At 45.8% G+C, this 72,089-nt stretch overlaps 2 protein-coding genes and 1 long non-coding RNA gene across 3 annotated transcripts; 2 read left to right on the forward strand and 1 right to left on the reverse strand.

Annotated features, from left to right (window-relative positions):
• Nucleotides 1–6,045: 6,045 nt before the first annotated feature.
• LOC123452538 lies at nt 6,046–9,820 on the reverse strand. The gene is made up of 3 exons (XR_006632612.1): nt 9,456–9,820; nt 8,137–8,326; nt 6,046–6,840 (listed from the first exon to the last, which is right to left on the reverse strand). It is a non-coding gene; the product is annotated as an uncharacterized LOC123452538 (long non-coding RNA).
• A 12,506-nt stretch (nt 9,821–22,326) lies between these two features.
• LOC123398643 (protein PELPK1-like) lies at nt 22,327–23,125 on the forward strand. The gene has a single exon (XM_045093094.1). The coding sequence runs from the start codon at nt 22,399–22,401 to the stop codon at nt 22,822–22,824; it is 426 nt and encodes a 141-aa protein (XP_044949029.1). The 5' UTR covers nt 22,327–22,398; the 3' UTR covers nt 22,825–23,125.
• Nucleotides 23,126–37,599: 14,474 nt separating this feature from the next.
• On the forward strand, nt 37,600–38,340 carry LOC123398645 (protein app1-like). The gene has a single exon (XM_045093096.1). It carries the CDS (start codon nt 37,652–37,654, stop codon nt 38,129–38,131), a length of 480 nt encoding a protein of 159 aa, XP_044949031.1. The 5' UTR covers nt 37,600–37,651; the 3' UTR covers nt 38,132–38,340.
• The last annotated feature ends 33,749 nt before the right edge of the window (nt 38,341–72,089 follow it).

Consider the following 72,089-nt stretch of genomic DNA (forward strand, 5'->3'; position numbering starts at 1 on the left):
CCTCACTACACTAGAGATTACAAGACTTGAGTATCTTCTAGATGCTTCTTTTGTTTCACAACAGTTTTGTTGTTAGTAATTTTTCACGAATCCTTGGTAGTGTAGCATCTTATGACTCATGATTCTTCTAGCTTGTCCTCCATTCAAACTTCTAGATTCTCATATTCATGTTATTATTGCTGATGGTACTTCCTTCCCAAAGCACATAAAGGCACATCATGAAAGCACAACGCAATGCAAAATGCTAAAAAATAACTAGATACCATTTAAGTAAAACCTGGGCCAGCTTGACTAGAGAGAGGCAAGCACCACATGGTCCGCTCCACAAGAGAAGATGCACGAAACCAGCTTGACTAGAGAGAGGCAAGCACAACATTTGGTTTTACTTAAATGGTACTCCCTCCGTCCGGAATTACTTGTAGCACAAATGTATAAAAATGGATGTATCTAGAACTAAAATACATCTAGATACCTCCATTCCTATGACAAGTATTTTCGGACGGAGGGAGTATTCAGTTATGTTTTAGCATTTTGCAGCCTATATGAACATAAAACAAATTTCCAAAGAACGTGAAATGTATTAGTCGAACAAATGGAAAATCATTGTCAAACATGCGAATATCATATAAGGTACTCACCCTCTTGAGCGTGTTTTTGGTCGATGTCGCCAGTACTCACCCCTTTGTTTGTTTGGATGCATTTGCTACATTCTTCTTGCCCTCTATGAACACACCAAACTAACTGTTCAATATGTTGTTTGTCTTCTTAGGTTAATGTGATGAGCACAAGGGGTATCAGGATTGGGATCATGTTAGTCGTCACATGCGCATTTCTTGGCCCGGGACTTTGGCGAGTCTCATCCAATCAATTCACATCCATCCTCTCCTTTAGCCTTCCCCATTCAGGATATTTGTTTCCTCACTTTTCCTCATACACCTATCAGTCATGTATTGTCCTCGTCCATCCATCCACCGTGTCTTCTTGTACTACTATTGTAGACCCTATGTTGTCTTCACCTGCGGCTTCCCCACCTCACTCGTTACCTGAGGCACCTAAGTTGGGTTGTCCCTTGAGGCTTCTGTCGTGATTCCCCCTCGTCCTTTCTTTACCACATTGGTTGTCCGTGTGTTGTGGATTCTTCTAATGCACCATCTCGATAAACTACCATGCCTCCTTCTGTTGGCAACACGTCACTCCGGCTCAACCTACTAATGAATTTCGCCTGCCTGCATCGACCTATTGACCGCTATGGTTATTCTAGCGAGGCTCTTCTCGAGACGACTTCTTACCCAAACATTGTTGTTCATCCTGAACGACATGTGATGGCAGAGGTGAGTGTTGCGCGTGAGTGCACCGTGACATGGGATCTCATTTCCCTTCTTCCACATGCTTGTCCTGCCACTTGTAAGTGTGTCTACAAGGTTTAGACTGATGGTTCTCTCAAGCGCGTTACAAAGCTCATCTTGTGTCACATGGCTTTCAACATGAATATGGTCATGATAACGATGAGACATTTGCTCATGTGGCCACATGACCACTCTTGCACACTTCTCATTGTGACTTCTATTCACCTTGTGTCTATCTCTCAGCTTGATGACAAAATTGCCTTTCTTAATGGTGAGTTGCATGAGGAGATCTACATGTAGCCACCACCTTGGTATTCCGATCCTAACAAAATAGCATGTTATCTTCGTCGCTCTCTATATGAGCTTAAGCCAACCCCTCATGCATGGTTCGAGAGGTTCGTCATAGTAGTCAATGTGGCTAGTTTTCTGGCAAATGCTAATGATCTTGTACTTTATGTCCACCTTTTAGCTCATTATCAGAACTCTTATGTATGTCAATGACATGGTCATCATTGGAAATGACCCTGAGTACATTGCCTTTGTGAATGCTCGTCCTAGCGAGTTGTTTCTTATGTTTGATCTTGATCCTCTTCTCTACTTCCTTGGGATTGAGGTTTCCTCTACTTCTAATGGCTTCCTTATTTCCCAAGAGATGTATCTCCAGGATCTTGCTCGCATTGCTTTTATTGACAAGCGCAATGTTAAGACACCTATGGAACTCAACATCCACCTTTGTGCTCCCGAAGATCTACCTTTGTCTGTTTTTAACATGCTATCGTCATCCTGTTAGGAGCCTTTCCTATTTGGATGTCACCCATCCAGACATTTCATATCTCATTCATAGTCTCAATCAGTTCGTCTCTACTCCCACTTCGATCCACTACACTCACCACATCTGTGTTCTACAATATCTTCGTGGGACTCTCTCGTCATCTCTTCTTCCCACACTCAAGTTGATCGATCCCTTTATGCTTATTGTGTTTTTCTTGGTGGTTCTATCATTGCTTGGATCTACGTGGGACTCTCTCGATGTCTATTCTTCCCATGCTCAAGTTCGTTGATCCCTTTCTGATTACTATGCTTTTCTTGGTGGTTTCTCGTTGCCTGGAAGACGAAGAAACAGGTTGCACTTTCTTCTTTGAGTGTAGAGACTGAGTTGCGAGCTACACCTATTTTGACAGTAGAGGTGACTTGCCTACCATGTCTGCTTAAGGGTTTTGGTGTTTCTCACTACACCTACTACTGTCTTATCAAATAGTACAAGTAAAATCCATATTGCGCGTGACCATGTATAGTATGAGCTCACCAAGCATATTGGTGTTGATGCTTCCTTCATGTGCTCCAGTGTGTAAGATCAAATTATAACTCTTCACTATGTGCCTTCCGATTTATAGTTGGCCAATTTCTTAACGTAGGCCAACAGTACAGCACAACATGGTTTCTATCTCTCCAAGTTCAGTGTTGTTGATCCACCATCAGCTTCAGAATTTTGGTGTTTCTATCCCTCAAAAAGAGATTGATCCAGTTTATAAGGGAATATGGATCAAAGACCAAACAAAGCAAGCCAATTTACAAGGAAAATTTGGCTGAAAATCGCACAAGCAACATAGCCTCATCAACAGCACGACACATGCGAATATTGCACTAAACACACACCCAGATCTAGTATTGCCACTCCAATATATTCGACTAACACAAGAGCCACATAGCAGAGTGCCCACCAACTAGGCAAGATAGTTATGGCACCTCACTCCACAACAGCCACGTCATGAACCCCGGATAGTATATTCACATGTAGACACCGAATCTACCCGTAACCATCCACTGTCATGGATAATGTACAAACATAGGATGGTGGACCATCCCTATCTTCCGTCCTCCTTGCTTCCCCTGGCCACTCGGCTTTGGGTCCAACAAGGCCGACGATGGAGGCAGCCGACTCAAGACAGTTTTTTTGTACCTTCCCATGCACCTCCAATGTACACTCCACTGCATGCTAGTCCAATTGGGCATCCTTTTCCTGGCTACGAGTTGTTTTGTGCGCTGCCTTGTTCCTACATCACATGCTCCCATACAGGTTGTCGCCATAGCCACTAGCTCGGGCACCACCAACGGTGGAGCAAGAGCACGGGCAGTTGGCACCGCCACCGTCTTACCCAAGGACGCAGAGCGACCAGGAGCACGTCGCTACCTGTCGCCAAGGCCAGGGACGCCCAGCAAGGGAACATGGAATGCGGAATCAAGTACGTGTCACACAACCCGCAAACAGGGTAAGGACGACAAACTAGATCAACGAGAAGCGGAGCGCACCGAAGGTATAAGGAACCGATAAAAACACTGTGAGGATGGCACACCCACCATCATCTACCTTTTCTTCGCTCGAACTTGCAAAAGAGGTGCCCTCGGCTAAGTTGCTCGTCCTAGTTTTTCCCTCATGGTATTCTGTAGGATATGTCGATTTCTTTCCACCGGCGCCAAGGGAGGTTCCTTGACCGATGCAGGGTTGCCTGCAATCAATAACCTCTTGCAAGGTTGGCTTCGTAACAGAATCCCCTTAAGTGACATTGTTTACATTGACATTGCATGTACCCGTACTTCCATTCGTAGGTTCAAGATCATCGTTCTCCTTATAAATCGGGTCGGGTCATGCCCAATTTTTCATCCACGACCACCTTGGCCACTACTGCCTAGCTACCTCTTCCACAGGTACTGCTACCACGAGGTTGGAACCGTCATAAAATCGCCATTCCCTAAGAACCTCAAAGGGAGCTTCTCAAGTTTGATCTTGATGTGCACCCAAACAAACTTTCATATTCAACGTCATTTAGCCCAAGCTCCATATCTAACACTTCTCCTGTCTTGGAAGTCATTGCTCTAGACACTCATCTGTTACGCAACAAGTCCAGTCGACCCATGATCGGAAGTTAAGGGCGACATATTCCAGTATATTCCTCAATTACCACAACATGGTGCCTAAAGTGCCAAGGACCCTCATGCATGGTTGTGATTCCAATCCCCAAAATCACATAAACTCCGTTATAGAAGTGTAACCATCAACCTGGTTTCTCTTGCTTACCCTACACTAACCCCATCTCGCACATGTGTCATATGTCGGTGCTTGATAATCATCCACGTAAGACGCTACTCCCCACAGTGCCTTCTGTAGGATGTGGTGATGGGTCCATAGTGATGCCTCCCACGACCTCTGTTAGCGATGATGGTTGCTCTACACAGACTCCCCTCGTGGCTTTCATCTATAGTGTTGGTGCACATCGCTCCACCGACTATGTCGCACATGCGTCTTCCGTTCGCGCTTGGTCTTCTGTGCTCAAAACCTTATCTCCAGCACCAACTTCTACAACTAGTATTAGTCATGCTACACCTCCTCCTCTAGCAGCTTACACTAGTGGTGGTGGCCACTCCTCTTCCAGTGATTCAACGCCGACCAATTCAACGATGTCCTTCACAGCATAGGAGATTGCAGGACTGCGACACTTACCTATAGTTGAAACCCTAACTACACTAGAGATTACAAGACTTGAGTGTCCGCTAGATGCTTCTTTTGGTTCACAACAGTTTTGTTGTTAGTAATTTTTCACGAGTCCTTGGTAGTGGAGCATCTTTTCATATGGCTCATGATTCTTCTACTTTGTCCTCCATTCAAACTTCTAGATTTTCCTATTCATGTTATTATTGCTGATAGTACTTCCCTCCCAATCAATCATCGAGGCGGTCTTAGCACTTTTGTCTTTTCATGTTTCTGCTTTTGCTCAAGTTCCTTTACTTACCATGTAGCTCATTTCAGCTGGTTAGATTGTCGACTACGATTGTAGTCATTCTCGACTTTGACTCTTGTTCTGATTAGGATTGTCACATGGGTGCTCTACTTGGTGCTTGCCCTTGGCATTGTGACTCCTAAGGCCTCCAAAAGATTGACAAGTTTATCCTTCTTGTGCCACGGCCATCAATCTCTTTGCCTCTGTTACCACAACTACCGACTCTTTGTGGCTTGGTCACTCGTGTGACTCTTGTTTTGATTAGACCTTCCTTTAGCCTTGTGTCTTCAAACTGTCAAGTTTGTCGGCTTGGTAAACAACTTCAATTACTTTATCCTCATAGGGAGACAGTATCTGAACGTCCTTTCGACCTTGTTCACTTATGTTTGGGGTCCAGCTTCCTTTGACTCAAAAGGAAGCCATCACTACTATATTATCTTCATAAATGATTTCTTGACACACATTGATGTATTTTATGACCTCTTGTAGTGAGATCTTACCAATCTGTAAGAAGTTTTCCGCCATGGTTCATACTTAGTTTTCCACTCCTACCCATGACGTCCATGCAGATTCTGCTCGTGAGTATATCACTCGTTTGCTACGCTGATTTCTTGTTGAGAAGAGCACACTTGCTCAGTTCTCTTGTCCTGGTGCTCTTGCTCAGCTCTTGCTCAGAACGGTGTTGATCAGCGCAAGCATCGTCACCTTCTTGAGGCAGCTCATGCGTTGATGACCGTTGGCTCTCTTTCGTGTTACTTTTGGGTCGAGGTTGTTTCTTCCACCTATCTCATCAAGATTCAGCCTTCTACACGCTGAAATTTCTCTCAAACGCCTTCTTTAGTATTTCTCATGACTGTTGAGCGATTCATTTGTTTGGTTATGTTCTTCTATGTTCTTCTACCCCCCCCCCCCCCCCCCCCGCGCGCGCGCGCCGTGGAACGCACCAACCTAACTCCTTGGTTTATTAAATGTTTGTTCTTATGTTGTAGTGATGAGCACAAAGGCTATCGATGTTGGGATCCTATCGTTTGACGAATGTGCATTTCTCGGGATGTGACTTTTGATGAGTTTCATCCTTTCTATCCACTTCCATCCTCCTATTGAGGATATTTCTTTCCTCACTTTTTTCCGATACACCTATCACTAATGTATTGTGTATCACTCATGTATTGTCCTCGTCCACCCATCACATCTTATCTTCTCGTACTACTGTAGTAAACCCCCTGACGTCCTCACCTGCAGCTTCCCCACCTCATTCTTTACATGAGGCTGCCTCACCTCGCTCATCCCTTGAGGCTTCTCTAGTGAATCCCCTCCCTCTTCCTCGTGTTTACCACATTGGTGGTCCGCGCGTTGTGGATTCTTCAAATGCTCCATCTCCCTTACTACCATGCCTCCTTTTGTTGACAATGCACCACCTCCAACTCAACCTACTATGGCTTCCACGCCTCTTCCACTATTGACTGCTATGGTTATTCTGTCGTTGCTCTTCTCGAGGCTGCTACTTATCATGAGTCCCTCTAAAATGCCTTCCTTAATTGAATGAAGTGATATATATACATACTAAATTGGTAAGCAAGATATATTGCGACAAACAAACTTGCAACATCCACGTCGTCCTTACCGACCCTCCATATTGTTTGAATAGTTGTAGTGATATGAAATGATTGTCAAAAGAGAGCAGCACACCACAGCCAAATAATTGGGATTTCCTTCTCCTGAAAAGGACAAACAACATTAAAAATAGCAGAAGTAGGAAGGCATGCTTGGAAATAAAACAAGACAAAAATGAGTTTAGGATGCAAGTGCATATCATGGATGGTACACAGACCACATATATACAATCAGAATTTCATGAAGGGGGTAGGTAGGAAAAAAATTAAGTGGTGATACGTGTGTGAACTATGACGGGAAACTAGATACATATGCTGGTTAGTTAGACATCCTAAAGCCAACAACATAACCAACCAGATTAGAACAGTAGTGACCAGATTAGAGCAGTAGCAACAAAGGACCAATGGTTGAATTATGAGACGATTCACATGAACCCCAACACATCACAGGAACCATATAGCAGATAAAATACGGTGGCGTGCGTGGCCTTTCAGTCTCTAAAATGTCTCGAACTAGGGTGCGGCTAGATCTCGCCCCACGTCTACCACGTGGAGGGCTGACCCAATATGTTTGATCGACGGGTTTTTTTTAGTGGACATGTGCTGGTTAGTATAAGTGTCCGATCGCTAGTTAGTACTCAAAAAGAAATAAATGATGATCGCCAGTTTGAATTCTGAAAACTAGTTGGTTGTAGCCATTATACAACTTTGCTGCTTTCTTTACGTTTCCACTTTTTAGATATTATAGCAAAAGAGCCTGTGTGTTGTATCGTGTGTTGCACCATGTGCAAAATACATAAATACAATTCCAGTACTTTCTAGTGAAACAGGTCCATTATTGCCTAACAAAGTAAGGTATGTGTTAAATCTTATTGCCAGTAAGGCACTGAATATATTAACCATGCACAAAAAAAATCACTTTGACATTACAATATTGCCCCATTATGTGTAGCATGATTGGGGTCTGGAAACTTCCACAAATCACATTTTTTTATTCTTAAGTAAATATTTTAGCATAGCAGTTCAAGGCTATCCACATATGTGCATCCCCTGTGAAGATGTCATGTGTGTTACATTGAGAATTTTCTGGAGCATACACCCCAAAGCCAAAATATATTAACTTGCAGCTTTTGTTTCCTGGTATTTTACATGTACATCAAAACAATTAAGTTTCTTCTCTTTTTTGGATTTAACCATAAGATATGTTCAAGCATAGTTAAAACTTTGTAGATCTACACAGATCGGCCATAGGAAACCCCTTTCCGATCATGTGCCCAACTATAGGTGAGAGCTTCCACATGTAGGATTTCATTAAAAGAACCAACATGCAAGCACTATCTAGTACTGTTTGGACAAAAAAACTATTTTACAAAGGTGCAATGGCAAGTAGCAACTACTTACCAAGGACAATTTGTCAGACATATGTTCAATGCATCATGTCTACAATACATGATATGATAGGAATAGTGATCCAGTCGCTCCACTTTCACTTGCCATCCTCGCTAATAGAATATGTTGAAAGAGCAATAGTCCCATCATTGCGTAAAGTGCTTGGATCCAAGAGAACATCCTTCTCTCCTTCCAAATCCTCCTGCATTATCATCACAGAATACGATCAAACCACTCTATCAGCTCATCAAGAGCATAGCAGAGCAACACGACTTGAATAGGCACAAGACACTTGCAAAACTAATCAGAAACAATAATAATAAGATAATCGTGCGGACATGTTTCTAAATCAGGAAGTTGCATGTGACACCAGATCATCCCATCACCAATCAGGAGCACGAAACTGACAGAAAACAGAGAGCTGCAGCGAATTAAATTATTCACTACAGAAGCAAGCTCGAATTGGGCTTGTAGTTGGTGGCGCACCTGCACATAGAAGACACTATGGGCATGGAGGACAGAGAGTTGTAGATGTGGAAGCAATTGTCGCCATGGCGTGGCGCAAGTGGTGAAGAGCCGTTACCAAATATTGAAAGACCAGTATGGGGCCGTTACAACTAAAATCAGAAGAAAGATTGTTTTTTGAATCTAATGATGATATGTTCATTTTTCTTGTAGGGTATGAATTTGTGACTACTTTTGACAAACATTTCGTAACTTAACAATAAAGCACTGATGACCATTTGGAGATGAGAAAAACAGGAAAATAGCTTCATATATTCCTCATTCACCTTCAGGATCAACAAAGTTTCAAGATGTTTTCTCGAAACAATTTCAACAAAGTCAAACCACCAAACAGCAACAGTTCGAAGATCATCTCTATTCCCAAGCAAAGGTCTCTATTTTTTCTCTCCCAAGTACCGAATAGATATAGATACCCACAAGACTTAGAGTTTCCAATTCAGCTCTCAAACAGATTACTATTATTATTATCCAATTAATCTGCAAAGGGCCATATACACTGCAGGTCTGCAGCCGTGGCGAAGCAAGAACATAACCATAGTTTGGCATTACAGTACGACATCAACTTACATTAGAATATGGACATGGGAATGGAAATCTCCAGATAATCCAAGCAGCTAGTATAATACGTACAAGCAAAGAACGTGAGGGCCTCTAGTAACGGCGGGCAATTCTGCCGTCTCTTCCACATCAATCAAACAATCAATGAAACCAGAACCGCTCCCACGCAACGTACGGCGGCAACACCAAAGCATGCCGTGAACAAGCGCACTCGTAGTAGGAGGGGGAGGGGAGGGGGAAAACCTTACCGACTCGCTCTCATAGAGCAGACGCTCTACAGGCAGGCAACATAGGTCTCTGCCGCGCTGTCGCTGTCGCCGCAGCCTCCATCCGCCATGGACACCGAGCCGGTCCATCTCCGTCGCAGCCGCGCACAGAAGGTTCAAAGATTCCCCGCCGGCAGCCGCTAGCTAGAAACCCTAAATTCCACTGTGCCGGCAGGGCAGCCGCTAGCTAGAAACCCTAAATTCCCCGCCGACAGATTGAGGTAGAGCAAGGAGGCTGAGAGGGGAGGCGGGACTACAGGAGCAGGGGGCGCTCGTCTCTCTCTGCTCGCCTGCCGCCAGAGGAATTTCTAGGGCGAGGGGGAGCGGGCCGCGGCCGGGAGACAAGAGGACGGGGTGGGGGATCGGAGGAAAAGGTTATTTTGGGGTCGGTTTCGTTGGGCCTTTTGGCCGGCCATCAGGTAGCCCATGGGCCGTCGTGTCTCCGGTTCTAGTCTAGGAAAAATTGGAACATGCTGAATGTTGCGGATAAGAACCCTTCAAAAGAAAAATCGCTCAGAAAAAAGAATGTTCATACATGAAGAATATTTTCGAACAACTAAAAAATGAATTCCCCCAAAAAATAAAAAAATGAATATTTTTAAATACATGTGAGCATTATCTTATGTAGGTCAAGCATATTCTTAATACACCAAGAACCTTCTTGAAAAGCATGATGAATAGTTTTGTGATACACGGCTGACATGTTTTAATACAAGACAAAAGCAAATCTTCTTACACGATGAAATTCTTTTAATATGTACAATGAACGATTTTTAATATGTAAACTGAAGGATGAAGAGACGAACAATGTTGTGAACTAATACATGCATTGTTAACATTTTTAAATAATGCATTAACTTTTTCAAAAACACATTATTATCATTTAACACAGTCAAAAAAATACATGGTTAATTTTTTAATACACAATGAACATTTTTTGTTCACTGTCAAGATTAGTAAAATACATGATGTACATTTTCGGAAACATGATAAATAAAATAATGCACGGCAAACTTTTGTAAATACGAAGTCTTTTCAAAAATACATGATCCAAAAATACACAAGGGGAACATTTTTTTAAAATACACGGTTAACATTTATTATTACACAATGTAATTATGTTCGTACACAATCAACTTTATTATAATACACAGTAAATAATTTCTAGAAGATAGTGACATTTTGAAATACACAATAGACATTGTAAATACACGGCAAACTATTTTCTAAATAGATGGTGAACATTATGTTATACATGATAAACATTTTTAATACACTATGAATAATTTTTAATTGAACGATGGACAGAAGTATCACAAATAAAATAAAAGAAGCAAAAATAGGAAACTTGAAAACAGAAAAGAACAAAAAAGGCAAAATAAAATGGAAAAGTAAATAATATCAAAAGAATGATTTAAAAGAAGCACATGAACTACCAACACCCATTAGAAAAATGAGAAAATAACAAAATTTTGGGAAGCAAAAAAGAAACAAACTTGTCTGCTACGCAGTCTAAAGCGAAAGAGAAAATCGATTGGTGAGTTACTAGGCTATGGCCCATATCGGTTGCCCTCTAGGTGAGCCCGAAGAAGGAAGTCAGGGGGAACTTTCACCAAGGTTCGGTTGGATAGGAACCTGGTATATTCTGAGTAGGCAAACTATGGTGTGAGTGAAGCATCTTATGGTGGTGCGGTCTAACCAAATCCCCATTATGTTGTAGATGCAGGAGCCTATGCAAAGGAATGGAGGATCAAAACCCTTCCGCTACAAGTTAATGTGGGAAACTCACCTTGAGTTCCTCCAATTTTCTGCATCAAACCTGGTAGTGTTAGAACCTTCAAACTCCATCCTAGTACTAGGGGCCAAACTTAGCTCCATATCAGGCAAGCTGCTCAACTTGAATGAGAGGTATTTAGTAATGTAAAGAAAGAGATACAAAAGTCGTAGTCCGAAGTAGAATAGCTACATGCTCTCCATGATCACATTGGACCTTCGGTTGATGAGAGTGCAATTGTTGACAAACTAACCAATTGGTAATACATGGGGGAGATTACGAAAAAACAAAAGAACAAATTGTGCATGGCTTTCAAAAGGGGACAACAACACTAAAAAACTCAACAACGAGCTACACATAGAAGGAAGAAGAACATAATTCAAGGATTCAATTGCGACATAGTACACAATAGGAACGTCTGGGATGGACGGTGTTCTTTTCTTGTGTTCCATGCAAGGTAATGGTGATGATGAATGCAAGGTTGGATGCCCCTTACACAACTGAGGAAGTCAAAACTGCATTTTTTTCGAATGTACCCCCGCTTAAGAATTCATCTGATTAACTACTCATAGGGTCGCCGAGTAGCCGATAAACTGGTAACTCGTTGTGTTGTGCTAAAAATTGTGTCGAAAGTGCAAGCAAACAGATTGTAGGAGGCGTTACCAAAAAATATTTCCAAGAAGAAATCGGCTTTGTTCCTTGCAGATTGATCACACATGATATTATGCCTTCCTACACTAGTAGAAAAAGGACCTTTTTCGAAGCATTAGTCCCGGTCGGATTTTGGACCGGGACTAATGTGACCTCTAGTCTCGGTTCCAACGGCTAGGCTTTAGTCCCGATTTATTTGTGACCTCTAGTCCCGGTTGGTGTTACCAACCAGGATTAAAGGGGTGGTGGCACGCTCGCGTCAGGCTGGGGTCCCTACGAGCCCCTTTAGTCCCGGTTGGTATCACCAACCGGGACTAGAGATAGACCTTTAGTCCCGGTTGGAGATAAAAACGGGGACTAAAGGTGGTCTAACCTTTAGTCCTGGTTGGAGATACCAACCCGGACTACAGGGTTTTGAAATTTCTTTTCTATTTTTTTATTTGCTCTCTGTTTTTAGTTTATGTTTTAAATTCCTTATACTTTTGGGATATTTGAAGTTTTTAAGTGATTCTTTTTGCATTAGATTCAAAATTTTGTCTAGTTTCTGTTTGTGCCATTAGTTTTCAAATTTGAATGGTTTAAATTTGAATGTGTTCAAATTTGCTTCAAATCCTAGATTGTGAAGAACTTGAGTTTAAAAATTGTTTTTAATTTAATTCTTTTTCCTCCTAGTCACATGTTATATTGTTGTCACAGTAAGATTTATTTCTATTTTTAGAAAAAAATAGGATTTTTAATTAAAAAGTAGTGTCTTGCTTATATAATTTTTTTGGTCATTTAATTGTTGTCACTACAAATGAATCTGAAAAAGTTGAAACTTGCCATGGTATCATCATTTCAACCACATAGCATGTGATAAATAGTTGAGAGGGTTACAACAAAAGTTGGATGCACTTCGTGTACAAACTGGACCATCTCCTTTGACGTATGAGGGTTTCAAACGAAAACTCATCTGTTACAAAGGCATTTTATTTTTTTAACTTATTTCAACTTCAGACTTTTTGTGCATTCACTATGCACCATCCTAAGCCACATCTTTAAATTTCAACCCTTTCTAAATTCATTTGTTACTTTTCATGAATTTAATGACTTTTTTGAGCTAAATGACCCTGAAATTGAAAAGCAATAGAAATGTACACTGAAAAGGTTGAAACTTGTATGGTATCATCATTTCGAGCATATAACATGTGATAAAAAGTTGAGAGCGTTACAACAAAAACTGGATACGCTTCATGTACAAACTGGATAATCTCCTTCGGAGTATGAGGGTTTGAGACGAAAACTCATCTGTTACAAAGGCATTTCATTTTTTTTACTTATTTCAACTCGAGACTTTTTGTGCATTCACTATACACCATTCTAAGCCACATATCCAAATTTCAACCCTTTCTAACTTCATTTGCTATTTTTCATGCATTTATTGATTTTTTGAGGTAAATGACCCTGAAATTAAAAAGCAATACAAATGAACAGTGAAAATGTTGAAATTTGCCATGGTATCATCATTTCCATCACATAGCATGTGCTAAAAAGTTGAGAGGGTTACAACAAAAACTAGATGCACTTCGTGTACAAACTAGACCATCTCCTTTGAAATATGAGGGTTTCAGACGAAAACTCATATGTTACAAAGACATTTCATTTTTTAACTTATTTGAACTCCTGACTTTTTGCGCATTCAATATGCACCATTCTAAGCCACATCTTCAAATTTCAACCATTTCTAACTTCATTTGCTACTTTTCATGCATTTAATGGTTTTTGAGCTAAATGACCCTCAAATTAAAAAGCAATAAAAATAAACACTGAAAAGGTTGAAACTTGATACTTTAGTTGGTAGAATTAGTATTTCTATATTAAAAAGTAATTCTTTTTTTCACTTTAATATAATTAACTTTAGTTTCTATTGTTTGACAATAATTTTGTTTTTGTAATTAGTTAATATTACTTTATTGCTCTGTTAATTGTTTCTAATTTTATTTAAGAAAAATATGTCATATTTGGATTCCTCACATTTTTATGATAATGATGGATATATTATTTGTCGAATTTCGATTTACAGATTTGAAGATATTAATTATGCCATATTAAATGAATAAATGGCAAAACAAATGAATAAAATAATAATATTACTTATTTGATTTTCACTGAAATTCAATATTAGTATTATTACTTGTTTTATTTTGAATTTTTTAGTTATTTTGGGATTTCTATGCTTTTTTAGAATTATTTAAGTTTTTTTGAAAGTTTTGCCTTTTTTGAAGTTTTTATATTAATTATTGTTGTTTATTAATTGTTGTTGTTTATTTTAATAATATTTTGGAATTAAAAAAATTAAATCATGTGACATCAAGACCTAAGGGTTAACAGGGATTGATAGCTTACTATTGTCAAGAAAACAACAAGTGGAGACTTGGAAACTAGTGGAGATAGAACCGAAAAGTTAGGCGTGCTTGTGCTTGGGCTGGATTAGTGAGAGGATGGGTGACCAGCCGGGAAGTTAGATGATTTGAAATGAGTGAAGTGAGTGAGTGGCCGGAAAGTTAGATGATTTAAAATGAGTTCTCATGGTTATTAGATATTAAATTGCCCGAGCAGCCACGTCGAGGGCCTTTAGTCCGTGTTCGTGGCAAATCGGAACTAAAGAGGGGGGGGGGGGTCTTTAGTCACAAGTTAATAGTCCCGCTTGGAGAACCGGGACTAAAGGTCCTTACCAACCGGGACTGTAGCACCCGTTTTTTACTAGTGCTATGAGTGCTTACATTTTATGAAAAAGAAGAAGAAGAGAGGAGAAATTCACAATATTGTGCTTTGAAACTTGACATGATGAAGGCCAATGATAGAGTCGAGTGGTATTATCTTCGAGCAATCATGTTGAAGTTGGGCTTTAGCAAGAGATGGGTGATGTCTATCATGAGAATTGTGACATCGGTTTCTTTCTTAGTGCTTTTAATGGGGAACACACGGAGGTCTTCAAATCCACTAGGGGATCCGTCCGTGAGACCCTATTTCCTACTTCATGTGTCCCAAAATAACTGTTTCAACTTTGTAATAGCTCTAGTACAAAGTTATACTAAGCTTAAGACACTTATTTTGGAACGGAGAAAATAGTATTTTCTTTCCTAGTAGTTGAGGGCATGTCTTGCCTGTCGTGGATCTTGCAATGTGCTCGGATGGGCCATATACCCATCCGCCAGAAGCCCATGCGATCCCGTTTCTGGCCCATGCGTAAGCAGCAGCGTATTCAAACGGTGTTGCCATGAGTCTCGGATCCCGAGATCCGTTTTGGCCGGAATATTCGCCGGCGGCGGCTTGCACCCCGAGGAACGACGTTTCTTCCTTCGGAATGGGACTTGTTTCCACGTATCTATGAAATCCGCAAGTGTTAGGGCTGGTAATCGTACCTTAGGTATCGGGCCCTTCCATGGCCGAACCGCCGATGCAGACGTTCGCCGGTGAACAACTCGCCGGAGCACTTCGATTCTTTCATCATCGTTGCGTCCCGTTCCATTCCACGCTCTATCAGATGACGGGATGAATCCCTCGATCGATTTTGCTACCTGTTCTTCGGTGTAACCTGCAAGTAATGATTCACACACCAAGTCAGATGGCGTTGGCGAGGAGGCATCCGGCTGACTGTCTTTGTCTTCATCATCGTCGGCAGCCAGCGCCTAGAACTGACCGCCGGCAGGCTTGCCGGCGGCGGTGACCGGCATATAGTCGCCCCCATAGTCGCCCCTGCAGTCGCCCCGTAGTCGCCCTGTAGTCGCCACAGTACTAATCTGCCAAGGAGGAAGGAAGGAAGGATGACAGTGCGTCTCCGTTTCTTTCTTAGTGCTTTTAATGGGGAACACACGGAGGTCTTCAAATCCACTAGGGGGTCCGTCCGTGAGACCCTATTTCCTACTTCATGTGTCCCAAAATAACTGTTTCAACTTTGTACTAGCTCTAATACAAAGTTACACTAAGCTTAAGACACTTATTTTGAAACGGAGAAAATAGTATTTTCTTTCCTAGTAGTTGAGGGCATGTCTTGCCTGTTGAGGAGCAGTGCAGAATATTTATCATGCATCATAGTGGTGCACACACCGCCCCAGTCAATCATCTTTTACCTGCAGACAGCAACTTGTTATTATAAAGAGATAGTACAAAAGGAGCGATAGAGATTGAAGAGGTAATTATTACTATTGTGAGGGACCCTGTCGAGGGAGTAAGGGCTTGTTTGGATGATGTCCTCATGAAAGATTGCCTGGCCAGAAGGGTGTCTGAGATCTGCGTGGATGTTGTTTGGTAGGTGTCCTCAACAATGTTATTCTAGCCTGGCATGAAAATTCATCAACATCATTCATTATTCACTAGCATGTCCTGGCCAGCGAGTTGCCTGTGCCAGGCGTCCCGTTTGATACGACTGGTGGGCAGATGCATCTGTGTGGTACTCCCTCCGTTCCTAAATACAAGTATAAGTCTTTGTACAGATTTCACTAGTGGACTATATACAGATGTATATAGACATACTTTAGAACGTACATCCAATCATTTTGCTCGTATGTAGACACCTAGCGAAATAGCTTAAAAGACTTATATTTAAGAAACGGAGGAAGTATTATTTTATTATTTCTTTTGCATGGGAGTGAAGAGCGTGGAGAGTTTTATCTATGTAATCGTACTCTAGCAGAACGACTATCCCAGGACAAGAACCAAATGCTTATGTACCAGGCAAGCCTGGGCAGGCAGATTTCTCCAACTTCTAGGCAACATCCAGGCATCACTTTTTGCGAGGCATAAGGGCCAGGCCTCCACCCAAACTGACCCTAAATCTGGCCAAAAGCTCGATCCATTTCAGCAAGGGTTGCCCGACCTGTACAAGAAAGCTTGTGAAGCTAGTACTTGAGGTTTCAACAGAGTCCCAGAATGATCACTACCTTAGCATGCCCTTATAGGTGGGAAAGAGTAAAAATAGAACGTTCAAACACTTACAGGACAGGGTTCAGAATACATTTCAAGAATGGATTGAACAAATCCTTTCAACCGGGAGGGGGGTGTTCATGAAATAATTATCCCCAACAACAGAAATAATTTGCTACCCAGGATGGTAGCTACACATGGCCCCTATTTTTATCTCTAATTAATTTAATAAATTATTTTGAAATATGAAAAACAACTCTATAGCGAAAATATCGTGGTTTTGGACCAGCCGGGCAAGCAAACATGCAATTATGCCAAAAGGCAAGGAAAAAAAAGACCGAGAGAAGTGAGAAACGCCATTTCTACACAATGAGAAGACACTTGTGTCAAAAAGGTAACAAAAAAGAAAAATAAAAGTGAGAAAAAGACATTCATATACAACAAAAATGCACTTGTGCCAATTCCATTGAAACCCGACACCTCATATATCAAAAAACGCAGTTATATCAAAGGGTGTGTAGCTACCACCATGCATAGGAAATCGCCTCTTGCCCCGACAATGCCAACTTTTCAACGGTTGTTTTCAAACTGTCGGGGTTTTGTGTGAGAAGATTAGCTCACTAATTAGAAACTTCTCGTGGGGAGAAAGCATGGTAAGCAAAATCCCCATTGGGTGTCATGGGACACGCTCACGATGCCAAGGTGCATGGGTAGGGTTCATAAATATTGAACTTTTTAACATTTCTAGCACGCTAGGTGTGGAGAATTTTGCAACCATCGGAATCTCTAAGCGCTAGAATCCTTAAATATATTTATTTCCAGCACACCGACAACATGTAGGTGACTCTCGGCTCATCCCCCTCTTAGTAGTGATATTCTGCAAGTGCACAAGGTTTAGTTATAACCTTTTCAAAGTAAGAATGTCAATCCTACAAGGAGCACATGAAAATGGACTTTGTCTGTTGTAGGGGTTTATTGTGCGAAAATAGAAGTTTAAATATTTCAAGGCGATTGTGAATAAAGGTAACAAAATGCAAGAATAAAAGAAAGAGCACAAAATGTGAAATGGCGGTTGTTGGAATCAATAGAGCTAATGCGTTCTTAGGGAATTCGATATTCGGATTTCTAAGTAATTTTATGTTTCTCTAAGTGGATTGAGCCAAGTAGAAATACATGAATACATGTCGCAACCTCATATCACATGCACTAAAGTATATAGCAAAAAATATATTAATAAATTTAATATCACATAGATATAGTATGAATATATACATCGTGACGAATCTAATAAACATAATTTGATGTTACAGATGTTAATGTATTTTTCTATAAACATGATCAAAATTAAAGAAGTTTGACCTAGAATAAAACTACTAAAATTTTAAGATACTTGAAACTGAGAGAATAGCACACAATCCTTTTATGAGGCATGCGAGTAGCACACAATTAACGGTGTGCCTTGATTGTTAAAGACTTACTCATTAGTGACAGTTGAGAATGCTCGCTGATACGAAGTTGCAGATTTAAGAGCATCTATAATCGGACCTCTTATATACGTCTTAAACACCCAGACAAGCCGTTCGGTTAGTAACCGGTCACAAAAACATGACCTAACCGGATCTCTCATACCCGTTTGAAACGCCTGAACTGACCGGTATCCCTCATATTGATCTCAAATATAAGGACGATATGAGGGCTCACACACGGGTCCGGGCAGTTCGCCACGTAGGACGCGACCCCGTTCCAGACTATATATTCTCTTTTCTTATTCATTCTTTTATTTCTCTATTTTCTTCTCCATCAATCACGTGCAAGTGACCGGACATATGAGAAAAATATATAAGAAATGCGTCTGAGTGGACGAAAAAATAGGAGCTCAAAATGAACATGTCCGATCACTGATCGGACGCGCCCGCGGACGTATAGGGGGTCAATTTGCTAAGTCCGGATGTAGAGGCTCTAAGGCCCAATATGTTTGCATGCTTCCCCCACCCCAAAAAAGCAAAATATAAAGCAACTCAAATTTATGTGCACATAAATCGATGTGTCTTATCCAAAACAAAACTACCACTTGGGTTTTAGAGTATTTGCTAACTCATTCCTCCTTTTTGCTCATAGAAACGCAAAACAACTCGAATTTAAATGCAGGTTCAATGGTAGAAAAATTGGCAATGTTTTGTCAAATATTAATTTCTTGAGTTTTAGCATATTTGCTTGCTTAGGACCAGTTCTTTTGCTAGCTTTTAAAATAAGCTAGAATAAGCTCAACCAAATTAAGTTTTTTAGAAGCCAACTACTTAAAACTTGACTTATAAGCTTCTAAAAGTTTGGTTGGGCTTCTAATAAGATGAGTAGAGTGCAACTTATTCTATAAGTTCAAAAAATCCAACGAAAATAACTAGCCTTAAAAGAAAATTGTCCTACAATAATAAATAAGAAAAGGAAAAATATTAAAACTCTCATCTTCCAAAGAAACAGAGTTTTTGTAGAGAAACCTCATATCTCGATCTCTATCTTTCCCTAATAATAAAGCAGCTACTGCTTATGTCGTCCGTCATGATAGTTTATAGAAAGGCCCCTGTATTTTTCTTTAATTAACCCGCAGTCCGTTTATAAGTGAGACCGAACCTTTTTTCACATTTTTGACAAGACCCCCTTACTTTCATGTTAAATAACCCGCGGTCCAAATTGTAGTCAGAGTGAATCGTTTGTAAAATTTTATGTAAACCCCTCACATATGCGTTAATAACCCCGAAGTTCATTTAGAATAAATATGTATTTTTGAATAACAATATCTTTTAAACCGTAAATTCAATTTAAACATGTTATATATGAAACTTGATTAGAAAAATGTGTAGAGTTTGAATATGTTATTATTTTACATGTTAAATATTTTTTAAATACTATATATGATACAATGTTAATCAATATTTGTCTTTATTTCGTACCGACTATCTGTATTGTAACATGTAAACTTAACCATCAATATTTGGGAAATGTTATAATCTTTGGTCATGATGTACTTGCACTAGGTTCTTTCTTTGTACATATTTTCTAATCTAAGATCTTACGTACATGCCTTTTTTTACAGTATCCACGCGCGTTTTTAACCAAGGGACTACATTTCTTTTGTAGTGAATATACAAACATTTTTTATAGGTTATACATGCACTTATAAAATTGATGAACATCAAAAGTACATGGAGGTTTATTTTTAAAACATCTGAACTATTCATCTGATAGTAATTGAATGTTAATAGTTGAATTTTTTGTGTGAGGATAACAGTTGAATTGATAAGTACAATCTTAATTTGTTTTCGTCTATTGCATGTGATGGATATACATATATGTTTTTTTAATAGACTTAACACCACGTCGATGATATCTGAGTGTGGTCATAGGTGCACACCATCAATATAACGAGTCAGAATCAAAATTGGATCAAAATGATAACGTCTTAGTAAGAAATCTTACTATCCGTTGCAACTTATGGGCCGTTTTGCTAGTACAACTTAAAGAAAATAGTAGCGTTCCTTGTCTACCAGCAAACGCTTCACTAACCGGTTCCCCCCTTCTCACCACGCTCCTCTATTAATTTTTTTATTCCAGCCAATTTTTTGTCACACCACACCCTTTGTCCCCACCTTGCACATTTGCTAACCAGTCATCTTAATTTAATTGCCTTCTTAATTTACTTGAAAAACTTCTCATAAAACTATAAAGTAAATCACGTGCAGGATTTGATAAACATTTATTTACACAATTGTATAAATATGGGCAGTTAGATCACGAGCTAACGTATAAGAATATTCGTATCCCGTTGCAACGCACGAGCATTGTCATGGTCAATTTTAAACCCTAGATGATATCCCGCACATTTTTACGGGAATATTTTGCAATATATTTTAATATGATTCATTGTATGAAACATAAATTTAAAGTAATAATGTGATTCGTTGTATTACCCCTCACATTGCTGCGGGAATTTTTTTCCTACCACACGTTTTGCCCCCACCTTCCACGTACGCTAATCAGTCACTTTAATTTACTTACCTTCTAAACCGACTTCACCTTAGTTTAGTTACCAAAACTTTTATGTAAATCACAGTACAGGATTTGATAAAAAATATTTACATAATCATATGAATATGCATAGTTAGATCACAAGCTAACGTACTAGAATATTCATATACCGTCTCAACGCATAAGCATTGTCGTAGTCATTATTAAACATTAGATTCGGTACAAATACAAATAAATGCGAAAATTACGGGAGAGGTCGAGAAAAGAACATAGCCATTGACACTTTGCACAAGCAATCTTAATAAAAAGATTAAAACATAACTGTCTTTTAGAGTCCCTTCACACTACCTATTTTGTAGTTGCCGCCAACACCCAAAGATGTCGTGACGCACAATAAAAGTTGAGGCAAGCCCGCAACAAATCTAGATCCAGGCCCACCATCATCGCTTTTGAGTCTTTGAGAGCGGAAATACGCATGATGCTTGCAACGAGGCACTAATCGATGTGGCATGTCGGTCGAGGATCATCTCCATGCTGATCTAGATCCAACTCCACTGCTTTCCACCGTTGGAGACAGGGAAGAACGCCAGGACCGCCGCCCATGGACTATCAAATCTAGTTTAGAGTCACAGTCTCTTCCCCGCTACTAACGTTGTCTGGACAGAGAGCAGCCGCCATCTACGAGGAAATACAAATAAGTGCACCGTTTCGAGTGGATGTTAAGCAAACGGGTCCATCGTCCCATCAGCATCGTCTTGGAGGGCAGCGTCGTTGTGAGGAAGAGACCATAGCCAATTTATTCGACGCAACGACGCCCTCACCTATTTGGTGCCATCGGACAAAAACCTAGCCCTACCTGGTTTAGTTTTGTTTGTTTTTGTGATGTTTGTCACACAACCGGCGGAAAGTTGTTGTGGCCATGTTATGTTAGTGTTTTGAGTGGGCTTGGCCATATGATGAGAGCCGGTGTGGCTCAGTTGTGTCGTTGTTCGAGTGGGCTTGTTGCGCCGTTTGATTCGATTTTTGTTTGGTTTTTCGTAGTTACCAGGACAACAATCTTGCTAAGTAGGTGAAGCGTGGGAAAATAGAAAATAAGAAAGAACAGCGTCAAAACGGTGGGGTTGCCTACACAGTCCAAGCAGCTACGTACGATACGATTGATTAGTTACTTGCAAACAGAGACGCTCCCGACCATGAAATTCTATGATGCTACTAGCCGATTCTACCGGAAGTTAATCCCAAGAATGGCACTGTATTTTGAAGATATACCAATACAGTCAGTGCACCTTCCCGAGAACGTGTGACTCAACCAGTAGTTCGTCTCAAACGGTTGAGCAGATTCAGCTGCAGCGCCGGCTACCTTCTCACCCAACTACAGAAACTTCTATCGCCATGCCAACGCACGTACAAACATTCTCAATCTAGCCAACAACCAACCTAATCACGTTCGCACTTTGAGCTGTATATAGATTGCCGGACATTGCCCCATGTCCATACATCGCAGCAGAGCAGAAGAAGCGTCTTGCAATCACCTCCCGCACACGAGAAAAAACTCTTTGCAATCACCTAGCCATGGCTAACAACGCGAGCATGTTGGCCATGATCATGGCGTGCGCGCTCCTCCTCGCCAGCAGCTCGTGCCACGCCGCGCGCAACCTGGCCGATACGACGCCCGCGGCCGCCGCTCCGGCTGCTAGCACCGTACCTGGCCTGCCGGCCGTGCCGGCTTTACCTTCCGTGCCCACGGACACAGTCACCCTGATGCCACCCATGCCATCGGTCACCCTCCCAACCGTGCCGCAGGTGACTCTGCCACCCATGCCGGCCATCGTCGTGCCCAAGGCGGTGTTGCCGCCGATGCCCAAGGTCACCCTCCCCACAGTGACGATGGTTCCGATGCCCGCGATTGTCGTGCCCAAGGTGACGCTGCCGCCGTTGCCCTTCGTCCCGAATGTGAACGTGCCTATGCCGTTTGCAGCGCCACCCCCGTCGGCATAGCCGGTGCTCTCACCCTGTCCATGATGTATTGATGGGGTGTCTTCCATGTGGTCACGACGCTTATGTACTTACTTGCAAGCTCTGCGCTTTAAGCGTGATGTTTCAGTAGATCCTACGTTTTGTTTACGTCTCAGTGTATGTACTCCTAGTCTTTTTTTTAGACGTGTATGTACTCTCAGTCTGATGCTGCTAGCGTTTGACTGTTGAGGAATCGTCCCATTTTATTTTTTTGAAGAGTCATCCCATTGTATGTATACTTTTTGTTATTTCAATATACACATTATACTATTTTGTAAGAGCATCTCTAACAGCCGCGCTTCACATCGCGCGCAAAAAACTTGTTTGTCGCGCACGCTTCGGCTGGTTTAACGTGGCCGTCAACGCTGGCTCCAACAGCCGCGCTAAAATGCAGCGCGTGCGACTCGCCGGGCATTTCACATATATGACATTTTAAACACAAAATAAGTTTGAAACATTCATCAAAATGCAATGAACATGCAAATAAACTATCTATATGATGCATTGAAAAAATAACAAGAATATAAAAGTTGGAAAAAAATTCTACCTTGGGGGCATTTCGTCAAACACGTGGTGCGCGTTGGCAGCCGGCTCAACGAGTGAGCTCGCCGGCGCTTCGGTAGCCGCCGCGTCCGTCAAACGCCCTGCAAGCTTCTTTCCCCTCGCCTTCGAGCTGCCGGAGCCGTCCGCCGCCTTGTTCTTCTTTGCGGATGTCTTGTCCTTCTTCTGCCGCACCGCATTGGGGAGCTTTAAGGGGGCGGCGGCGGCACGGGACGGCGTCGGCGCGACGCCACCCGTCGTCGTGGTCATCCGCGGCGGCAAGAAGAGGCTGCGCGCGAGGCCGATGCTCGGCGGAGCTCCGGCGGTGGCGAGGCCACTGCTTCCCGCGCTAGGGTTTCTGCCGGCGGCGGCAGAGGGGGGGGGGGGGGGAGGGTCGCGGCTGTACAGTGGGGTGAGCGGGGTGCCGGCGCGTGCGTCCATGGGTGCAGTTCGCCGGCGCCGGCGCGCGCGGGGCGTAGGAGGCGGAGAGGAGAGAGTGCGGTGCGAGCGCTCGAGTGTGGCGCGCGCGGAAGCGGGCGCCCCAAATACACCGTGCGAGATAGCGAATCCGACCGCGCGCCCAACTCCTTATAGCACGCGCGCGGTTATTGCGCGCCCCTGGAGCCACCCACCGGGTTGCGCGCGCGCTAAAATGGCCTAATTTTCGGCGCGGCGCTTGTTTAGCGCGGCTATTGGAGATGCTCTAATGATTTAAAGATCACTCACCACATAGCCCGTTTCACATTATACTACTTATGTGTCCTGATAATGCCCATGCGTGTGGGCGTTAAGGGATGTTGCCCACACGTCTCGTGTGGTGTGCGAGGAAAACAATGCACACGCCTACGTATGGGCAAAAAGCTAACACCCACATGTCCGGCCTCCTATCTCGCGATCCGCACATCCGGCCTGCCACCTTGCGGTCTCCGTGTGCCCCCGCGTGACAGTTCCACCCAGTTGTCATGTAATACTGAGAAGACATGACAACTGACAAGCATGCGGGCGTGTGCGCGTGACGTCAGTTCCATCACATGTCGGGTTGGCAGCCGCGTGTGGGCGTGCGCGAAACGGGCGTGTGGACGAACTCCTTAACGCCCGCACACCATCCTCTTCCTACGAGGCACAAAAAAACTGTCAAAAAATGTCAAGTTTAGTGCAAACCACAAAGGGACGCGGATCCATGCGTGTGAGTGATTTGCAAACATCCATGCATATGAACGATTTGCAAACATCCATGCGTATGTGTGTTATCTTTTCTCCTATTTATGGTATATTGTCTTTGTCTTTCATAACTCTAGTAACATTCGGGACACGACCATGATTAGTGAAGAACACATCTATCATGTAGTTCTGGTCGGTAACAGCATGAGAGCCGGACATAGCAAATCCAACACCCAAATGTTTGCGAATACGTTCGGACGCGTTCACAGACACTGACTGGTCACTTTTTATTTATTGGCTTTCACATCCATATCCCTCATATTCGAACTCCTAAAACCATACAACCCATGCAACACTACGTAAAACTAGATCAACACGCAGTTCATCGGATCACATTGCATCTCCGGACAAAAGAAGCATAGTTCATCATCAGCAAATCCATACTACAAACTACTTAAAACATACTTAAAATACAAAGAAAACGGGAAAGAGCGTAGGAAATCGTTATTTCCTCGCCGACCCCTTCCCCTACTGGTCGTCAACGCGTCTGTGCCCCTCCTCCATATAGGCATCTACGTGCGGAGATGCGTCGTCGTCGGAGCTGGAGGTGGAGCCGTCCGTCAGGTCGGAGCTGCACCTCATGCCCGTCAGCCCGTGGAGCAGGCGGTCCTCCTCCTTGGCATGGTGCTCCACCTTCACCTTTGCTCCCACCTCCGTATTTGCCTCGCGCTCCGACAACTCGAAGGCGAGTCGGAGCACCTCGGCATTCTTGCGGTAGAGCTGACGTGTATATGTCTCCATCATTGTGAGGGAGCGACAGCGGACCAACACGATGATCACGTCCTTGGGGTTGACCGGCGCGCTCGCGCGCAAACTACACACAACCATCGCATACTTCCTCTTCCTCGCCCGCTGCTGCTCGCAATGGGCTGCACGCGCCTTGGACTCGGTAACTGCTGATGAGTTATCCAACCTCCAGTAAACCTCATCATTTTTGTAGGATAAGAACATCTTTATTTGTGTCGTAACTACAAATTCTCAGATAATAGACCATTTTTTATAAATTAAGAGCGTGTGGTATTTCTTTCTCCCGTTGCAACGCATGGACCCTTTTGCTAGTTATTTTGTAATGATTTAAAGTTTACTTAACACATAGGCCGTTTCACATTATACTATTTATGGGTCCTGATAACGCTCACACGTGTGGGCGTTAAGGAATATTGCCTACACACCTCATGTGGTGTGTAAGGGAAACAACACACACGCCTACGTGTGGCCAAAATAGCTAACACCCACACGTACGACTTCCTGCCTCGCGACCCGCACATCCGGCCTGCGACCTTCCGGTCCCCCCGTGCCCCCGCGTGACAGTTCCACTCAGTTGCCATGTAACACTCGGAAGACATGTCAACTGACAGGCATGCGGGCACGGCCAGTTTCACTCAGTTGCTATGTAACACTAGGAAGACATGGCAACTGACACGCATGCGGGCACGACCAGTTCCACTCAATTGTCATGAAACACTGGGAAGACATGGCAACTGACATGCATGCGAGAACGACCAGTTCCACTCAGCTGCCATGTAACAATGGAAAGACATGGCAACTAACAGGCATGCAAGCACGGCAGTTCCACTCAATTGCCATGTAAACACTGGGAAGACATGGCAACTCACAGGCATGCGGGCACGACAGTTCCAATCAGTTGCCATGTAAACACTGGGAAGACATGGCAACTGACAGGCATGCGGGCACGGCAGTCCACTCAGTTGACATGTAACACTGGGAAGACATGACAACTGACAAGCATGCGGGCACGACAGTTTCACTCAGTTGCCATGTAACACTGGGAGGACATGACAACTGACAGGCATGGAGACGTGTGGGCGCGACGTCAGTTCCACCACACGTCGGGTTGGCAGCCGCGTGTGGACGTGTGTGAAACAGACGTGTGGGCGAACTCCTTAACACCCACACACCAGCCCCTTCCTAGGTGGCACAAAAAAACTGCCAAAAATGTCAAGATTAGTGCAAACCATAAACGGAAGCAGATCCATACGTGTGGGCGGTTTGCAAACGCTCACACGTGTGGGCGTTATCTTTTCTCCTATTTATGATATATTGTCTCTGTCTTTCATAACTCTAGTAACATTCGGGACATGGCGATGATTAGTGAAGAACACACCTATCATGTAGTTCTGGTCGGTAACACCATCAGAGCCGGACGTAGGAAATCCAGCCCCTCAAATGTCTGCGGATACATTCGGACGCGTCCGCAAGCACTGACCTGTCACTTTTCATTTATTGGCTTTCACATCCGTGTCCCTCATATTCGAACCCTTAAAACCATACAACCCATGCAACACAAAACTAGATCAACGCGCAGTTCATCAGATCACATTGCATCTCCGGACAAAAGAAGCATAGTTCATCGCAGTTCATCAACAAATCCATACTACAAACTACTTAAAATACAAAGAAAACGGGGAAGGGCGTAGGAAATCATCATTTCCTAGCCGCCCCTTCCCCTAGAGGTCTTCAACGCGTCTGTGCCCCTCCTCCGTATAGGCGTCGACGTGCGAAGATGCGTTGTCGTCGGATCTGGAGGTGGAGCTGTCCGTCAGGTCGGAGCTGCACCTTATGCCCATCAGCCCGCGGAGCAGGCGGTCTTGCTCGTTGGCATGGCGGACCGCCTTCGCCTTTGCTGTCGCCTCCTTCTTTGCCTCGTGCTCCGACAACTCGATGGTGAGTCAGAGCGCCTCGACATTCTTGCGTCAGAGATGACGCGCATCCATCTCCATCATCATGAGGGAGCGACAGAGGACCAACACGAGGATCGCGACCTTGGGGTTGACAGGGGCGCTCGCGCGCGAACTACACACAACCATCGCATCCTTCCTCTTCCTCGCCCGCTGCTGCTTGCAATGGGTTGCACGCGCCTTGGAGTTAGGCGTCCTTGTGCGCCCCGACTCCGCTGCGGGCACGAGAACCCAACTGTGGCAGTGTACCACTTCCAGACCAGTGGGTGCTCGAGGTGGGCAGCCTACCTGCCGGAGCGGAGCGACCGAAGCTGCACGTTGGGTGGGAAGGTCCAACGACATCGTCAGCGTTGCGCGGGTGACAGGCGCTGGGGAAGAAGATCCGCCACTGCCGGGACCGCCTTGCTCGAGAAGGAAGCTCCTGAAGGCGATGCGGAGGGCCACCTCCTTCACATCGATGTTGGAGCCGTCGGATTCTGCACCGGAGTTGCTTCCGTCGCCGGTCATCGAATCGAAGTCGAGGGGATCGGGAGTGGATTGGACAAAGAGAGTCCAGTGGCCGCCGTCTAGTTTTCCGTATGGGGTGGGGTCGATGGTGGACCGAGCTGACGTGGAGGTTGATTTTTTGTGATCGGGCGGCAACTGGACAGCTAACTCGGGCATTTGAGATGGGTTTTTGAGAGGTCCGACTATGCTCTAACAAAACTTCCCATAAGTCTAGGATAATTAAAATGATAATACATTATTATCAAATTGATACCATGCAGTCCCTTCGAATGTAGCATTAATAGAATGAAAAGGCAAAAAATGTCTATGTAATTGTTTACCAATCACATTTTTTATAATTTCTATGATGATTTTGTCATCCTTTCACTTAATTGACTAACAGAACATACCCTCTGTTTTTGAAAAATTTAAAGTGAGTAACCAAAGCTTTATCGGGTCTCCTCACCTAAACTTCCGCACGTGCCACTGAATGTTGCTGGAACCCTATCATTGTTGTCAATGACCTGTTCTTTTTGGAAAACCTTCGCCACGAAAATGCTAGACCTACTAAATCCTATTTATACGTTTACTAAACCGTCCAACTAATTTAAACATGTCCCCTGATTTTCAAGGATAGGTGGGCCTCATCCTCCTCTTAATCCAATCAATGATTGACAAATCACACTATCTCGTAAATTTACGTAGATGTAGCATTGCTCCCTTCGCCATTTGTAGTATTGTGACAAGGGAAACGCACAAGCGTAAATGCCGCTTCTTTTTTTTCGAACCGAGCTTTCTCCCCTTTCCATTACTTTCATAACGAAGATACAATGTTTATGAGACCAGGACCAGAAAGAGAGGGAAAGGGAAAAAGCGAGCTCGGAGCAATATCAGGAAACCCGCCGTTCACGCCTGTCGTCAGGAACATAAACTGCGGGGCGAAAACCTGATATCACCCTAAACTACACAACAAGGCTCACAAGTATCAGTACCACTGCCAGGCACCCCGCAACAGCTACCACTAGACCAGGCTCACCAAAAGAGCACAAAAACAAACTGAAAAAGTTTACGCCAAATAGAACATAAAGCCTCGAGCACCACCATGGACAACAGGCCACCATCATCGCAAATCAGCAAAAGTGAACCGAACATCTCCCTATCGGCATTCACCATTCATCCTAGATTTCTTCATCCTCAGCCTGCTCGCTTGCTTCTGCCCTCGGCGGTTCACACAGCTGCAACATTTGAGCTGCACTCTTCTTTAGCAGCTGAGCTCCCTTCTTGACATTCTCTGCCATCGCCGGTTTCTGCATACCTGTCCAGTAATCAATAAATGCACTCATTGTGAAAGCAATTTCAAAAGGAGTTTTGATCAATTTCTTCTCAAAGGTAGCCCGATTCCGAGCCAACCAAATGGACCAACAAACTGCAGCTAAGCCAACAGTATATATTTTGCAAAGGCCTGGCAAAAAAGCATATAACCAAGAAAAGACCTGCCAGATTGTTTTTGGAATATAACTAGTACCAAAAACAGCACCAACCGTTCTCCAAACAATCCTGGCCACAGAACACCCAAAGAAAAGATGCTGCGCCGACTCAAGTTCATTACAAAAAGAACATTTAGGATCTCCCTGCCACTGTCTTTTTCTCATATTATCTCTTGTAAGAATAGAGTTTTGGAAAAGCTGCCATAGGAAAATTTAGATTTTCAGAGGAATTTTAGCCCCCCAAATCAACTTATAATGCGCCCCCGCAAGGTTTCTCTCCAACCATCTATACATAGACTTAGTAGAATATTCTCTGGAGTTATCCAACCTCCAGTAAACCTCATCATTTTTATCTGCACAAATTTTATCCAACACCCATTGCTTCATATCTTCCCATTTTCGAAGCATAGCTGGAGATAACCTCCTCCTAAAAGAAGTAAGATGATTCATACTTTCTAATTTATCCACAGTACATTCCTTATCTAAGCAAATCTAAAAAAAGATCAGGATATTTATCTTTCAGCAGAATATTCTCACCCAGATCATCTAGCCAAGGACTAGCAATGTTACCTTTATTAAGCACCACCCCTCTACCAGCCATGTAATATTCCTTAACTTTCAAAATATTTTTCCAACAAGGGGAATCAGAAGCTTTCTGCTTAACTTTAGCTACAGATGTCCTTCTGAGGTACTTAGCTTTCACAATATCTTGCCATAATCCTTCTTTCTTCTCCAACTTCCACCACCATTTAGCTAACAAGCTAATATTCCGTTTCCTCAAATCTTTAACCCCGAGGCCCCCCTTTGCTTTAGATCTACAAACACGGGTCCATTTCACCATATGATATCCTTTTCTTCCTTTGCGGTGCCAAAAGAATTTTCTTCTCGGCTTGTCCCATTTTTCCAGTGTAGATTTTTTAATCAACGCCATGGACATATAATAAGAGGGAATATGAGACAGTACCGCATTAATCTTAATAAGCCTACCCCCACTGGATAAAGATTCACTAATCCAGGATTCCCCATGACTAATAAACTTGTCATCAACAAAAAGCCAGTCACTGCATTTAAGTCCAGCATAACTGACAGGCATACCTAAGTATTTAATAGGAAAAGCCCCAATCTCACAATTGAGCATATCAGCATAGTTTCTCATAGTGTCATCATCAGCACCAACCGAGAAAATCTCACTCTTCACAAAATTGATTTTCAAACCAGACATAATCTCAAAGAGATAAAGCAACAGTTTAATATTCAAGGCGTTCTTAACATTGTCTTCAAAACATAAGATAGTATCATCTGCGTACCGGAGAATTGCCACTCCATTTTCCACTAAGTCCGCTGCTAACCCAGTAAACAGGCCATTCTCGTGTGCTTTCAGGACCATCTTAGTAAGACAATCAGCAGCAAGATTAAAAAGGTAAGGAGATAAGGGATCCCCGTGTCTCACTCCCTTGGCACTTTGGAAATATTCTCCCACCTCATCGTTTAATTTCACGCTGACAGTACCACCTACCAGGATTCTCCTGATCCACTCAATCCAGCGTGAGTCAAAGTTTCTTTTGCTATGACATTCCAACAAGAAGTCCGAGTTAACTTTATCATACGCTTTTTCAAAGTCAAGTTTAAGGACAATCCCTTTTTTCTTGTGATCATAAGTATGATGCAGGATCTCACGTAGTGACATGATCCCGTCCATAATATCTCTATTTTTGATAAAGGCATTCTGATGCCGACTAAACAAGATGTCTGCATGGGGTTCTAATCTGATAGTCAGCACCTTAGTAATCAGCTTGTAAATACATCTTAGTAAGCAGATAGGTCTGAACTGCTGCATTTCATCAGCTCCAGCTACTTTAGGTAACAGTGTTATTATACCATAGTTGAGTCTCTCCACATCGAGCTTATTTTCATGAAACCATTGGAAAAGTGACATCACATCTCCCTTAACAATATCCCAGCAGGATTGAAAAAACTCAATAGGAATATTATCAGGGCCACGGGCCTTGTTATGTTTCATTGAGAACAGAGCATTTTTCACTTCTGTATCCGAAAAAGGTCTAAGTAAGAGAAAGTTCTCAATATCTCCCAATTTCTCTTTATCACCCCACATATTCCCATCAATCTTGCACATGTTCCCAGGGGCAGGACCAAAAATTTCTTTATAAAAATCAGTGGCATGTTTAAGCATGTTCTTATTCCCTTCTATTATCACATCCCCACAGCTAAGAGAAACAATAGTATTTCTTCTTCTCCTCCCATTCACAATCCTATGAAAATATTGAGTGTTGCTATCACCTTTTAGCAACCAATTATCATGTGATTTCTGTAGCCAAGCTACCTCCTCTTCCATCAGCAGGCTGTTTAGTTCAACTAGCATTTCCACTTTTTTGCAGTAGAGCTCAGGACTCAAAACATCATTTTCTTGCAACTCCTCAATACGTCCTAATTCCTCTCTCAACCACTTTCTTCTTTTCCTCGCATGACCAAAATTACTCGAGCCCCACCCTTTAAAATACTTTTTGAACCTTTTTAATTTGATATTCATAATATCAATAGGATTACCAGAATAAACAGGTTGCATCCAGACTTTAGCAACCACAGTATGAAAATCAGGCTTGTTTAACCAATTCAGATCGAATCTGAACTCCCTCTTACCAAAATTAATGGGAGCATTATCATCAGTATTAAGAATCAGGGGACAGTGATCCGAAATCTCTCTAACAATCTTCCTAACAAAAGTGAAAGGAAACAGATGTTCCCAGGATTTGGACATGAATACTCTATCCAGTTTCTCCAATGTGGGATTCTGCTGATTATTGGACCAGGTATACATGCCACCACTCATATCCACCTCCCGCAAGGAAAGAGCATTACTAATGGAATTAAAAAGGTCTGAGGAATGTCCTAACTTCACCTTCTTATTTTTCTCCCCCACAAATCTAAGGATATTAAAATCTCCTCCCACAATGTAGGGACAAGTAATGTGACTGCAAGTAGCCGCCAGCTTTGTCAGGAAATCAATTTTAAACTCTTCATGAGCTGATCCATACACCACCAGAATACAACATTTCACCTTAAGAATCTTGTTCCATAATTCGAAATTCATAAGGTATTTGCCCTCCACACAACTAACAAGATCAAAAACATTATTTCTAAAGCCTCCCAATATTCCACCTGACTTCCCTTCCGAAGGGATCCACCTCCAACTAAAAGCTTCTCCAGGATCAATCTTTCTCAAGAATTTAGGTGAAAATATTTCTTCATAGTTTCTTGAATCCCAACAAAGTCAAGCTTAAAATCCCTGACCAAGTCAGAGATATATGTCCCCATGCCTCTCTTCCCAATCCCTCTACAATTCCAAAAGATACTAATCATTTTTTCTGTTTCTAGTATTGTGGTTTTTGGTGCTAGGTTTGCTAGGAGCCATAGCCTTACCTGCACCATCTCCCACTTTCTGTTTTTGACTTCTAGTCACAGGTTTAGATATAGTAATATTAACTTTTTTCCTTTCTTTTTTCCTGGATCTAACCACAGTAAAGTCATCAACATCTAGATCCTCATCTCCTCCCCACTCAGTATCTAAGAGAGATGCTTCTCCAGCAGCATTAGTAATCAACAAAACTGTATCATGTCGAATATCGTTTTTATCAACTTTTTTAGCAATATTAGCTCTAGAAATCTCAAGTTCTCTTATAACATCTATGGATTCAAAATCATCATCAGGAATATTAACACCCATTTTAACAGCAGCAGATATAATCTCAAGATTTGATAAAACTTCAAAAGAATTACCAGGAGATATGCTATTACCTTGCAAGTCTCTCTTTTGAGCCAGCCTCTCAGCTCTGACACCCATATGTTCCACATTGCCTCCCATATTCCTCTTGCTGCATCTGATTTGCATTTCCTCCCTCACAGGGGGAGTAGGAATCACTTCCACTTTCTCACCAAAGTTATCAGGGGACTGCACCAGATAGGACTGTTTTTTTTGGTCACCAGAGATGTCACTAGGGTCCATCTCAGTCACCACAGGTTCACCCATACAAGCATCAAGATATGATAAGAATTTTTTTTACCAGGAATAGATATAGATCTTGGCACAATCTGCATAGAATTCACTATAATTTCATGATAGGATACCATCCCAGAATCCACATTCCCCCCTTCCTCATTGTTTTGATTTTTCTCAGCCTCTTCCACCATAGTATCAATGAGCAGCTCATTTCCCACTTCCTCACTTTCTTCCTCACACAATATGTCCTCACTCTCATTTTGTTTCTTTTCCTCCTCCATATTTTCTTCCATAGGTTTCATCACCACATTTTTCCCATAACACCCACCAGTTGTTCCTAGGGGAGCCGAAGACTCCCCCATATTCGATGATGATGCAATGTTTCTCTCCCCAGGAATATCAGTAGTGAATCTAGCTTTTTTAGCAGCATTACCTTCCTCATTTTCTTGCTGCACTCCAATTCTCTCCCTTGGAGGATTTTTAATCAGGATTTTATCAACAGAATAGAAGAAATCATAAAAGTGTCCTCCCAACACCCCTTCTGCTGAAGCAGGGATATCCTCAGCATCTCTACAACCCAACTTAATCCTAACAGATTCAGGCCTATTTATAGTTGCTTTATCAATCACCAAGGTTACTCCCACAAGGGATCCCACATAAGCAATATTCTTCTCATGTCTCTTATCTAGAGGAATGTTACTCACATTAACCCAAGCAACATTCAGCACCCCTTTAGCCCCCACAGATTCAGACCATTTTCTCAAATTAATAACAACACCACAACTCTTAACATTCATACTCCCAGCAAAGCAAGCTTTATCCACATCTCTAGGAGATGGGGATCTCATAACAAAGGTATTAGGGCCAATAGATCTGTCCGAGCACCTCCAGTTAGTATTGATGTATGAATTAAAGAATTCCTCCAACTGTCTACCAGATGCATGGCCCTCTACCACAGAAATCACAATAAACCTGTTTCTCTCAGTAGTCTGGCTAGGAGTACTATGATCATGGATATAGAAGAAGCCTTTTCCCTCTGCCTGGAACCCACACATGGGTGCTACACACTCCCATGGAAGAACAGTATTGCATATCGGGGCCAAATGTCCATGAATCCCACATCTACCACAAACAGCACGCGGACAGCAAACAGGCAAGTGCCCAGGATCCTTGCAAGTGACGCAAACCTCGGCGCCTCCCACTAGTGGAGAGGTGTTCCTCTTGCCGGGAGTGGGATGTCGACGATCAGTAGGTTGATGAAGTTGTTGTGGACGCGTCTCCTGAAGTCGTCCTCCCGCAGATCCGCCTGCAGCGACCTGGGTGCTGTTGTCGCCCCACTTCTCCCCGCGGGCTCCTCCTTGCACCTCCATGGCCGCCGCCTCCCATCTGGCCTTGTCAGAACCACCGTGTCTTGGATCTATGTTGGAGGAGTTTTGCCCGCCGTCCTCGGCTTCGCGCATCCACACCATGTTGCGTCCGCCTCCGCCTCCGCCACGGCCGCGACCTCCTCCAGGTCCAATCCGGCCACCACCTCCGCCGCGTCCGAATCGACCCTCGTCACCTCCATCTCCGCGGAACCAACGGCCACCCATCTCTCGCCCTGCCATGGGTGGATTCCGCGGTGGCGACGCTGTCACCTCAGCGAACGATCTGCTATCTCCTCCCACCTTCCCCTCCCACCAGCCAAACGAAGGTGGAACCCTAGGTGGCGAGACCCTAGCTTTTCCCCATAAGTGGCCGAGGAGGGAGGAGAGATCTGGAATGGGCGACGCTGCGGGTGCGGGTGGGGATATCGTTGAAACCCTACCACCGCATCCTGTAGCACGCGGGCCTTCTCCTGGCGGGGCCGGGGCCTCGCTCGACACGGGCCTAGGCCCGAGAATGCCCGACTCGTGCGTGGCTTGCGGCACACGGTCGCGTAGGCGTACGTGGATGCTACCCACAGTCACGCTCTCCTACGTGCCGGCCCGAGCCGCCGGCGATGGGGAGCGCCGTCGCGGGCGCGCCTGCGGTGAGGGGGACGAGATGGATGTGAGGAAAGCCATCCTCAGGTGTGTGTCACCACTGTTTGTTATGATGTCAATGCCGCTTCTTTTATTTATGATCAAGCACATTGATTGATGTACGTATGTATTCACCAACCACCAGTACAAATCATAATCAAGCTCAATCCAAAACCAGTAATGTAACTAGTAACCTGTATGATATAGCTAGACGAGCCACAAACATTTGAACATGAGCCGCATAAAAGAAGTTTCGAACACAAGATACTAGTGTCAATAGGGCATCTCCAACGCTATCCGCCAATTTGCCTTTACATGTCCAAACTTGACTGTCACGATTTATACCTCCAACAATAACACTTACTTGCCTATGGACCTAACTGAACGTGCGAAATCCCCTAAGGGCATGTACATTAGTTTAGACGGCTACTGGCTATTGCAATCATCCACGTCACCTACAGACATTAGTAAAAACGTCCTCTACAATGGACTGTCTCTTTGCCGTCTATAGCCCTCTTAAATTACGACATTATAGTAGAATTTATTCCAATTATCCACCTTCATCAGCAACCGCTCCAGAACGTGAAGAGACTGACGACAGTGTCGGCACGACTGTCCAGCAGGATGCATCCCAGGAAAAGATGTGCCTTGAGGAATCGCAGCTCTCAAAACCGGACCGCCGTCATCGCTCAGATCGAAGAGAAGATACTTTAATCTAATCAGGCTCTCCTTGTAGCATAGATGTCTAGTGTGATGCCTAGCTAATTAGATGATCCCTTGATCGATTATTTTTGTCGCTGCAGCTCATTCGTTCGCCACACAAGGCGTCTATCCATCCCGACAGTCCGGCGGCTCCCAACCTTGCAGGTCTTGCCGGAGTAGGTAGCGACGGAGAAAATCAATAACTGTTCGTGGACTGGATTTGTGGAGGACGGGATTTGACGGTTCGATTGGAAAACGGGAAACTACAGACGCCCAGCCGTACAACGGTAAAGAAGTCGACGATAGCTAGCGAATTTTCAGGTCTATAGACCGTCTGCCGAATTGCAGACGCCCTTTCTCTCTCTCCTTGTTCTCTCCCCTCCAGCTAGACAAATATCATACGTGACATGTGCTACAGACAGCTGAATGGATACCATTGTACATGCCCTAATATATCCTCAAATCGAGGGAGGTATAGGCGACCGGTCGTGAGCAAACAACGTCAACTTAGCATATATGAGACCACTCCAACCCCAACACAAACTCATTTTTTTACTCTTCCTGTTCTCTCTCATCACCCATTGGACAAAGGGGTGAATAATTGAGGGAAAATGTTGGATGGCCAACGCCCGCCGGCTGTCCACCGATATGTTGAGACGTATCCGTACGAATATAAGGGTGTTCATTAGATGGTTGTCATTAAAGATGCATTTGCTATCGGTGCATGCACCTATCAGATGCGGTTATCCTTCTTTTAAAAAAAATAGAGATGCCCTCTCACCCCCCAGAATAATGTATGTGTACTCGAAAAAAGATCTCGCGAGCACGAACGGCAACACTGGGGTCTGTCTCTCCTTGCGTGCGTAGCCCAACTGTCCAAGCATGTTTCTGCTCGGACCATCTATACATCAAAACATCCATGTCGGCCTAAAAGTGAGCACAAACAACCCACTCAAAAATCCGTGTGTTAGAAAAATCCGAGGCACCTGTCGATTTACCAAGCACTTGAGAAATTATAACACGAATGCCACTGAAATTTGTTAACGATGTTCATCAAATATCTAAAGTTTATCACGGATTGACTAATGACACTGAAATTTATTAACGATGTTCACCAAATATCTAAAGTTTACCACGGATTGACTTTACAAAATCAACTAGGCTGTTCCCACTCCCTTTCTTATTCGATTTCCCGTTGGCGTGGGCAAGGCACGAGGGGCTCGGCAGTTGGCAGTTTGGCACCCATCCCTGTTTCAAAATACGGAGTACTTGTTTATCGTGGAGAATGAGTGACGAGGAGAGGAGAGGTACCTGCAGCGCCAGCTCCTCACCTAAAACACAGAAATTTGAGGCACCCATGCATGCATCGCATCGCCATCGATCGACCGCGCTACAACTAAATTCCTTCTCGATCATATAAAGATTTTGTCACTACTAGCTAACGTAAACACGTTCTGCTTACCAAGTATGGTTCCCGAGAAAGTTGTGTTGCCCAGCACGGGGAGTCTGGTCAACAACCAATCTAATCAGGCCATCCATCACATGATGAGCTATAAGTTCCAGGCAATGAACTCTGTTTATGCATCGCAACAGATCAGGAACATCTTGCAGTCCCTTTCGTAGTAAACCATCTCAGAGAAACTCTAGGAGCAAGCTATGGCCTCCACCACGAGCTTCTTCGTCATGATCATGGCGTGCACCCTCCTCGCCAGCACGACGTGCCATGCCGCTCGCCACTTGGCCGACACCACCCCGGTGGCTACCACACCCGCTGCGGCTGCTGTCCCTGGCCTCCCGGCCGTTCCAACCATGCCGTCGCTGCCACCGATGCCGGCTGTGCCGACGGTGCCAGCCCTGACTGTGCCACCTATGCCGACCTTGCCCACCGTGCCGCAGGTGACACTGCCGCCCATGCCCGCTGTTCCTGCGATGCCCAAGGTGACGATGCCCCCAATGCCCGCCATCGTCGTGCCCAAGGTGACCATGGCACCGATGCCCGCCGTCGTCATGCCTAAGGTGACGATGCCGCCGATGCCAGCCATTCCTTCTATGCCCAAGATGACGTTGCCGCCGACGCCTTCTATCCCGGCCGTCAACGTGCCTATGCCGTTCCTGGCGCCGCCTCCATCAACTTAATTAAGGGTGCCACATGCCTGGTGGTGCGTGCACCATGTCGACGGTCACACACGCTCTCGTGTGCTAGTGGCTACATCGCTTAATTGGTTGCTCATGTAGAGTACAGTATTTGTTTTCGTGTTGTATGCTTTACATTTCAATTCTCAGTTGTTAGTTACTATGAGTTGATTTTTAAGGGGCATCCTTGTTCTACTACCTCCGTTATGGTTTAGAAGACACGGTTAAATTTACATGCATTTTCACAATAAACAAGGTTTAAAACGCATTGCATTTACTCCTGGCATCTAATTAGTAGTACTTCGTTGATAGAGGCGTTTTGGTGGCCGAGCTACCTGCAGGCCGGTATCTGTGCCGTCTACGATAGCATTGTGATGAGCGCTGACTTGTTTTCTCCCGTGTATACGCTGAGTGTTAAACTAAAATACACCGGTGCCATGAGCTGGAGTGCTTTTGTTGTACGTGGGCCTCGGATACACATGGTTACGCATATATGTCATATGCCTGCTGGGCTGGTTATAAAATAGCACATGTAGTTGGCGGTAGTTGTTGGGCTGGTGCCATATTAACTTTTGGTTCAACGGGACCATTTGACAATGCAGGTAGCTTAACGTTCACGTGGTGCTTACCGCTAAAGAAGGGAAAAACGTGATGCTTAGATTTTTTCTCCTGGTCAAACCATTCACCCCTTTCGTTTGGTCCTTAGTTTTTTCTCCCTGGTTCGACCATTCATCTCCTTCAAGGACCAAGCAACACCGACTTTGATGACAAGCCTCGCACGAGAAAAGTAGCACACCTTGCACCGACATAGTTTGATCTGCTCATCGCATGGCATCGTTACCGCAATGTCGCCCTGCAACGCCGCAACTCCGACTTCACTCTCAAGAGCATGCCAAATGTTCGACATCGAAGGCAAGCCACGGCCATGTTCGTCTTGCAACCATCATCATCACCACACAAGTTGCAACGCTACTTCCGCATCGCCAGCCGGGCACCTACCGACCACGTCATGCACCTCTAGCCTCGAGGAAGTGTAGGAGGGATCAAGGTCTTCAAGGCGACGCCCCCTAGAGGGAGAGCGACGTTGAAGAAGACGCCGCCGCCCGATCCTACATCAGGATCTTGACTTTCAACTTCGTCTGAAGAACTCGATCTGAAAGAAGAGGATTAGTTGAGCTCTAAATTTTGAGCTGAATAGAAACTAACTTAATGGTTTTTGGAATATTAGCAGCACCAACCGTAGTACTAGCTAGGTTTCTTCCTGTAAATGTTGTTAAATCCTAAATTTGCTGCTTTCATAAGAAATTACTTTTGATAATGTTGTCAAAAGTAATGATCTTAATATGAGATATTCAAATAAAGCATCCCTAATAATGAATTAATGATACAAGAATCTATGAAATTTAAAATTGGCTTGCCGTCGACTCATTTCTTCTTCTATTGCCATAACTTGAGGAGAAACCAAGACTATTTGAAGATACGCCAAGACTTTTAATTTTGAGAAAAGTCTATCTTCAGTACTAATGCGTGACAAACGTGATTGGGCCCCACCACCGATGGGGGTCGGCGCCTCGAGCTCGCACTGGCATCACAGCAGGATAAAAATATTAATAGTTTAGGTACGACGGTTCTATTTTTTGCCATGGATCTTTCAGGTGAACTCAACCACAATAATCAGTTTGTTCATGTAACTTACAAGTAGATTGTATCTCAAGTACTTAATGTGGTCGTATTATGAGTAGTACCACTCGTACGAACCAGGATTATTTTTGCATGATTATATTTTTATGTACCATTCATAGGTGAATTAGTTTCGTACAGATTGTTGCATCTCCAAGGCTTCTTTTGGTGAGGTTCATGGTTAGTTTGAATACGAGGTTGTCAAAGAACTATGTGATCTTTATTAGTTCAATAAATAGGAGCAACTGTGTCCGTCGAGGTAGAGTGGGATTAACCGAAATAGTGAGAATTGAATTTAGTGCCTCTCCTTCATATAGATAAAGTGGTAGAGCTCCTGATAATTGGTTTGTTTCTTTTCCCAGAAGATGTCTTCTTTGGTGGTATCCATTGATGATTAATTAGGCCATATTTTTGGTCACATATTCTAGATCCCGTGGTAATTCAATTTTCATAAAAAAATTGAATGTTTAACAAGTATTATGTCCACATGGTTGACTCTTTGGAGTCCCACTTGTTGAATATTGTGGAGATACCAGATAATTCCAACTTGCAAATTATACAAATTTGCCGAGATGACCGAGAAGAAATGGTTATCTCTTTCGCTGATCATTGCAAAGCCATATAAGCATTCATATACATAGGTAAAGAAGATGACCCCTATTTGAATAGTATGGCATATCGCTTCACAGTTGATCTTCTGCAGTTAAATCTAATAGCGATACACAATGGTCAAAGGATTATAGTATGTCTAAAAATGCTTTCTTTATATAAATCATTACAACCAGCTCGACCTCGAACACATTGTCATTCCGTTTCTCATCTTCAAATAAGAAACAACATACATACACGAGTGGGATGAGGCACCGACGCGGCGTGCCGCCGCGCCTTCCGCACGCTAGTATAAGGAAAGGTTACTACATTTGTTTTAAAAATTTCCTCATATGAATTAAAAACAATATATTATTCATGACTGAACGCTAAGATTAGTGGCCTGGTTGTAAAATTCTAGCCAACGTATTTGAGTGGACCACTTTGCTAGTTATTAAAATTGGAAATGTGATAAAAGCAGAGCAGTGGAGATGTGGTATGAGCAGAAAAGTAGAGATGTAGTATGAGCAAGTTCATCACAAAATCTGTGATCCCCTCTTAATAGTGCGGGATCCCTATACTCAAGAATAGTAAATTTAAAGGATAGACTACATCATCTTTTCTCAATCCCGAGCCTTCTTGACATATAAGTCCCGATCTTCTCAGACCACCTTGGCACATAATTCTCAATCTACTAAGAGTATTTGCCATCCTGAGATACACTTAACAAATAAGATTAGTTTCCTATGTATGTGTTGTCATTAACACCAAAACTCGATTAAGGGCATGACTGCACTTTCAGAGGAGTTTTCGTGGTATGTGCATGCCGTGCGTTTCAGCGTAGCTAGGCTAGTAGAATGGGTGCCCCATGATCGACTCAAACGGTTGTCTTTCATGGCACATGTTGACGGAGTTAATCCCATGTCATGCAGATGCATCATATCTCTGTTAGTGTACGCGCGTGACTGACTGAGCCAGGCAGTTGTGCACGCACTGATGCGCCTGCTAGTATACGTGAGCTCCCATCGTTTACTTTCTAGCAAATACGGACACTATGCAAAGGCCTCTACTACAAATACAATAGCTGCATACAGGCTTGGCACTGATCACAACGTGCATAGACGTGTCTGATACCGGCCTGCAGGTAGCTCGGCCACCAAAACGCATTTTCATACTTCGTTGTGCTACTTCTATATGTATGTATAGTGTGAATTCTTTTTTAACTCATTTTACAACCTATTAATAACCATCTAGGTTCTAGAGAATTTACATGCACACCTTCTAAACTGTGACGAGGAAGTAGTATATATGCGGCATTTTAATTTATTCACATGTTATATTTTATCATGCGATAATGCTCCATTTACGAAAGAAGCCACGAAGAGTTAATAACGTAACCTATCGAACAATAATTCTTTCCCCCTGAATTTCAGAGGGATGGGCCCCTTCATCCTCAACGTTTTTTAACACAGTACATACACAATGTTGATATACACGTGCAAACTGTTAGAGCATATATCTCCATATGTGATTTTGGTAATTGATGACAATTCCTATGCACTAATGGTTGCCTTAAGTTATATTTATAGGATTTGTCCATAGGCACTTCTTGAAGTCCATCTGTTGGGTTCAAGGAGTTAATATGATGACCAAGATGGTATTCAAGGTATTATCCAAAGAATGGTCATAGAGACACTAGGTTGATCAAGATCTTAGACAAAGAGTAAATCAAGATGATCAACACACAAAGCGTATAAGATGTACCGAGAGGGATCAAGTGATCCCATGGTATGGTAAGCATTATACATTACGTGTTTGTGTACTAACCCATGGTCTTTGTGAGAGTCCTATGTGGGGGTTAGGTGTGCTTCCATGGGCTTGCGTCAAAAGGAAGATCTCATACAACCCATGAAGGATGACGTCAAGTGGCGATCGTCATCAAGATTGTTGCGTGCAAGTTCAAGTGGATCGTCACGAATATATCATTGAAACTATTGTTAATGATCATGTGTTGATAAGGACAAGCTCATGTGCTAACAAGGACAAGATCAATATAAGCATTCCTGAGCACTACATGCTTGATTCTTGTGGATGTTCACATGGTGGACAAATGAAGATGAATACATAAGCTAGGCTTTCCACATTGTGTATGGGAGAGCTACTTGAAGACTTCATCATGTCTTGCTTTCAACTTGAGCCAAGAAGGAACAACAACATCAAGCTCAAGTGAAAGGGCTAACTCAAAGGTATCAGTTCCTTTGACGTTAGTTGTGTGGAGTGATGATCAGCGAATAAAAGTATACACTCAAGTATGGATCAGTATACACTCAAGTATGGATCATCAGTACCCCTTTTATGATTCTTGAGTCTTTAGGGATCCCGCACTATTAAGAGGGGATCACAGGTTTTGTGATGAACTTGCTCAAACTACATCTCCACTGTTCTGCTCAGACCACATCTCCACTGCTCTGCTGTTATCTGTAAAAAGAACCAGTGCCTCGGACATCCGGCTTCCTCCGGACGTCCGAGGGCCGGACGACCGACTGCTTCGGAAATCCGGAATCCTATACCAGAGAAATCAGAGCCATATAACTCGGACTTCCGGCTCCCTCCGAACGTCCGAGGCCCGGATATCCGACCAGCTTCGGAATTCCGGGACTATGCACCAGAGAAACTTGAGCCATATAACTCGGACTTCCGGCTCCCTCTGGACGTCTGAGGGCCGGTCAAGGGTCGGACGACCGACAGGCTTCGGAAATCCGGAGCCCTGCACCAGAAGAACATGAGCTCTATAACTTGGATTTACGGCTCCCTCCGGACGTCCGAGGGCCGGACGTCCGTCCCCTTTCAAAAATCCGGAACCTCCCACCAGAAGAAGTTGAGTCGAATAAATCGAATTTTCGGCCTTCTCCGAACGTCCGGTCGCTGTTCAATTCACAGTGTTTCCAGTCATAGCTACAGCCCTCGGACGACCGACCCTTGTCGGACGTACGACCCCTTGCGAACGCCCGAACTTCCGAGAACTCCTGGACGTCCGGACCCTGTGTGACTTAAAGTGTCCCCAACGGCTGTTTTTCTCTCCCTACTATAAATACCCCTCTCCACTTCGTGAGAGGGGCCCCAACACAGCCTTATCCTCATAAGAACACACTTCTACCTCACACACATTTGCTCACACCAAATCTTAGATCCCAAGAGCATTTGTGAGCCCCTTTGAGAGTTGTTCCAATCAAAAGATAGATCGTCTCCCTCTCCTCCTCTCAACCCAAGCTATTTGAGATTTAAGCAAGTTTTGAGCATTCCCCGTGATCTTGTTACTCTTGGAGGTTGGAGACTCCTAGGCGGTAGGAGTTCTTCGAAGAGGAATCAATCCGTGTGATTACCCCCCGGAAAAGTTTGTGAGGGTTTGGAAGCCACCTCAAAGGCTTACCACTAGTGGTTGAGAAACGCCTTCGTGGTGTTATCTCAAAGGGAGAATAGGGTGAGCCTTCGTGGCGTTGGTGTGCCTTCGTGGTAACATCCACCTCTCTAACGGTGACTAGCTTCCCTCCAAGGAAGTGAACATCGGGATACATCTTCGTCTCAGTGACCTTGGTTATCCTTAACCCTAACTCCTTACTTGTGGTTTACTTGTGTTACTTGAGCATACATATATTGCATATTGTTTGTGCTCATTATATTGTGTTGGCTATTTCTTGTACAATATTAATCATTCAAGCATACCCTCTATATCCACACGTTCATACTTGCAGCCTTTGATATATCGTGTGATATAGTGTGATCTAGTATCTTGTGTTGTTCACCTACTTGTCGTGTGATATAGCTCAAGTAAGTTTGTGTAACTTACTTGTGCTTGTTAGTAACTGTATTGTGTCCATCTTGGTAGATCGTGTTGTTGATACACGTTGCAGTGCCTAGTGCATTTAGGATTTGTGCTTGACAAGTACACTCTTAGTTTATTTCCCCATTAGTTTCAAGCCAAATCCGAAGAAGTTTTTAAATAGCCTATGCACCCCCCTCTAGGCGTCATCGAGGTATTTTCAATTGGTATCAGAGCTAGGTCTCTCTTTAATTAGTTTTCACGACCTAGAGAGTATCAATGTCGACTATTGGATTAGTGCGCAATGGCATATTTGACTTTGATGGCACAAATTATACCCTATGGAGAATTCGTATGCTTCATCACTTTCGGGCCATGGGCCCAAATACTTTACGAATTGTTCTTGTAGGGATTGCCGACAAAACAGATGATGCATCTTCATCTACTAATGAGATGTATCTTGATTGTGAGGCTTTTCTAGCCATTCATCGAACCATAAGTCCTGAAGTGTTTAAGTCTATCTCGACTTGCAAGTCAGCTCATGAAGTTTGGACTAAACTTGAAGATATATATGGTGGGTCCAATCTTGATGAAGACGGTATTATGATGAAGGAGTTGGTGCATGAGCTCTTCACTCTTTTCGATCTTAAAGAGTCCACCACTACTTCTGATGGGGTCATAGTCCTAGGGTAGGGTCATAGGCCTGCCATACAGGTCCTACCCAAGGACTACCCCACACAAAGGACAGGGCCCTGAGTCTGCCCCGACTGAATTAAGGAGTCCCCATCATCCAGTCGGTAACAGGTCCTGAATCATCCAGTCGGGGACTAGCATTCGGAGGATACCAGGCTAACCGACTGGCTACACTCGGTACATCGTAACCTCTCTGGAGGGAAACTGTCGTACGTTTCCGGGTGCATTTATTAGCATTTAGGGCATACGTTACCTGTAACGTACGCATTCAACCCCCGTTATTCCACCCCTGTACCGGAACCGTTGCGGAAGGCAGCGGACTCTATATAAGCTGCCCTCCTCCACTGGTAGAGGGGTTAGCAAATCATTGTATTCCATATTACACTCGACAAAGAGCTCCGAGAGCACTGAGACGTAGGGTTGTTACCTCCACTGCAGAGGGGCCTGAACTCATACAACCTCGCCGTAGCTAGGACTCTGCCCATCTCATTCGTACCCTACACATCAACTGTCAGGCTTATACCCACGACAGTTGGCGCCCACCTTGGGGCAGGCGTCTAAGCGACTTCCGGCGAGTTTGCGACCACTTCTTTTCGTCATGTCGTCCGGTGGAGATTCGAGCATGGGTCACCAGATCTTCTTCGGCGCTCTCTCCTTCACCGTCGACGATTCGGCGTGGCTTCGGGAGGCGCCTCTCGACGTCGAGGCGCTTCCCCGTCGCGGGGCCACGCACTTCCGTGCCGGCGCCCGCGGCGTTCTTCTTCTCCAACAATCGGCTTCGTTGTCGACCTGCACCTCCGTCATGCACCGCAACAAGCGGTCCCGTCGTCCGCGTCTCCAACGTTGGGTGCAGCATGCCCGAGCGCGTCAGATCGCGTCTTCTCAAGTGGCAGTTCTGGAGTCTGTTGTGGTTGCCCCGCGTTCCTAGCGCTCGGGCTCAGTTCCGACTGAGTTTCCTTCCGAGTACGCGGGTCGCGGGCCTGCAGCAGAAGTACACATGGCCAACTCCCATGAAGATCCCCGTCAGGCTGACCGAAACGAGCGGGAGATCGGCGAAACGTCCGGCGCACGTCGTCCACCTCGCCGTTCTGCTAGTCGGCACACTCGGCGGAGCAACGTGGAGCTGTTCCACATACCTCTCCTCAACTTGGCTGCAGCTGCCAAAATAGCCAATTCCCTCCAACCGACTGATTCAGAGGCTGGTACAGGGATCGAGCAGATCCGAGCCCTGTTGCACACGGCGCAGCAGCAGAATTCGGCAGTCTCCCAGTCACACAACCGGATCTACAATAGTTCCGTCCATGCAAACACTCATCGGTCGGTTCACAGCCCTGGTTCCCATCAGCGCCACAGGGGAGGCAGTCGTTCCGTGATTCACGAAGATCGTCGCCGTTCACGCACCCCTCCGCGGGGTGGGCCCTACGGGTCCCGACATCATGATGATCGGCGTTCAGTCGGCGACACTTACGACCCAAGACCCGACGCAAGAGGACGTATCGCCCAGCGAAGAGTCGACAGAGGTCGAGCCCACCACGATGGTCACGATATCGACCGTCCGAGTGGAAGCAGGGCCATCGTGTCCGGTCCCGAGTGTTTTAGTCGAGCCATCCGCTCGGCTGACATCCCGCCCAACTTCCGATTGGCAGCGGGAATCAGTAAGTTTACAGGAGAGTCCAAGCCGGAAACATGGCTGGATGACTACCGAGTGGCAGTCCAGATTGGAGGAGGGGACGACCATGTCGCTATGAAACACCTCCCTCTGATGCTCGACGGCTCGGCGCGAGCGTGGCTGAACCAGTTGGCCCCCTCGAGCATTTACAGTTGGGCGAATCTGGCCCGAGTGTTCGTCAGGACCTTCGAAGGGACGTGCAAACGCCCTGCAGGCCTTGTGGAGCTCCAGCACTTTGTCCAGAAGCCGAATGAGCCCCTGCACGACTTCATCCAGCGATGGACAACTCTCTACCACACGGTGGAGAACGTCACCGAGCATCAAGCAGTCTGCGCCTTCAAGGCAGGCGTACGGTACAGAGAGCTGTACCTAAAGTTCGGTCGAACAGGCGACATCTCCATGAGTAAGATGATGGAGATAGCGGCTCGCGATGCAAATGGCGAAGAAGAGGACCGCATCCGGAGCGGCAAACACAAGACAGTCGGCGATGTTGATGGAGGTAACACTCGGAAGCAGAAATAGAAAGCTCCGCCCACACCGCAAGCAGAAGCTGCAGCCGTGACCAATGCCAAGTTCAAGGGCAAAGGGAAGGCGCAGTTTACCCCCAGGAAGAAGCAGTTCAATAATCCCATCTTGGACCAGCCCTGTCCGGTTCACACGAAGATGGACGAAGAAGGCAACCCCATATATGCGAAGCATACCACTCGACAGTGTCGCCTTCTGATCCAAGGGTTCAGCAAAGGGCAACCGAGTGAGAAGGACCATGAACAGGACGAGGAGGATAAGGAGGATCCGTTCCCCCAAGTCCATGCAACCCTGATGATCTTTGCTAACGTCAAGAGCAAGAGCCGACTGAAGCTGGTGAACACAGAGGTGAACATGGCCACCCCTTCCAACCCCAAGTTCCTCAAATGGTCCCAGACTGCGATCACCTTCGACCAGTCGGATCACCCGGCACATGTACCCACCCCGGGAAGACAGGCCTTGGTCGTCGACCCGGTGGTAGAAGGAGTCCGACTGCGCAAAGTCCTCATGGATGGCGGCAGCGGCTTGAACATCATGTACGCCGACACCCTCAAGGGGATGGGCATCCCGATGTCCAAACTCAGCGAGAGCAGCATGCAGTTCCACGGAGTCGTTCCTGGACGGAAGGCCAAATCACTCGGCCAGATCGCGTTGGACGTCGTTTTCGGCTCCGACAAGAACTTGCGCAAGGAGAAGCTGACGTTCGAAGTGGTTCACTTCCAGAGTGCTTATCACGCAATTCTGGGTCGCCCAGCGTATGCGCACTTCATGGCCCGTCCATGTTACGTGTACCTGAAGCTGAAGATGCTAGGCCCGAAGGGTGTGATCACCATCACAGGCAATCGGCAGCGGGCTGAAGAGTGTCTGCAACAGGGATCAAGAATCGCCGACCAGCAGATGGTCGTCCTCGAGCTGGACGAGTACAAGAAAACAGTCGACCCCGCCGACCTGATGCACTCGAAAAAGCCGGCTTCAGAGTCTGCATTTCAGTCGGCGGGAGAGACGAAGAAAGTCAGCATCCACCCGACGGACGCCACTGCTGCCCCGACGAACATCTCCACCACCCTCGATCCTAAATAGGAAGCCGAGCTCACCCAATTCCTCCGTGAGAACTGGGACATCTTCGCATGGAAACCCTCTGACATGCCAGGTGTACCCAGGGAGTTGGCTGAGCACCGACTGCACGTGGATTCCACGGCTCGGCCTGTCCGAGAACGCCTGAGCCGGTCCGCCGCGCACAAGAGGAAGGCAATCGGGGAGGTGGCCAAGCTGCTGGCAGCCAACTTCATTCGCGAGGTTCACCACTCCGAGTGGCTCGCCAATGTTGTCATGGTGCCCAAGAAGGACAAGTCGCTCCGAATGTGCATCGACTTCAAGCATCTCAATAAGGTCTGCCCGAAAGACCATTTTCCGCTCCCCCGCATTGATCAAATTGTCGATTCGACTGCGGGTTGCGAGCGTCTGTCATTTATCGATGCCTACTCGGGCTATCATCAGATCCGTCTGTATGGTCCCGATGAGTTAAAGACAACCTTCATCACCCCATTCGGGTGCTTCTGCTACATCACTATGCCTTTCTGTCTGAAGAATGCAGTAGCTACCTTTATGCGCATGATCCAAAAATGTCTCCTCGACCAGATCGGTCGCAATGTGGAGGCATATATGGATGATATCGTAGTCAAGTCACGCAAAGGTTCTGACCTGCTGACTGACTTGGCAGAAACATTCGCCAACCTTCGTAGGTACGATATCAAGCTCAACCCAGCCAAATGTTCATTCGGTGTTCCCAGTGGAAAGTTACTCGGTTTCTTTGTTTCCGAACAAGGGATCGACGTCAACCTCGAAAAGATCGGGAACATCGTCCGAATGGAGAGGCCGGTCAGAATACACGATGTTCAACGGCTCACAGGTTGCCTGGCGGCTTTGAGCAGGTTCATCAGTCGACTCGGCGAAAAAGCACTTCCCCTGTACCGACTCATGAAGAAATCAGATACCTTCGAGTGGACAGACGAAGCCCAAGTCGCATTCGACGACCTCAAAGTCCTACTTTCCACCCAGCCGGTTCTTACTGCTCTGCTCAGTAAAGAGCCCCTTCTTCTATATATCGTGGCTACAAATCAAGTTGTCAGTACTGTTCTTACAGTCGAGCGAGAAGAAGAAGGCAAAGCATACAAAGTTCAGCGGCCAGTGTATTACGTTTCCGAAGTCCTGACTCCTTCCAAGCAGAGGTATCCCCATTATCAAAAACTTATCTATGGGATCTATATGACTGCGAAGAAGGTGGCTCATTATTTCCAAGACCACTCGGTATCTGTCGTTTCTGATGCTCAGTTGTCAGAAATTCTCCACAATCGAGACGCATCAGGCCGAGTGGCGAAGTGGGCAATGGAGATGTTGTACTGTGACATCAAGTTCGAGGCCAAGAAAGCTATTAAGTCTCAAGCCCTGGCTGACTTTATAGCAGAATGGGTAGAACAACAGCAACCGACCCACATCTACTCGGCTCATTGGACAATGTTCTTCGATGGGTCTAAGATGTTGAATGGCTCCGGCGCTGGTGTTGTGATCATATCACCAAAGGGCGACAAGCTCAAGTACGTGCTGAAGATACACTTTGATTCCTCCAACAACGAGGCAGAATATGAAGCTCTCCTCTACGGATTGCGCATGGCCATCTCACTCGGCGTCCGTCGCTTGATGGTCTACGGCGATTCGGATTTGGTGGTCAATCAGGTGATGAAAGAGTGGGACGTCAGGAACCCCACCATGACCACATACTGCAATGCAGTAAGGAAGCTGGAGAAGAAGTTTGAAGGTCTAGAGCTCCACCATGTTCCGAGACTGAAGAACCAAGCAGCTGATGAGTTGGCAAAACTCGGATCCACTCGGAGACCCGTCCCGAGTGATGTCTGCCTCGAGCACCTCCACCTTCCCTCAGTCAAAGAAGATCCCTTCACAGAGGAGCCGGTACAACCCAAGAGCACAACAGATCCAACTGAAGTCGATGTACCTGTTGTGGTTGATCTGGTCATGGAGATTCTGGCTGTTATTCCCGATTGGACTGTGCCGATCATTGCATATATCCTGAGGCAAGAACTTCCAGAAGGCGAAGTCCAAGCCAGGCAAATAGTCCGCAGGTCGAAGGCATTCACTGTCATTAATGGCCAATTGTACAAGGAGAGTGTTTCGGGCGTTCTTCAACGTTGCATTTCCCCAGAGGAAGGGCAGTTGATCCTGGAGGATATTCACTCGGGAACCTGCGGTCATCACGCTTCTTCGAGAGCAATCGTCGCCAAGGCGTTCAGAGCCGGTTTCTTTTGGCTGCAGGCAAACGAGATGGCTAAAGATATGGTCGACAGATGTGAAGGCTGTCAGTTCTACTCCAACAGGTCCCACAAGCCAACATCTGCATTGAAGACAATCCCTCTTGTGTGGCCATTTGCAGTTTGGGGATTAGATACAGTCGGACCATTCAAGACAGGCCAAGGAGGCTACACACATCTGTTGGTGGCAGTCGACAAGTTCACAAAATGGATAGAAGCCAAGCCCATCAAGAAACTCGACGCCTCAACAGCTGTCAAGTTTGTCAGACACATCATTTCCAGATTCGGGGTACCTCACAACATAATCACGGACAACGAGACAAACTTCGACTCGGACAGATTCAAAGTTTTCTGTGCGAGTCAGGGTATCCGAGTGGATTTTGCTTCCGTAGCACATCCTCAATCCAACGGACAAGCTGAGCGGGCGAATGGGCTTATTCTTCAAGGTTTGAAGCCCCGACTCCTGCGAGAGGTGGGACACGCTGCCGGCGCATGGGTCACCGAGTTACCTTCAGTGCTTTGGGGCCTCCGCACCACTCCGAACAGATCAACGGGGCGATCACCGTTCTTCCTCGTTTATGGAGCAGAAGCGGTCCTTCCGAGTGACCTGCTTCATAATGCCCCACGAGTCGAACTCTTCTCCGAAGCAGAAGCAGAACAAGCAAGGCAAGATGGAGTAGATCTTCTAGAGGAGGAACGCGAGATGACACTAACTCGCTCAACAATTTACCAGCAAGATCTGCGACATTTTCATGCGCGTCACGTCAGGAGTCGCACATTCCAAGCACGCGACTTAGTGCTCCGAGTGGATCAGCAAAGACCCCACAAGTTGGCTCCGGTCTGGGAAGGGCCTTTCATCATCTCTAAGGTGCTGAACAACGGAGCATACAGACTCTACAACATTCAGAGCGAGACAGACGAGCCGCGCGCATGGAACGGAGACCTCCTGAAGCGCTTCTACATGTGACTATCGACTGAAGAGATGTAAAGAACAAGTATTGGCGAAATAATATAAAGCAGATTGAGATTTTTGCAGGTTCAAAGTTCTTCCGCGGTCGCAGACTCCGGTCTCAAAAAAAAAAAAAACTTAGCTGCGATCCAGAATCGCCTAAGTATTAACTTTCTCCGAGTGTGCACTTAACGTCACACTCGGAGGCTTAGCTGCGATCCAGCATCGCCTAAGTATTACCTTTCTCCGAGTGTGTACTTAACGTCACACTCGGGGGCTTAGCTGCGATCCAGCATCGCCTAAGTATTAACTTTCTCCGAGTGTGCACTTAACGTCACACTCGGGGGCTTAGCTGCGATCCAGCATCGCCTAAGTATTAACTTTCTCCGACTGTGCACTTAACGTCACACTCGGGGGCTTAGCTGCGATCCAGCATCGCCTAAGTATTACCTTTCTCCGAGTGTGTACTTAACGTTACACTCGGGGGCTTAGCTGCGATCCAGCATCGCCTAAGTATTAACTTCCTCCGAGTGTGCACTACACGTCGCACTCGGAGACTTAGCTGTGATCAAGAATCACCTAAGTACTTACTTCCTCTGAGTGTGCACTAAACGTCGCACTCGGGGACTTAGCTGCGACCCTGAATCGCCTAAGTTCTAACTTACTCCGACTGTGCACTAAACGTCGCACTCGGGGACTTAGCTGTGATCAAGAATCACCTAAGTACTAACTCCCTCCGAGTGTGCACTAAACGTCGCACTCGGGGACTTAGCTGCGATCCAGAATCGCCTAAGTTCTAACTTACTCCGACTGTGCACTAAACGTCGCACTCGGGGACTTAGCTGCGACCCTGAATCGCCTAAGTTCTAACTTGCTCCGAGTGTGCTCTAAATGTCACACTCGGGGACTTAGCTGCGACCCTGAATCGCCTAAGTTCTAACTTACTCCGACTGTGCACTAAACGTCGCACTCGGAGACTTAGCTGTGATCAAGAATCACCTAAGTACTTACTTCCTCCGAGTGTGCACTAAACGTCGCACTCGGGGACTTAGCTGCGACCCTGAATCGCCTAAGTTCTAACTTACTCCGACTGTGCACTAAACGTCGCACTCGGGGACTTAGCTATGATCAAGAATCACCTAAGTACTAACTCCCTCCGAGTGTGCACTAAACGTTGCACTCGGGGACTTAGCTGCGACCCTGAATCGCCTAAGTTCTAACTTACTCCGACTGTGCACTAAACGTCGCACTCGGGGACTTAGCTGCGACCCTGAATCGCCTAAGTTCTAACTTGCTCCGAGTGTGCTCTAAATGTCACAATCTGGGACTTAGCTGCAACCCTGAATCGCCTAAGTTCTAACTTCCTCCGAGTGTGCACTAAACGTCGCACTCGGGGACTTAGCTGTGATCAAGAATCACCTAAGTACTAATCTTCTCCGAGTATGCACTAAACGTCGCACTCGAAACAACATTCAAACACAAGAGTAAACGCTTTCATTCGTATTCAAAAATTCTCGAAAAGATAGCTAACTCGGTGCGGATCAAGCTTACCCGCACCGATTTAAAAGTGTGACGGCCAACAGAAGTGGCCAAAGTACCTTACAGATAAACACTCGGCATACCGAGGATAAAGTTTTCTTACGCGTCAGATGGACCGGCGCGAGGACTGGAGGGCTCCACGAAAGTGTCCAAGTCGATTCCGTCGGCGATGCGGGTAGCACTCTCAAGGAATGTCTCCATGAAGTCTTCGAATCGAAGCTTCTTCGTGTTGGCGACCTTCAGTGTCTTCAGTTTTTCCTCACGCACCTCCTTGCAATGGACTCGGACCAACGACAGAGCAACATCTGCACCGCAACGCGCTGTCGATTTCTTCCAAGACTGCACTCGGCTCGGAATCTCTTCCAGTCGCGCCATCAGGTTCTCCATTTCCTGCCGCGACTCGTCTTCTGGCCAAAGTTCCTTCTCAATTCGGCCGACGACCTCTCTCAGTCGACCGATGAAAGGACCCACTTTGCCTACGCGGATATGTGCCCGGAGCAGATCCCGATTGGCGTCCTCGCCGAGTGGCACGTTGTCCTGAATGGACCGCTCCACAGCCGCTGCTTCAGCTTCAGCGTCTACGCAAAAATCTGCGACAATAGGACAAACAGACAATAAGCGCCGAGTGTTACGCGCATAGGACAAACAGACAATAAGCCACTCGGAAAAAGCAGGACTTACCAGCCAGACGCGTCATCATCTGGCGAGCCCAGTCGCTGACATATTTCTCTTGTGCTCTGCATCGTTTGTTCAGCACATCCATCTGACTCATCAGCGCAGTCCTCTGTTTCCCCATCTTTTCCACTTCCTCAGTCAACACCTTGTTCACTTCACGCGCTTGCTCCAATGACTTCTCCCGTTCCGCCAGGGCGTCCTTCATGCCGGCCATTGCAAGCATGGCTGCATCAAGTTCACCAGCGAACTGATTCCTCTCCGCCTTGAGAGTCTCATAGGCTGATCCCATTGCACAAGTTTTCTGCCAACAAGAAACAAGGGACAATCAGAAAGTTCAACAGTTAACAGTCTAAGTTCTTCAGACCACTGCCGACGCAAGCAGTCGACAGCGGTCTCGGGGACTACACCCAGTGGGTTCACTAAGAGTGACCCCACTGGCATGCACCTCAAGCAGGCCTGCCCTATTGAGATACATGTTATCACCTACGCCTCCGAGGCCAATACTACCCGACCTGAGTACAACTTACTCTCGGAGACTCTTACTGTAAGTGCACTCCGACTGCAACAACTACTCGCACTCGGTAATCCTATCTACAAACACAACCAAACTCAAGGAAAAATGTATAAAGACAACTGTCGGTGCAAGCACTCGACAGAAGTCTCGGGGACTACACCCACTGGGTTCACTCAGAGTGAACCCATTGCAAACAACAACTGCTATTCAAGAACACCCAGTGGGTTACAGGGGAAAGTAAATACTTACTAGACCACTTACTCGGATATCATCGCATAGCTCCAAGCTCCGCTGGTACAAGGCCGCAATGGAGTCATAGGCCCTCTTGGCTTCTCCAGTCATCAGCTCCGCCTGCACCATAGCCCCCTTGGCCGCTCCCACCCGCTCCTCCGGAAGACGCTGGATGCTGAATTCAGCATTCAACGAACCAGGAATCGTCGGAGGTTCCTGAGGCATCCCAAGGTCCGCCCCAGTCGGCTCCTCCTCCACCAGCACTGGTTCAGTCGGCGGCGGCGCCTCTGTCGGTAGCACGTCGGCGGCGAGAGCGGCAGCGGGAGGAGCAGCCTCAAGAACAGGCTCCACGGCTGGGTCGGCTCTCCCCTGGTCGCCCTCATCCAGGCAGATCGCCCCTGACAGGCCGAATGACACGAGGTCTCAGAAAAAGAAAGAAGCATCTGGCTGGGACGCGATGGTATAAAACACTCGACGTTCCTACAACGCACCTGGCTGAGACGAGACGACGTTGTCCGTGTCCATGGGGTCGTCTTCCTGACGTGCCGGAGAGGTGGCAGAAGTAGCGACCCTGTCGAGTGAGATCCAGTCGGCCAGTAAACAGAAGTTCACTCGGATATCAGAAAAAACTGAAAGCTGAGTACACTTACGTGGAGGTGACGGGGACAGCGACCCTCATTCGCGGCAGAGCCTTCCGAGGTTTAGGCCCACTCGGCTTGGGCGCCTTAGAAGATTGGTCCGCAGGCTCAGCGGCGACATCCCTGGTCCTCTTAGCGCTTCGAACACTCGGGACCACTGGAGCAGTAGGCGGAGCACTCGAAGACGCGGGAGGAGCTGAGGGGACAGCGGGCTCGTGTCGACGCTTGGTCTGATGCTCCAGTTGTGGAGGTGGCGAGTCCTGCTCCTCGTCTTCTTCCTCCTCCTCGCTGGACTCTTCCTCCGACTCCCCACTGTCGGAGACATATTCAGCGCTCTCCACGCTGCCCTCCTGGCTGCCCTCCTCCTCCTCGGCCGAGTTCCCGTTCGAGACGGGAGAAAACCAGTTAGTCCACTCCCGCATAAAATTCAGTCGGCAACATCAAACATCACACACAGATTCAAGCAAACGACAAGATTAAGACAGTTAGGAGCACTCGACAAGAGTCTCTCACCTGATTCGGCGGAGGATTATCCGCGCAGAAGGGCTTCACTCGCCGTGATCCTTTCGGATTCTCGCAGGGGCCCGTGATCTGGAGCACCCACGAGGTCACCCTCTCCTCAGTCACGCCCACAACATTGGTCCGAGTGGAATCCTCGGGCTCCGTGTAATGCCACATGGCATGGTCGCGAGCCTGCAGAGGCTAGATCCGCCGACCAAGGAAGACTTCCAGCAGGTCTATACCGGTGACCCCCCTCCCGACGACGTCCACGAGTGCCTCAACCAAGGGCTGGACGTCGTTCTTCTCCGCCTTCGAGAGCGCGAGCTGCTTAGGCGGGGCGGGCCGGTCTAGACTAAAAGGAGGCAGCCCAGTCGACGCATTCGGACAGGTGATATCCTGGCAGTAGAACCACGTCGACTGCCAATTCCTAACCGACTCGCTTAATTGGAGAGCAGGATAGCTACTCCGACTCTTCTTCTGGAATCCTAAACCCCCGCAGAGCTGGAGGAGGTGCGTCTTATCATCCGACTGGCTAAGTCGTTTGATAGTTTGGGATCGGGCGGAGAAGATAGGTTGTCCTCCCCATTATGCCCGACCGGCCGCGACGATATCAATGGAGGACTTGAAGGCACGAGAATCGAGGCGTCGGGCGCTACTCGAGTGCGCTGACGTCGTCCCGCTGAGCGCGCTGAACCCGAAATTTGAGATCCCGGAAAATCCGCCGCTGTTAGTTGACCGGTTGCGTCAAAAGATGCCGCAGAAACACTCGGCTCTCGACAGTCCGTTTCGCAAGCACTTCCACTCGGATCGTTGGTCAGAAAAGATAAAATGGATGGAGGCAAGCAACGCCCAAGCCGAATCTAATCCAGTCGGATCCGAACTTCAAGCACCGCTTCGTCGTTTCAACCCCAATCCATTCGGGGACTAATGATGGGGTCATAGTCCTAGGGTAGGGTCATAGGCCTGCCATACAGGTCCTACCCAAGGACTACCCCACACAAAGGACAGGGCCCTGAGTCTGCCTCGACTGAATTAAGGAGTCCCCATCATCCAGTCAGTAACACGTCCTGAATCATCCAGTCGGGGACTAGCATTCGGAGGATACCAGGCTAACCGACTGGCTACACTCGGTACATCGTAACCTCTCTGGAGGGAAACTACCGTACGTTTCCGGGTGCATTTATTAGCATTTAGGGCATACGTTACCTGTAACGTACGCATTCAACCCCCGTTATTCCACCCCTGTACCGGAACCGTTGCGGAAGGCAGCGGACTCTATATAAGCTGCCCTCCTCCACTGGTAGAGGGGTTAGCAAATCATTGTATTCCATATTACACTCGACAAAGAGCTTGAGACGTAGGGCTGTTACCTCCACCGCAGAGGGGCCTGAACTCATACAACCTCGCCGTAGCTAGGACTCTGCCCATCTCATTCGTACCCTACACATCTACTGTCAGGCTTATACCCACGACAACTTCCATATCCGATTGCTTGCACACCTCAGCATCTTCAATCTCACAAGGTAATGACATGGTGAGTGAAGAAATATATGTTGATGAAAATGTCATAGCCTCTATGGACACGAGCATATCTAGCACCACACATAGTGTAAATTATTGTGCTGATAGGTCATGCATTTGACCTAAAGATCCCTCGACAAATGTCTGTGGTGATATGCCTGCTTCCTCGTGTCCTCTTGATCAAAATATCTTGTTTCTCCCTAGTTGCTCTATGACTAATCATTTAGGGGAAATCAAGAAATATGAAGTACTTTTGACTAATGAAGAATCTGATTCACCAAAAGAATCATCATCAACTCCTCCAGTTCACATGTGCCTCATGGCAAGAGGTAATAATGAGGTATCATCTTCCCTGTGCAATAACAATGATATTTGCGATGAGGATGATGATGATGACTTGACTGAAAATATCTATGTGATCAGTAAAATTCTTCATAAAGCTAAAAATAACGCTCTTCAAAGATTCCAAGATGTTCTTGCTTACTTTGAAAATTGTAATGATTCACTTAATCATGAACAAGCTAAAAGTGAACAACTTGAACATGAACTTGAGAAGAGTCATCAAGCATGTAGAGACTTAAGATCTTCAAAAGGAGAGATTGAAGTTACTCATGATAAACTTAAAAAGGATTTTGATGTCCTTCTCCTTGAATGCAACAATGTCAAGGGAGAGCTCATCAAAACCTCTAAGATCTATGAGGAGCTTCAATATACTCATGAGAAGTCTTTGTTTGCTACTTACTCCTCTCATATTGTTGATGATACTTGTACATCTAACTCTACCTCATTTGAAGTATCAACATTGAAGGAGAATATTGAGCTACGTGCTCAACTTGATTTACTAACTAGCAATTATGGGAAGTTGGAAGAAAACCATGTAATGCTCACAAGCTCTCATGCCGATCTTCTAACATTCTATAATGTGCAAAGGTTAGCTCATGAGGCTATCATCACCAAGGTAACATCAAGTGAGCCTCATGTGGACAATGGCACTACTTCTAGTCAAAGTACTATATTTCCATGTGCTAGTCCTCGTAATTCGTCTACTCATAATATTGCTACCTCGTGTGATGAATTACTTTCCTTGCCTTGTTGCTCTAACATTGAAGCTTACACTTCCTCTAGTACTTGCATTGATACTAACCGTGCAGAGGAAATCAAAGAGCTCAAGGCCCAAGTCACTTCTTTGAAGAAAGACTTGGAACAGTGTCATGAAGGGATGTCCACACTCAACAACGTCGTGTGTGAGCAAACATCTCCGAATGAAAAAAATGATGTTGGAGTAAACTCAAACAAGAACAAGAGGGGCCTAGAACAAGTCAAGAATTCGACCAAAATCATTTGCTTCAAGCGCAAAGTTAAAGGGCACCATGTTAGATCTTCCCCTCTGAAGACGAAGTCTCAAAGTCACAAGCAACAAGGGAAGCGGCCACAAACTCAATCACATATTCAGCTACAAGTTTAAGGAAGGCCTCTTCCCAATAAGACCCAAGCCAACACTCCCCGAGGTGAGAAATTAACTGGGAAGAAAGCAAAGGGTAGATGTTGCTACTTATGTCGTGAGAAGGGTCACGTCGTTTCGTCTTGCACAAGAGGTAACTTATCCAACCCAATCACTATTGATGATATCTATTCCCTTGGGAAGGATAAGGTTGGCAATGTGTTTGCCAAGTTTGTTGGTACTCAAAATGGTGTCAAGAAAAGAACCATTTGGGTTGCCAAGCCTATTGTGATTAATCTCTTAGGACCCAACGTAGTTGGGGACCAACAAGCTCAAACTTGATCAATAGGTGACTATGGAGGACATTAGAGACTTGGATACATAATGAAGAATTAAGGGGTCTTCATCATTCATATTATCTCAAGCCAAGTCATTTGGATTATTGAGTTTCTATCTTATATCCAATGTGCCTCCTTACGGTAACTTATACTTAAACTGTTTACATTGTTAGGTGCTTGCCCCTTTGCATGTTGTGGTTTTGTACCTTGCATGCGTTTGTATATGTTGTGCTTCCAACTTGCTTATCTTGAGTAATCGAGTATGTGTATGTTGGTTTGCATATCATGTACATGTGAGTCTTGTATTGAGCCTTTTGCATCTTGTTTGTATTTTTATTGGCTCTTGTGAGAGACTAATGGATTATCCCATTGTGGGGGAGTGATTTGCTTTGCACACCTCACAATCATATAAATGTGTATACATGGGGAATACCACTTAGTTTTGATACTTCAAGATTATCTAGTTTCTATGTGATATGTCTTACTCATGAGAAATTCAAATTCTATATGGTCCATTAAGTATCTCTTGTTGGTTTTAATTTGCCACTTGTTAATGTTGTTGGTTTATCACATTATGGGGGAGTAATATGCTATGTGCATATTACAAACCTAGAAAATGTGTACATTTGACGTGTTGCCACTTAGTGTTGATATTCTAAATTATCTTGTTCCTAGGTGGCATGTTAGCTCTACAAGTGTCATTTGCTTGCGTTTTATGGGTAAAGATGATCTTGGATATATTTGTGATCTACCAATGAGTATCACTTCGAAAATACTTCTTGTCCTTGACAATTGGTATTCCCATCATGTGATAGGAATTGCTAATCATCTTCACATTGGATTTTGTGTTTCGTTTGTCTTCCTTGCCTCTTATGAATCTATTTTAACATGTCTAGTGTTTTTATAGATATAGAGAAAGTGATGATCCCATTGTGTGCGTTTTGTATTCAAATGCAAATTCTATATAATGCACGTCCCTTGGGGGAGCTATCATATTTTCTTTAGAACACTCTCTTTATTCACCCATCATAAAATCTTTTGATCCCCATCAAGTGTGTGTTGATGGGAGCCAAGTCTTGCTCTTTATGATGCTTTGTGCCATCATGAAAATTTGTCGAGGGCTTGGTTTGTTGGAACCTAGCTCTCTTTTGGAAACTAGATACCTCGTGTTTGTTTTCCTTCAATTGGTTTCTTGTTGCCTTCTATTTGGCATGTGTCAATGGATATCTCATTCCTTGAGGTATCTTTTAATTGATATCCTTCAAGTGATAGTTCTTTTTGTTTTATGATCTTATTATCACTTGATACCTTGTCTTTTGGTGACTTATCAACTTTGTGTTGAGTTGATTCTTGAGTGTCTTGAGCATGCGTATCTAGCTACTATATACAACTTCTTTTGCTTGCTTTCCTTCTTTGACCCAATATATAGGGGAAACTCCACCTTGTCATAAATTGGCTAGAGTGTGCATGAAATCCAAATTCATATCTATATGCACATATGTATGTGGAGTTTGTCCTATGTATTGCTGGTTTTCTAACTCTTTGGTCCCAATGAGTTTGGGCAACATTTTGTTTGTTTTGTTGTTCCAGGAACAACTGGAGATGCATTGGATGCTCGGCTCACCTATAAGGAAGATGTTGAGACCATGTGATTATTGGAGCCAAGTTAGGATGATCAAATAACAACTATCTACTACATCAATCCAATGTTGTCTCAGTAACAAGTATCCACTTCATGCATTCTTTTCTTGCAAAGGACCCAACCTGTCTTTTCTTTTCCAGGTTGCATCATGGCATGAATCTCTTGATTCGTTCTTGTAGTACTTGTTTGCTTTCTCAAAGCATCCAAATGATGATGTCTTACTACTAGTTGGGATGTCTTTGATGTTCGTATGTTGGAAGTTCATATTGTACAATAAGAAAATATTAGGCCATGTGCTATGCTTCCAAGCAAAAGATCTCATTGATATATTTATGAATTCCTTTTGGATATCTAGTTTGTTCCTTCTTGTAACCATTTCGTGTGTACATCCTTCTTTGTGGATATATATCATCATGATTGTCTTCTACTTAGAATCTTTTACACATGAGAGAAGTTACATCTCTAATTAATATCCTCTTTTCTTTCACGATCATCATTGCATTTCCTTTTTCAGCTTTTGGTGGCTTCGTGAAAGGTTTTATTTTGAGTGCGTATCTTATTTTCCTACATCTTGATGCACTCTTTGGCCGTGAAGATTATTTTTTCTCATGCTTGTCTTGATGAGGGTTTTGCCATTTCAATTAGTATCTCTCCTCTTGACAAGGTTCTTACTTTCTATCTTCACAGTGGGTTGTCACAAGCGTTGGTTCTTATTTTGTTTATTAGTAAGCTTGTGAACCCATTTTCTAGTATGTGTGTGTGGGAATGATATGTCTTGCACTTTGTATCTCATTTCATCAAGACTATGTTGATGAGTAATGCTCATCCTTATCTTAGTCTTCCCAAGTGCTTTGCCATGAGTCACACACATTACTTTGGTTGAGCCTATTCTTAAGCTGCTTCTTTTACATGTTGCTCAACCATTTGTTTTATGCAATTGATATGCTTATTGTCTCATCTATCTTCTTGCACTCGTTGTGTGTTTTTATTAATTGTGGGGGAGAAACGATCCTATTTTGTGCACCTGTGTCAAATACAAAAATCTCGTATTAGTGCACAAATCATGGGGAGCTTCTCTAGTTTTTGATAAAACACCCTGTTGCCTTTATCATAATATCTTCTATTCATGTGGTTCGAAGGACCATATGATTGTTTGTTCCATCAGGAATCTTTTGATTGCTTGCCTCTATTTTTGTATGTCTTTGTGGCTTATGATCCTTTTATTTGCAATCTTTGGGTCCTCAGTATAGTTTGTTTCCCTCCAACTACTTATCATTGTATTTGTGTATTTCTCTGCACTCATTTGCTGAGAAGTACACACCTTTTGGGGGACCACTTACTATATTGACTTTCTAAACTTTTTGTCCATTTTGGCAATCGATGCCAATGGGGGAGAAGTTTAGAGAGTTTACCTTGGATATGTTTAGAGGGGTTTGCTTTTATTGCGTAAGCATTTACGTCTTCACACATGCATTATTACCCTGTATGTGTGCGCTTGGTTATGCTTATTTCTTATATAAACTCTCTTGAAGTGGTTGTCTTCAATTACCAAAATGGGGGAGATTGTTAGAGCATATATCTCCATATGTGGTTTTGGTAGTTGATGACAATTCCTATGGACTAATGGTTGCCTTAAGTTATATTTATAGGATTTGTCCATAGTCACTTCTTGAAGTCCATCTGTTGGGTTCAAGGAGTTAATATGATGACCAAGATGGTATTCAAGGTATTATCCAAAGAATGGTCATAGAGACACTAGGTTGATCAAGATCTTAGACAAAGAGTAAATCAAGATGATCAACACACAAATCGTATAAGATGTACCGAGAGGGATCAAGTGATCCCATGGTATGGTAAGCATTGTACATTACGTGTTTGTGTACTAACCCATGGTCTTTGTGAGAGTCCTATGTGGGGGTTAGGTGTGCTTCCATGGGCTTGCGTCAAAAGGAAGATCTCATACAACCCATGAAGGATGACGTCAAGTGGCGATCGTCATCAAGATTGTGGCGTGCAAGTTCAAGTGGATCATCACGAATATATCATTGAAACTATTGTTAATGATCATGTGTTGATAAGGACAAGCTCATGTGCTAACAAGGACAAGATCAATATAAGCATTCCTGAGCACTACATGCTTGATTCTTGTGGATGTTCACATGGTGGACAAATGAAGATGAATACATAAGCTAGGCTTTCCACATTGTGTATGGGAGAGCTACTTGAAGACTTCATCATGTCTTGCTTTCAACTTGAGCCAAGAAGGAACAAAAACATCAAGCTCAAGTGAAAGGGCTAACTCAAAGGTATCAGTTCCTTTGACATTAGTTGTGCGGAGTGATGATCAGCGAATAAAAGTATACACTCAAGTATGGATCAATATACACTCAAGTATGGATCATCAGTACCCCTTTTATGATTCTTGAGTCTTTAGGGATCCCGCACTATTAAGAGGGGATCACAGGTTTTGCGATGAACTTGCTCAAACTACATCTCCACTGTTCTGCTCAGACCACATCTCCACTGCTCTGCTGTTATATGAAAACAGAACCAGTGCCTCGGACATCCGGCTTCCTCCGGACGTCCGAGGGCCGGACGACCGACTGCTTCGGAAATCCGGAATCCTATACCAGAGAAATCAGAGCCATATAACTCGGACTTCCGGCTCCCTCCGGACGTCCGAGGTCCGGATATCCGACCAGCTTCGGAATTCCGGGACTATGCACCAGAGAAACTTGAGCCATATAACTCGGACTTCCGGCTCCCTCTAGACGTCCGAGGGCCGGTCAAGGGTCGGACGACCGACAGGCTTCGGAAATCCGGATCCCTGCACCAGAAGAACATGAGCTCTATAACTCGGATTTCGGGCTCCCTCCGGACGTCCGAGGGCCGGACGTCCGTCCCCTTTCAAAAATCCGGAACCTCCCACCAGAAGAAGTTGAGTCGAATAAATCGGGTTTCCGGCCTTCTCCGGACGTCCGGTCGCTGTTCAATTCACAGTGTTTCCAGTCATAGCTACAACCCTCGGACGACCGACCCTTATCGGACGTCCGACCCCTTGCGAACGCCTGGACTTTCGAGAACTGCCAGACGTCCGGACCCTGTGTGACTTAAAGTATCCCCAACGGCTGTTTTTCTCTCCCCACTATAAATACCCCTCTCCCACTTCGTGAGAGGGGCCCCAACACAACCTTATCCTCATAAGAACACACTTCTACCTCACACACATTTGCTCACACCAAATCATAGATCCCAAGAGCATCTATGAGCCCCTTTGAGAGTTGTTCCAATCAAAAGATAGATCGTCTCCCTCACCTCCTCTCAACCCAAGCTATTTGAGATTTAAGCAAGTTTTGAGCATTCCCCGTGATCTCGTTACTCTTGGAGGTTGGAGACTCCTAGGCGGTAGGAGTTCTTCGGAGAGGAATCAATCCGTGTGATTACCCCCCAGAAAAGTTTGTGAGGGTTTGGAAGCCACCTCAAAGGCTTACCATTAGTGGTTGAGAAACACCTTCGTGGTGTTATCTCAAAGGGAGAATAGGGTGAGCCTTCGTGGCGTTGGTGTGCCTTCGTGGTAACATCCACCTCTCTAACGGTGACTAGCTTCCCTCCAAGGAAGTGAACATCGGGATACATCTTCGTCTCAGTGACCTTGGTTATCCTTAACCCTAACTCCTTACTTGTGGTTTACTTGTGTTACTTGAGCATACATACATTGCATATTGTTTGTGCTCATTATATTGTGTTGGCTATTTCTTGTACAAGATTAATCATTCAAGCATACCCTCTATATCCACAGGTTCATACTTGCAGCCTTTGATATATCATGTGATATAGTGTGATCTAGTATCTTGTGTTGTTCACCTACTTGTCGTGTGATATAGCTCAAGTAAGTTTGTGTAACTTACTTGTGCTTGCTAGTAACTGTATTGTGTCCATCTTGGTAGATCGTGTTGTTGATACACGTTGCAGTGCCTAGTGCATTTAGGATTTGTGCTTGACAAGTACACTCTTAGTTTATTTCCGCATTAGTTTCAAGCCAAATCCGAAGAAGTTTTTAAATATCCTATTCACCCCCCCTCTAGGCGTCATCAAGGTCCTTTCACAAACATTCAATCCTATGAACGTACACACGCACACCCTATCCTTGAACACCTTTGAAAGACCGAGCCGACATATCATCTTAAGATATACGAAGTCATCATAGCCTCCTCGTCGTCGACGGAAACGTCTCCTCCCACTAAAAGCGCATCGCCGAAAATTCTGAAATAAATCCACGTTACACAATATGTAGAGCATGTAAGTTGTTTCACGTATGTGTAGCATTAGTCTTGTACTAGTAGGAGTACTATGCGTTGGTACACAATGTTAACAAAAAGATATTGTTGAAACGTTTTCCTCATGCTCCTTCCACAAGTGAGTTGCACGCGAGGGTTTCCCCGACCCCGCATGCGCTGTCACCGATCTGTCTCTTCTTCTGTGGCCTGATAGCATGAAGGCGTGATGGACCCCGGTCCTTGCCGGTGGGAGGACTCTTGCTCCATTTTTTGATGATTTGTTTTACTTTGCTTAGGTTTAGTGTCCTCTTCAGAAAGAGAAATCGGCTTCCTGAAAATGGAATAAGGTTCTCGCCGTCTAGCCCCATCTCGGAGGTTCATCTAGCAACGACGGACGGCATGTGGAGATGTGTCTCTTTCAGATCTCGTGGATTGGTTCGGTGCTTGTCTCCAACGAATCTGCTTGGATCCGATCTCCGTTCATCTGCATTCATGTGTCTACATGTTGGATAATTCTGATATATGCTTCTCATCATCGGCGAGGATTGTTGTTCTAGCGTATTGATCATTTACGGTCTTAGCACGATGACTTCTCGAGTGTCTACTACAAAAAGGATTTCCCGGCTCCGTTGAAGGAGGGGGGATGACGACGCTACACCTTAGACTTGCTCCACTACTTGTAGTCATCGTAGGTGGTCCATGGACAAGGATGTCATTTCTATTTCTTCTTGTGTTCTTTGTAATGCTATGATGTGTGATGAATAAATCTGATTTTTTTTATCGCAAAAAAAGATAATGTCGATTGTAGTTTTTATGCACCAATTTAATTGCACAATGCGTGCTACAATTATTTTTAGTGTTGAATTCCCTTCATCTCGCTCATGCTTTCTCTCTCTTTCTCTCCCTCCCTCCCCCCTCCCCTGCTCGGAAACACGGTGTAATTAACCACCCTCGCGTCCTAAAATGTATGGGAACATATCCAGAAAACCATGTATATATGAAAAACTAAAAAAAGTTAGTAACTGTATTTTTATTTGATTTTCATTATAATGAGTGCTTTTAGTGATTCATAATGTCACATCAAGAGAACACAAGTATCATGAATTGATGTTTGTCCTTTGGACGAATAGAATGCATACAACCAGCACACACACATAGAGAGAGAGAGAAATGAAAAAATGTGACACTCAAAGGCCCCGTTGAGGCAAACTATGACATGCAACAATAGCCATCAACATAAGCCACTACCAATGATAACACTCAGATCGTGAGTTAAGTGCTTCAGGAATCACCACTCCAAGAAGGCAACGACATGCGAGTGCCGCTGCTGCGAGATACTGCATGGAGGATCTTTGGTTTTCACATGAAGAGGAAGTCCTAGAAAACCCTAGACATGCAATGCCTCCAACAAAGGGATAGCGTGAACACCATCATTGCTAGGTCACTGATGGGGTTATAGTCCTAGGGTAGGGTCATAGGCCTGCCCTAAAGGTCCAACCCAAGGACTACCCGTCACAAGGGACAAGGCCCTTGGTCAGTTCCGACTGAACTAAGGAGTTCCCTTCATCCAGTCGGTAACAGATCCTCGACTGTCCAGTCGGAGATTAGCATTACTCCATCCCTGTGCACCGAACCGTTGTGGAGGGCAGCGCACTCTATATAAGCCACCCACCCCCACTGGTGCAAGGGTTAGCAATTCACTGTATTCGATATTCCACTCAACAACAAGCTCCCTGAGCACTAAGACGTAGGGCTATTACCTCCACCGTAGAGGGGCCTGAACTCATACAACCTCGCCGTAGCTAAGGCTCTGCCCATCCCTTTCGTACCCTACACATCTACGGTCAGGCTTATACCCACGACAGTTGGCGCCCACCGTGGGGCAGGCGTCTAAACGACTTCCGGCGAGTTTCGTCATGTCGTCCGGTGGAGATTCGAGCATGGGTCACGAGATCCTCTTCGGCGCTCTCTCCTTCATCGTCGACGATTCAGCATGGCTTCAAGACGCCCCTCTCGACGTCGAGGCGCTCCCCCGCCGCGGGGCCACGCACTTCCGTGCCGGCGCCCGCGACATTCTTCTTCTCCAGCAGTCGGCTCCGGTGTCGACCTACACCGCCGTCACGCGCCGCAACAAGCGGTCCCGCCGTCCGCGGCTCCAGCGTTGGGTGCAACACGCCCAGGCGCGTTAGAACGCGTTTTCACAAGTGGCGGTTCTAGAGTCAGTTGTGGTTGCCCCGCTGTCCCAGCGCTTGGGCTCGGTTCCGACTGAGTTTCCTTCCGAGTACGCGGGGCGCGGGCCTGCAGCAGAAGTACACATGGCCAACTCCCACGAAGATCCTCGTCAAGCCGACCGGAACGAGCACGAGATCGGCGAAACGTGCGGCGCGCGTCGTCCGCCTCGCCGTTCTGCCAGTCGGCACACTCGGCGGAGCAACGTGGAGTTGTTCCGGACACCCCTCCTCAACTTGGCTGCGGCTGCCAAGATAGCCGATTCCCTTTAGCCGAATGATTCAGAGGCTGGCAGGGGAATCGAGCAAATCCGCGCCCTGTTGCACACGGCGCGGCAGCAAAATTCAGCAGCCTCCCAGTCGCACAACAGGATCTACAATAGTTCTGTTCATGTGAATACGCATCATTCAGTTCATAGCTCTGGTTCTCATCAGCGACACAGAGGAGGCAGTCGTTCCATAAATTCCGAAGATCGTCGCCGTTCACGCACCCCTCCGCGGGGTGGGCCCTACGGGCCCCGACATCATGATAATCGGCGTTCAGTCGGCGGCACTTACGACCCAAGGCCCGACGCGAGAGGGCATATCGCCCAACAGAGGGTCGACAGGGGCCGAGCCCACCGCGATGGTTACGATATTGACCGTCCGAGTGGAAGCAGGACCATCGTTTTCTGGTCCCGAGTGTTTCAGTCGAGCCATCCATTTGGCTGACATCCCTCCCAACTTCCGATTGGCGACGGGAATTAGCAAGTTTACAGGAGAGTCCAAGCCAGAAACGTGGCTGGATGATTACCGAGTGGCAGTCCAGATCGGAGGAGGAGACGACCATGTCGCCATGAAGCACCTCCCTCTGATGCTCGACGGCTCGGCGCGAGTGTGGCTGAACCAGTTGGCCCCCTCAAGCATCCACAGCTGGGTAGATCTGGCCCGAGTGTTCATCCGGACCTTCGAAGGGACGTGCAAGTGCCCTGCTGGCCTCGTGGAGCTCCAGCACTGCGTCCAGTAGCAGAATGAGCCCCTGCGTGATTTCATTCAGTGCTGGACAACTCTCTACCACACGGTGGAGAACGTCACGGAGCATCAAGCAGTCTACGCCTTCAAGGCAGGCGTGCGGTACAGGGATCTGTACCTGAAGTTCGGCCGAACAGGCGACATCTCGATGAGAAAGATGATGGAGATAGCAACACGCTATGCAAATGGCGAAGAAGAGGACCGCATCCGAAGCAGCAAGCACAAAACAGTCGCCGATGGAGATGGGGGCAACACTCGGAAGCAGAAGCAGAAAGCTCCGTCCGCTCCGCAGGCAGAAGCTGCAGCCGTAACCAATGCCAAGTTCAAGGGCAAAGGGAAGGCTCAGTTCACCCCCAAGAAGAAGCAGTTCAATAACCCCATGCTGGACCACCCATGTCCGGTTCATACGAAGATGGATGAAGAGGGCAACCCCATATATGCGAAGCATGCCACTCGACAGTATCGCCTCCTGATCCAAGGGTTCAGCGAAGGGCAACCGAGTGAGAAGGACAATGAACTGGATGAGGAGGATAAGGAGGATCCGTTCCCCCAAGTCCATGCAACACTGATGATTTTCGCTTACGCCGAGAGCAAGAGTCGACTGAAGCTGGGGAACAGGGAGGTGAACATGGCCACCCCTACCAACCCCAAATTCCTCAAATGGTCCCAGACTGCGATCACCTTTCACCAGTCAGATCATGCAGCACACGTACCCACCCCAGGGAGAGAGGCTCTGGTAGTCGACCCGGTGGTGGAAGGAGTCCGACTGCGCAAAGTCCTCATGGACGGCGACAGTGGCTTGAACATCATGTATGCCGACACTCTCAAGGGGATGGGCATTCCGATGTCCAAACTCAGCGAGAGCAACATGCAGTTCCATGAAGTCGTCCCTGGACGAAAGGCCAAGTCACTCGGCCAGATCGCGTTGGACGTCGTTTTAGGCTCCGACAAGAACTTCCGCAAGGAAAAGCTGACGTTCGAAGTGGTCGACTTCCAGAGCGCTTACCACGCAATTCTGGGCCGCCCAGCGTATGCACGTTTCATGGCCCGTCCATGTTACGTATACCTGAAGCTGAAGATGCCAGGCCCGAAGGGTGTGATCACCATCACAGGCAATCGGCAGCGGGCCGAAGAGTGTCTGCAGCAAGGATCAAGAATCGCCGACCAGCAGATGGCCGTCCTCGAGCTTGACGAGTACAAGAAAGCAGTCGACCCCGTTGACTTGATGCGTTCTAAGAAGCCAGCTTCGGAGTCTACATTCCAGTCGGCGGGAGAGACAAAGAAGGTCAGCATCCACCCGATGGACGCCACTGCTGCCCCGACTAACATCTCCACCACCCTCGATCCTAAATAGGAAGCCGAGCTCACCCAATTCCTCTGTGAGAACTGGGACATCTTCGCATGGAAACCCTCTGACATGCCAGGTGTACCCAGGGAGTTGGCTGAGCACCGACTGCATGTGGATCCCACCGCTCGGCCTGTCCGAGAACGCCTGCGTCGGTCCGTCGCGCATAAGAGGAAGGCAATCGGAGAAGAGGTGGCCAAGTTGTTGGCAGCCAACTTCATCCACGAGGTTCACCACTCCGAGTGGCTCGCCAATGTTGTCATGGTGCCCAAGAAGGACAAGTCGCTCCGAATGTGCATCGACTTCAAGCACCTCAATAAGGTCTGCCCGAAAGACCATTTTCCGCTCCCCCGCATCGATCAAATCGTCAATTCGACTGCGGGTTGCGAGCGTTTGTCATTTCTTGATGCCTACTCGGGCTATCATCAGATCCGTCTGTATGGCCCCGATGAATTAAAAACAGCCTTCATCACCCCCTTCGGGTGCTTCTGCTACATCGCTATGCCATTCGGTTTGAAGAATGCAGGAGCTACCTTTATGCGCATGATCCAAAAATGTCTCCTCGACCAGATCGGTCGGAATGTGGAGGCGTATATGGATGATATCGTAGTCAAGTCACGCAAAGGTTCCGACCTGCTGACTGACTTGGCAAAAATATTCGCCAGCCTTCGTAGGTACGATATCAAGCTCAACCCCGCCAAATGTTCATTCGGTGTTCCCAGCGGAAAGTTACTCGATTTCTTCGTTTCCGAATGAGGGATCGATGTCAACCCCGAAAATATCGGGACCATCGTCCGAATGGAGAGGCCGGTCAGAATACACGATGTTCAACGGCTCACAGGTTGCCTAGCGGCTTTGAGCAGGTTCATCAGTCGACTCGGCGAGAAAGCACTTCCTCTGTACTGACTCATGAAGAAATCAGATACTTTCGAGTGGACAGACGAAGCCCAAGTCACATTCGACGACTTCAAAGTCCTACTTTCCACCCAGCCGGTTCTTACTGCTCCGCTCAGTAAAGTGCCCCTTCTTCTGTATATCGCGGCTACAAATCAAGTCGTCAGTACTGTTCTTACAGTCGAGCGAGAAGAAGAAGGCAAAGCATACAAAGTTCAGCGGCCAGTGTATTACGTCTCCGAAGTCCTGACTCCTTCCAAGCAGAGGTATCCCCACTATCAAAAACTCATCTATGGGATTTACATGACTGCGAAGAAGGTGTCACATTATTTCCAAGACCACTCAGTGTCTGTCGTTTCTGATGCTCCGTTGTCGGAAATCCTCCACAATCGAGACGCATCAGGCCGAGTGGCGAAGTGGGCAATGGAGATGTTGTACTGCGATATCAAGTTCGAGGCCAAGAAAGCTATTAAGTCTCAAGCTCTGGCTGACTTCATAGCAGAATGGGTAGAACAACAGCAACCGACCCACATCTACTCGGCTCATTGGACAATGTTCTTCGATGGGTCCAAGATGTTGAATGGCTCCGGCGCTGGCGTTGTGATCGTATCGCCAAAGGGCGACAAACTCAAATATGTGTTGCAGATACACTTTGATTCCTCCAACAATGAGGCAGAGTATGAAGCTCTCCTTTATGGACTGCGTATGGCCATCGCACTCGGCGCCCGTCGCCTTATGGTCTATGGCGATTCAGATTTGGTGGTTAATCAAGTGATGAAAGAGTGGGACGTCAGGAACCCCACCATGACCACATACTGCAATGCAGTGAGGAAGCTTGAGAAGAAGTTTGAAGGTCTAGAACTCCACCATGTTCCGCAACTGAAGAACCAAGCAGCTGATGAGTTGGCAAAACTCGGATCCACTCGGAGACCAGTCCCGAGTGACGTCTGCCTCGAGCACCTCCACCTTCGCTCAGTCAAAGAAGATCCTTTCACAGAGGAACTAGCACAACCAAAGAGCTCGACTGATCTGACTGAAGTCGACGTACCTGCTGTGGTTGATCTGATCATGGAGATTCTTGCTGTCATCCCCGATTGGACTGTGCCGATCATTGCATATATCCTAAGGCAGGAATTACTAGAAGACGAAGTCCAGGCCAGGCAGATAGTCCGCAGGTCGAAGTCGTTCACTGTCATTGATGGCCAGTTGTACAAGGAAAGCGTTTCAGGCGTTCTTCAACGATGCATCTCCCCAGAGGAGGGACAGTTAATCCTGGAAGATATTCACTCGGGAACCTGCGGTCATCAAGCCTCTTCGAGAGCGATCGTCGCCAAAGCATTCAGAGCTGGTTTCTTCTGGTTGCAGGCAAATGAAATGGCTAAAGATATGGTCGACCGATGTGAAGGCTGTCAGTTCTACTCCAACAAGTCTCACAAGCCAACATCTGCGTTGAAGACAATCCCTCTTGTGTGGTCGTTTGCAGTATGGGGATTAGATACAGTCGGTCCATTCAGAACAGGCCAAGGAGGATACACACATTTGTTGGTGGCAGTCGACAAGTTCACAAAATGGATTGAAGCCAAGCCCATCAAGAAGCTCGACGCCCTAACAACCATCAAGTTTGTCAGGGACATCATCTCCAGATTCGGTGTACCTCATAGCATAATCACGGACAACGGGACAAACTTTGACTCGGATAGATTCAAAGGTTTCTGTGCAAGCCAAGGTATCCGAGTGGATTTTGCTTCCGTGGCGCATCCTCAATCCAATGGACAAGAAGAGCGGGCGAATGGACTTATTCTGCAAGGTTTGAAGCCCCGACTCCTGCGAGAGGTGGGACATGCCGCTGGTGCATGGGTCACCGAGTTACCTTCAGTGCTTTGGGGTCTTCGCACAACCCCGAACAGATCTACAGGGCG

The sequence above is a fragment of the Hordeum vulgare genome, chromosome 5H (assembly GCF_904849725.1).
Source record: "Hordeum vulgare subsp. vulgare chromosome 5H, MorexV3_pseudomolecules_assembly, whole genome shotgun sequence".
NCBI lineage: Eukaryota > Viridiplantae > Streptophyta > Magnoliopsida > Poales > Poaceae > Hordeum > Hordeum vulgare.

Coding starts and splice junctions, on each gene's coding strand:
- LOC123398643 (XM_045093094.1), top strand. CDS start 22,399: ATGGCTAACAACGCGAGCATGTTGGCCATGATCATGGCGTGCGCGCTC.
- LOC123398645 (XM_045093096.1), top strand. CDS start 37,652: ATGGCCTCCACCACGAGCTTCTTCGTCATGATCATGGCGTGCACCCTC.